The 61,837-nt window shown below is 47.2% G+C and overlaps 4 protein-coding genes across 9 annotated transcripts; 2 read left to right on the forward strand and 2 right to left on the reverse strand.

Annotated features, from left to right (window-relative positions):
• The first annotated feature begins 4,610 nt into the window (after nucleotides 1–4,610).
• Nucleotides 4,611–10,317, forward strand: PARP16 (poly(ADP-ribose) polymerase family member 16). The gene is made up of 6 exons (XM_032994192.2): nucleotides 4,611–4,924; nucleotides 5,622–5,759; nucleotides 6,559–6,765; nucleotides 7,912–8,083; nucleotides 8,854–8,995; nucleotides 9,615–10,317. Exons 1-6 carry the CDS (start codon nucleotides 4,739–4,741, stop codon nucleotides 9,757–9,759), a joined length of 990 nt encoding a protein of 329 aa, XP_032850083.2. The 5' UTR covers nucleotides 4,611–4,738; the 3' UTR covers nucleotides 9,760–10,317.
• A 1,104-nt stretch (nucleotides 10,318–11,421) lies between these two features.
• LOC104358074 (gonadotropin-releasing hormone II receptor) lies at nucleotides 11,422–28,995 on the reverse strand. Of its 4 annotated transcripts, none has more exons than XM_032994355.2 (5): nucleotides 28,547–28,995; nucleotides 19,462–19,572; nucleotides 17,692–18,201; nucleotides 16,955–17,156; nucleotides 11,422–16,687 (listed from the first exon to the last, which is right to left on the reverse strand). In XM_032994355.2, exons 3-5 carry the CDS (start codon nucleotides 18,196–18,198, stop codon nucleotides 16,278–16,280), a joined length of 1,119 nt encoding a protein of 372 aa, XP_032850246.1. In that variant the 5' UTR covers nucleotides 18,199–18,201; nucleotides 19,462–19,572; nucleotides 28,547–28,995; the 3' UTR covers nucleotides 11,422–16,277. The 4 variants fall into 4 exon arrangements, with proteins under 4 accessions (XP_032850246.1, XP_032850244.1, XP_032850243.1 ...); XM_032994353.2 differs by lacking the exon at nucleotides 28,547–28,995 and adding an exon at nucleotides 22,753–22,974 and having other exon boundaries at nucleotides 17,692–18,198; XM_032994352.2 differs by lacking the exon at nucleotides 28,547–28,995 and adding an exon at nucleotides 22,753–22,974.
• A 362-nt stretch (nucleotides 28,996–29,357) lies between these two features.
• Nucleotides 29,358–41,694, forward strand: LOC104358075 (cartilage intermediate layer protein). 3 transcript variants are annotated; one of them, XM_032994348.2, is made up of 9 exons: nucleotides 29,359–29,865; nucleotides 31,567–31,693; nucleotides 32,888–32,971; nucleotides 33,951–34,004; nucleotides 35,446–35,631; nucleotides 36,805–37,119; nucleotides 37,228–37,336; nucleotides 37,803–37,960; nucleotides 38,600–41,694. In XM_032994348.2, exons 2-9 carry the CDS (start codon nucleotides 31,633–31,635, stop codon nucleotides 40,939–40,941), a joined length of 3,309 nt encoding a protein of 1,102 aa, XP_032850239.2. In that variant the 5' UTR covers nucleotides 29,359–29,865; nucleotides 31,567–31,632; the 3' UTR covers nucleotides 40,942–41,694. The 3 variants fall into 3 exon arrangements, with proteins under 3 accessions (XP_032850240.2, XP_032850239.2, XP_032850241.2); XM_032994349.2 differs by lacking the exon at nucleotides 33,951–34,004 and having other exon boundaries at nucleotides 29,358–29,865; XM_032994350.2 differs by lacking the exons at nucleotides 33,951–34,004; nucleotides 35,446–35,631.
• Nucleotides 41,695–45,986: 4,292 nt separating this feature from the next.
• MTFMT (mitochondrial methionyl-tRNA formyltransferase) lies at nucleotides 45,987–53,600 on the reverse strand. The gene is made up of 10 exons (XM_042804328.1): nucleotides 53,471–53,600; nucleotides 52,882–53,094; nucleotides 52,338–52,460; nucleotides 51,431–51,533; nucleotides 50,779–50,854; nucleotides 50,134–50,225; nucleotides 49,467–49,548; nucleotides 48,759–48,841; nucleotides 48,216–48,443; nucleotides 45,987–46,223 (listed from the first exon to the last, which is right to left on the reverse strand). The coding sequence occupies exons 1-9, from the start codon at nucleotides 53,590–53,592 to the stop codon at nucleotides 48,246–48,248; spliced, it is 1,092 nt and encodes a 363-aa protein (XP_042660262.1). The 5' UTR covers nucleotides 53,593–53,600; the 3' UTR covers nucleotides 45,987–46,223; nucleotides 48,216–48,245.
• Between the last annotated feature and the right edge of the window lie 8,237 nt (nucleotides 53,601–61,837).

Raw genomic sequence — 61,837 nt, forward strand, 5'->3', positions numbered from 1 at the left:
CTCCCCAGGCTAGCTGGGACACTTGTGCCTATTTTGCTGCAACATTTCATGAATTATCTGGTATTTGGGAAGCTCCTAAATCCATGTAACTCACACATAGCAATTAAATCTGGTCCTGTTTTTAGATTAGAACTACAATAATTGAGAGCTGAGCACATTTTGTTTTGATTTTCTTATGACTATATGAATTCACTCAGACAAGTAACAGAGAAATATGATTCATCACATTCATATGACTATTTCCAAAACAGTTCTTACTTTTATCTGAGCAATTGGAAAAATGTTAAAGGCAAGACTATTTTACCCAGCTGACTTAAGAAGGTTGCTTTATTCCACATTTCTGTTTTCAATAAATATCTCAGGACAAAAACATCCCCTGCAGCATATATACGCAAAGCACAAAAAGGCGTTAAATCCTAAGGGGGGGTGGGGGGAAGAGATAAATAGTTTACTTCTATTATCTTTACCATATGTTCTATTCCAACTGGATACACATAAACAGCATGTAATCTTCAAGCTCAGCTTTAGACTCTTTGAAGTGACCTGACCATACTACTGATTTATTTCAAACTAACCTTTCTCTTTGAACCCTAGGTCAAGGTTAATTCTATAATAAAACATACCTTATACAGCTGGCTTTTCCAGTGGTGTTAGCAAGTAACGAACTCCTCAGTCATAAGCATTTGTTTCACTGAGTGTAGTATTGTATTTCTATTTTCCCTTCCCTGTATTAATTTCCTTCACAGACCCTAGTTAAGAGGAAAAAAATCTCTTTTCCGGTCCATGAGATCAATTTTAAATACACTGGAATTAAATGAAGACATTTAAGCCACATTTCTTTGCTGAAATGCATCCACCAACAACAGAAACTATTTTTATTACACTCTATGTTAAATAATCAGATCTTCAATTTCATAAGAAGCCGTACAGCTACGTTATTCAAACTCCTTCATTGGCAATATGACCCTTCCAGACCCTTTTGCAAAACCATCTTTGCACTGAATCATAGCAAACCACCAAGGATAGCTTTTCTATCTAGAAAAATAAAATTGGAAAAGGGAAATACATTTGAAGGGCACTTATCAGACAAAAAAAAAAAAAAAAAAAAAAAAAAAAAAGAGAGCTCCTTGCAAGTGCCCCCAGCCAGTCTTGCCTGCCTGCACGTATTGAAGGGTAGAAGCACTCCAAGCAGGGGTGGAAAAGTGCACGAGCCACCTTGGCGGTGTGGGATGCAGTCCTTAGGAGATGCTGAGGTGCGTGCTGTATTGTTCAAAGGCTGCTCATTGGGTTGTTTTTAAGAGGACTGGAAAGATGCTTTTGAATCTCAGCCTCCAGCCCACAGCACAAACTCGCAGCACTTAATTAAAAAGCAGCAACGCGCAAGCTACACCAGCAGCTGTTCTGCATTTATTCTGACTCCAAAGCCCTGCCAACGCGGTGCGGCTTAATGCTGTCGGGAGAGGGATGAGATGAGATGTGATGAGATGTTCTGGGTCTGGGACTTCCACAAGGCCCAGGCTTGAAGGCCATATCTACTGTAGCTAACCCCAGAGGGGGAGTTCTGCTTCCCCTCCAAACAAATGATAACTTTATCCTGGCTTGTCCTCATGCATTTTGCAGGCCCATCTACAGAGGCGTGAGGTTCAGTATCACCAGCGCACAAAGGTGCATCTCCCTTAACACTCGCAGCAAAAACTTTCAGTACTTCATCTCTGGCTTAGAAGCCGCTTTGTAAAACAGGGGTTTAGTCCAGTGTTAGATGAGTTTGACCAGACAGCACTCCTCAGTCAACACTGATACAGCAAACTTGTTATCTCATCAATATCTGTCATTGCCTAACGCAGCTGAGCTCGCTGTAATGAGAGAACCATCCATTTGAAATCCCAAAGGTAGGCATCAGTTTTGGATCAATGCTCTCAGAATCTCCATTAACTATTATGATGCCAGTGATGTTTTAAATCTACTTTGGGTTAATTTCTTCATGCCAGGGCAAGTCAACAAAAGGCCTTCACTTCTCTGAGAGACTCTTATAGTAACAGAGTGGTGGCATGGTGAGCTCAGCATCTCCAAAACTGACACGATGCCAAAGAAACCCTTTTCCCTCCAGCTCTCCCATCCCTTTTCACCACACCACCCTTCTCTTCTAGATTCTCCTCAGGGACGACTGCCTGTCCCCACTCCTTAATGGCAAGCCAGGACGCCCCGCTCTGCCCTCAAATCACAGTCCCAGGCATGCTGCAAGATAAAAGCTACAGCATGCTGCCTGCCACATAAAAGTCCTCAACAGAGACCAACACACCTTTTGCTATCTGTCTGCCCATCCCAGGGATATCAACAGCAGCACTACTCTACCACAGCAATATTTTAAATGAGGGCATTGGAATTACACCAATTCAAGAGCTCAAAACAGCAACATAAAATTCCACCCAAATGCGCTGAGATATCTCTACCATCTTCCAATGTTGTTCTTTAACAGGCACCAAAAATTATTACATCTAATGATTTATTAGTGAATGAAATCAGCCAATTAGACAGCCAACGACTGATTTTCAAAGGGATTGCACAGAACAATTTAATATAATGCAAGGTAATAAACATGTCCCGAGCTGAATCACTGAATGATGTCGCCAACAGCCTGTCAGAGATATCAGATATTTACAGCAGAATAAGGCACCACATCAGATAAAGTAAAATACATCCTCTCAATGATATAGAAATATGGAAAGGAATCTCTCTGGCTGCATTTCATGTCTGGGTAATTTACATAACTCCTGAGAAAAAGCTTTGTGTGGTGCTAGACCCCTTCTTAAAAGTCACCCACCCATGCTGCTGGAGTGCAGGAGACCCTCTGGACCAAGCACAGTGTGACGGCTACCCGGTCTAAGAAAGCCCACAACACAAAACACAGTGGGGAATTAGAAATGTGCTGGTTGTGACATTCAGACAAACTGCTACCGGTTTGAGAAGTTTCACAAAGAGCAGACATAATCTAGATTTCAAGGTTTCATTCAAAACCTACACATTAATGACCCATTACCAATATGTGAAGAAGGACAAAATAGCATGGTCCTCACAGGCTGGATAATGTTTTAAAAATAAAAACATGTATAGATATCTAGTACATTGGTAACCTAAACCAAAGGCACCATTAAAATCATTTCATCTACATGTTGCCATTAAATATGTCAGACCTAAGCAAGTATTTGTGCTGTCCTAGAATTGATGGCCTCATATTGCAGGCTTGTTCATGCGTCTGTTCTTGAAAGATGCATTTTTGATAAAAGGGTAAAAAGCAAGTAAACAAACCTACAACTCAATATGATTTATGTATGTCATTGTGAAATAATTTTCAGTTTAATCTAACTGTGCACAGTCTACGATCTATCTGGTTCTATCCCGAATTACAAAACCTCCTCATACTCCCAAGCCGTTCAAGTGGGTAAGAATATGAACTCAGCACTTGGGAATGAAGTTCACATTTTGTTTGCTTCGATACCAGTTTGCCCTCGGACAGTATTTAATACAGCTGGTGTTCCTGTTTGCTATGAGCAAGGCTGTAAATTGCAGCTCCAGCAATCTCTGGAGATCCAGTTGTGAATTGAGAGCCCAGTAATAGGTATCCAGAAATTACCTCAACATTTTTCCGAGCATCTGCCAATAGTCTACATGTGCAGTGCCTGTACCAGTTACTCCAGGGGTATGTGCAATATCCCTCCTGAATGAAGAAATCAATAAAAGTGTTAGAAGACATCTAATATGGCTATACCAAAATTGGTCAAAGAAACTTGCACTCACGAGACCAACAGTTTGGGTTAAGGATATCTCTGCCCTACCAACGGTGACTTCTAATAGATCTTGGAACTGGAGAGATGCTTCAGAGCACTAACACTGTGCCAGTATTTCAGAGAAGACTGAACCTCAATCTCAAGCAATGTAGTGGATGCAACCTGGTGAAACCACTCGTTCAATTAAAAAGTAAATTCCTCTCCCTTAACTCTGCAATGCCAGACTCAAACAAACCCGGATTAATTTTTCAAGGCTGTGAGCTTGGATGATAAAGGGAGCTGTTAAGTTGTAACAGCATCTACATGCTTCTGACTTACTATCACATAAGCCTGTTAAAATTAGACCCACATAAAACCAAATTTTACACAAAAACGGATGACCGTTCCAGCAAATCAGTGTTGCCGTTTCGCATGAACGCAGTGCCCATGCTGGGAGTTTGCATCTGCTGTGCCCCAGCAGCCAAGAACAAGGGCCTGGGACCCCCTTGGATGCTGTACAGGGAAGGGGGCACAAACCATCTGACAAGGCCACGGTGCAACTCACATCCCTGCCAGCCTCCCCCTGTACTCCCCTCCCGGCCTCTAGCTGAGGGGAAGGTGCCATTCCCCCCAGTCCCGCCACCCTCTCCCGGCCTCTACCTGAGGGGAAGGCGCCATTTCCACACACCCACCCCGCTCCCGTACCCTCTCCGGGTGTTCACCCGAGGGGAAGGCGCCATTTCCCCGGGCCTCCCTTCTCCCCCGGCCCCGAGGCAGGGGCACAGCCGCGGCCCCAGCGGCCCGGCCGTGCGGGGCAGGCGAACGGCGGAGCGGGGCGGGCGCCCGGCGGCGGGGCGGAGCGGCGGGGGCCAGGCCGCGGTCCCGGCGGCGAAGCGGAAGAACGGGGCGAAGCCGGGGACCGGGAAGCTCTCGCCTTCTGCGAGCGGCCGCCGCTCGGCAGCTCCCCGCCGGGCATGCCAGCGCCCGGCCCCGGCGAGGCGGCCTCCCGCGTCAGGGAGGCGGCGGGGAGGGACCCGCTGGCCGCCGACCTGCGCTGCAGCCTCTTCGCCGCCGCGCTGCAGAGCTACAAGCGCGACTCGGCGCTGAGGCCCTTCCCGGGCCGCTACGCCGGCGGCGACACCAAGGACTTCGAGGGGCTGGTGAGTGCCGTTGGCCCCGGCCCCGGGGTGCCTATCCGAGCCGGGAGCGCGTTGTTCTACCTCGGGAGCGAGAAAACAGCCCAGTGAAAGGGCTCGATGGACGGGGAAGCCCCGGCCGGGCGCGCCTGGGCAGTTGCGGGGGAGAAGGAGGCGAGGTTGCCCTCGGAGGTGAGGGCAGCGGCGCCGCAGGGTCACCAGTAAAGCAGAATGAATTGTTTATCCGGTCAAGGAATCCAGGTTTTAAAGTGCATTTGGGATTCTGACCAACAAACCCAGGCATGGAAACTTCCACATCCAGTGTTGGGATGTGACGTGTGAGTAGAGCTTGCCCCTACGTGAAATTCGAATTAATTTTGAGGGGGTTTGTATTTCACATGGCCTGAACACCCCCAGCTGTGCCTATCCCACTGCAGATACTGCACTGTGACAGCTTGTTTTTCTTTCAGGAGTTTGATTGATTATTCATATATGTACCTTACAGATATTGTTGGTAAATACAAATATTGTATAACTTCTTTAGTATTTGCTTTTAGTGACAAACTTACCCACAAACTGGATACAAATGTTTATATATCAGAAGAAAAACTGGTCTTTAGTTTACAACCTATTAGGGTGAAATATTGTTTTGTTTTCACTAGAGGTCTCTGTTTAATCATAATGAAAAGAAGGAGCTTATACTAAATGCCTGTCTTGTTAGCTTGCAGATACCAATGCTCTACCAAGCCTGAAAGAACTTCTGGAGTCTGTTCCAAACACAGAGAAAAGGACCTGGGATTTGTTTAGTTGGATTTTCTCATCTAAGGTCTTCATGATACAAAGTACTAAGAAACAGGAGGTGAATTTTGAGTTCTGAAAGTCTTGAGTAGAATTTGGTTTTTAAGGCAAACTTGCATTTCAGAGAATATTTCCTCCTGCCAGAAGTTAGTTGGGTATTACGAGAGCTTGACAGTTCAACCTGCATGCATTTTTTTCTGTATATAGAGAGGGTTGGTTGTTCTGTTTATTACATAAAATTTTCAGGAACACTGCTTGGAAGAAAGAGTTATCACTGTCAGTAGTCGATGATAGGCAATGATTGTGGTTGGTTACTCCCATTAACGTAGCACGTACCACCTGTGTGTTCTAGACCAAGATAGTCCAATGCAGGTGTCATGGAGCTAGATCCTGCTTCTCACTGAGAAAGACAGCTTTCTACTTCTGCCTACTGCTCCCAAAATGGAAAGGTTGAGAGCCACGGAGGTACTTCTGTGATGGGGATCAAAATAGTTGTAGAGATTAGTAGCAAGATGAAAACTACTTTTTTTTTTTTTCACTTTTTTTCCTCTTCCAAGATCACCTGATGAATATATCGTATTAGTAGACAAAGTAGAATTGTGATATTTTCCTTATATCACCAGTTAATTCAGGGGGTTTTTTCTGGAAAGAAGAATTGGAATTTAGCTTCCATAGCAAGAAACTGTCAGAATATTTACTGTCCGCTTACTCCTACTGAATTGTGACGGTTTTAAATTCTGACACAGAAAGCATAATCAGGATACATAAAGCAGTATGAAAGACCACGGGACAGTAAGCAAAATTTCCAGTGAGTAATCTAACCCCATAAACCAACACTTATATTCCTTCCTGTTTTTAAGTACGAGAAGATCCAGGAACTCACAGGGATGTCTGGGGCTGCGGTTCCTGCTCCGGACTACCTCTTTGAGATCGTTTATTGTGATCAAATGAACACCAAGTTCACCGAGACCAAGGGAGAGCGGAACCTCATCTACGCTTTCCATGGGAGCCGCCTCGAGAACTTCCATTCCATACTGCACAACGGCCTGCACTGCCATTTGAACAGGGTGAGGCTCCTGGTACTGGCACCATCTTCTGTTGATCACTTGCAGCTAGTGACACTTTTTAAAAATAGGCCCAAATTCCTGTAGGGATATGAAATGTGCTGATGATCTTACGATGCTGTTTTTCACTTCTGTGTAGGCCTTTGTGGATGGTTGTGTTGGATTTTCTAGTGCAGCCTGAGGGTAAAAACTGAAAGTGGCACAACCCCCTTTTCTCCAGTGTGATGAATTACAGCTATATTTTGCTTCTTTGTGCGGAAGTGTAATGCCTCTGCAAATACTGGCCTGTCTGACAGCCTGCAGCTGAAAATTGCCTGTGCACAGAGGACGAGGATAGTGACCCAGGCCTCGTAGAGATTCTCTCTTTCTGCCTGGCCTCCAGTTTAGATCAAAAAAGTTTTAGGTTCTACTTGCAAATGAAGCCTTCTTTAAATGGCCTGGTTAAGGGAGACATCTTATAGGATTTACATCTCTTCCAATTTCAGCAGAAAGGCAGTTGGGCCTCCTGGCTTTTTGTGTCATCTGTAAAGCAGCTTTGACACAGTAACTGCTTAACCTTCCAGTCAACCTGGGCTATGTTTTTACCCCAGGTTCTTTATGAACAATGGCTTATCAGGTACAGTGGACTTAATGGATTGATAATGTTAGCTACTGTGGCAAATCCTCTGATTCAAAGTTACTAGAACAGTTCTATTTTAAAGGAATTCACAATTGAAAACTATTTCCCTTTTTCCTAGTAAAGCATAGATTTGAATGCAAGTAAAGCCTTGCCTTGTTTGCAGTGGTTGGATTATTTGAATGATGGCAGTCTCAATAAATCAGTGAAATGCCTCCAACAGCAGTGCAGTCATGTTGATATAAAATACTTAAGCTGGCAAACTAAATCCAAGTCCGGGAAAGCATGAATCTGTCCACACCAAGGGCTGTGCCAAGCAGCTAATTTGAGGGATGGGAGAGGGCAGCTGCCCCACCCCGAGGAAGTTGTGCCAGGACAAAAATACTGCATGGACCAGACCCAACACGGGTCAGAAAAAACTTTTCTTAATTTACCTTCAGAAACAGAACTGCCAGTCTGAAAGTACATAACACTTGTCTATTGTTTACAGTTTGCACTATGGGATTTTAGGATATATTTCTGCTTCATTTCAGACGTCTTTGTTTGGTGAAGGTACCTATCTTACCAGTGACCTGAGCCTGGCTCTCCTTTATAGCCCTCATGGTCTTGGTTGGCAGCGAAGTGCGTTGGGCTCTGTCCTTAGCTGTGTAGCTGTTTGCGAGATCATTGACCACCCAGATGTAAAGTGCCAGGTGAAGAAGAAAGGTGAGTCTATTGCAATGACAACTACACATAGTTCATCTCTTACGTAGCACTGCTCGTATTTCAGCTTTGTGCACACATGCTATCGTTTAAGCAGGTGTGTGAAGTGTGAATACCCTTCAGCAGAAACTGGCTGCAGACTCCTTTTCCGATTGACCCCTCAACAAATGCACAACAGCCTCGTTATCTTCTCTTACATAAGCTTCTCTTACAATAGTATATTTAAGGGGTAGAAAATATTTTGCTGACATCATTTGTTTTTCCTAGTTTCAATAGTATGATAAAATCACGTAACGCCTGATCGTTTCACCTGCAGTGGTGGAACAGAAGCATCACAGATGTATCAATAATAAGCTTTATTAGATGGCTAGGAAGCCTCTGCTGAGATTGTCCTTCTTTGACTGCTTCCTGCTTGCAGGGCTCACTCAATCCTTCAGTGTTGTTTTTCTTTCCCTATTAATATTAGCAGCTCCTCAAGCACTGTGTGGGAGACCCACCTCCTTATCACCCCGGTCTGGGCCATAATGCCATCCATACCAAGGATGACTAGGAGTGGTATAGCCTCAAGCAAACTTTTCAGTCTATTCTTGGATGCTAAGGGATTCAGGGGAATACCAACACTAAGTCTTTTGTTATCTTATTCCCACTCTGGTGGCAGGGGGTATGTGTGTGAGGGGGTGTTGGTTGTTTGCTTTTTTACAGTTACTTGAAGTTGTGCATATTTTTTTGCTTTTTGTTCCCCCAAAGACCTCTTATTTTCTCTTCACATTCAGATTCAGAAGAAATAGATAGAAAAAGAGCAAGAGTGAAAAACAGTGAAGGGGGTGATGTACCACAGAAATACTTCGTTGTCACAAACAATCAACTTTTACGAGTTAAATACTTGCTAGTATATTCACAGAAACAGCATAGGAGGTAAGAGTTCAGCTATCTAGTGATGAGCATGCTGTAACAGACAGATACACACATCTCATTTTTTGAAAAACAACAGAAAACAAGCAAGAAAGATACGCTGCACTGCCAGAATTTGTTTTTATCCCGATTCCTGCGGAAATAAGGCTTACACCATCGTGTTGCCTCTGTCTCCCTCTTTGACACTGCCAGGCTCAGCTAAATTTGCTTTTTCACTAGCCCTGTAAGCAGGTAGTATCTTTGAGAGCTCAGATAATCTGTTTGTGGCAGAAAACAAAAAGTGAAACTGCGATGGGTGCAGCGCTTAAAACTAGGGCAGTTTTAACTCTGCCTTCATCTGTCCTAAGTGGCAGCATTCACCCAGCTGATCAGCATGTGTGTACAGGGCAGTCAGTTACAGCTCCAACCCAAACAGAAAAGTGTGAACACAGCGATTAAGGATGGGATTGTGCACAGAGATTTAGGGAAAAGAGATGGGGAATCAGGCTTTGTTCGTTACAGGGATCGTGGAACAACTTTCTGCTTTTATTGCATTAGCTTAATCATTTAACAAAACCTAAGATACTCTTTGCCAAGGTGTTCATTCACCTCTGATGGAACTCGTGCACTTTTCCCTTTTCAGGACTTCTAGTCAGTCTTCCTGGTTCTACACCCACCGTTTTGCTGTCATGATGATGCTGTACCTACTGCTGCTAATAGTGATAGGGGCCAGCAGCTCTCCAACCTTCGTCTACTACTGGCACAGAATGTTTGACTCGGAGAGATGATTGCCCAAGATGATAAACTGTTATTTTCACCATGTGCCTTAATAATAGCCAATCTGAAATGCACTGCATCTGTTCCAGACCTCTGGAAATAAAGGTGCCTGGAGCTTTCCAGTTCTGTCACCAATATATTATCCTCATGACATCTTTCCATTTATTCTTATTTCTGTGTTCCTGTGATTCATGAGGATGCCCAGTACAGCTGAAAAGGATCACAGTGGTGCAGCTTAGCATGAACCAATTGTTAAGGGTCCATTGGAAAAAGTTATTTAAAATTAATGAAAACTAAAGCATGGAAACACTCAGGTGTAACTATTTTCTGTTAAACTGAGGTATGTTCGCACAAGTTGGAAAGGAGGATTTTTCTGTATGTCAGGAAAAGCAACCTGTAGGAAGTTGTATCTGTTTTCAGAAACTGAATTTAGTGATATTCAGCATGTATGAAATCAGATGGGATCACTTTTAAAACTGACTTTGGTTTTGGCCAGGAATTTTTATATTTGAGCATAATGATTGTAAGAAAACAACAAGAAATAAAACAACAAAATGGAAGAAGTTAAATGGTTTCTAGTATGTTTTTTTTCCCCCCTGTAAAACATCTGGAAGATTTGAGCTCTCAGCCATGATCTGTCTCGTCCTTGGTTACTGTGCGGATCAGACAAACTCAGGCCCTTCAGCATCGATACTAAATAAAGATTATTCCTATCAAACTGCCTTTTCTGCACCAAGAAGAGGGAGGGTGAAGTGTTCCACTTATGCTGTCATCTGACAGGCTTTTGGGGGTTGCCTGGGTTTTGGGATCTGGTTCACCATTTTTGCCTGTATTGAGTTGCTTTCAGCCTCCCTTTACAAACAAACGGACGAGCTAGCAGTAACGTGCCAGCTATTTCCTGAAACACTTGTAAGAAATGGAGTAAAATGGCAGCAGAACTAGTAGGATTGTATTTTATGTCTGTGAACATTTTTGGTACAGTTAACTTCATGTAGACTTCACTTAAGCCTCCCCATGACAACTCATGCACTGTACTGTGTGTAAGATAGACTGACCACGCTGAATTCTCACAAAGAGGTTCAGCTTTCTCTGGTCAGAATTACAGCAGTTAGGCTGTTTGCAAAGTGCTTTGGCTTAATGCTGGTGTGTGAAACCTCAGTATCTCTCAGATTCATCTTTTCTAATCTTGAAGAAGGGCATTTTGGGGGTTTGGAAACACACAGAGAGGTATGCACAAGTTAGTCTTGCAACATAAACAGGGCAACGCTCTCCCCCTCCTGTCCAAGTCCTTTGCGTTTGCTGTTGTTCCAAAGCAACCTCTAATTACCTGTCCCCTGATTAGTGACTAGACAGGGATAAACCTGATAAAGAACCTAGGGATTCTAGGCAAAGGAAAGCTAGATATGTGCCACAGTTAAGGCTCACAGCTTTTAGTAGTAGACTTGATAAATGCAGATTTTCATTGCACAGTGAACCCTAACCACAAAAAAAAAAAATCTCATCACATATTTCCAGCAAATGAGTGTATGATTACTACCTTACTCATTAAATATTTCAAAGAAAATCTCTTCTTTCTCTGATGTTCTGGTACCTAATTGCCAGAAATAATGACCTGGTAATCAGGTTTTCTAACTCAAGGCTGAGAACAAGTTCATTTACAGCAACCCCTCTTCTTGGTGGATGGAGCTACAAGCATTTATTCCAGTTAATTTTGCTGCCAGAACAAATTTATTTATTCACCATACAGCTTGCAAAACAAGAACATTATAGTCCAATTCTCCATTGCCTTTTACAGTCCGTTAATAATGCTCACTGTTAAAGCACATTGCGTTGCCTCAGCGCAAGAAATGTATGTGCTAATTATAGCGTTGATTTGCAATTAAAATACACATAAACTAACAATTTACTGTACAGCGCATTCAACTACTAAAATGTAGTTTACTCCTCGATATTCCAATGCAGGAACTTGGGGGTTTGAGACATGCATAGGAATAGTTGCCCATTTTTGGTCCACCTCAGCACGCTGTATATAATGTTGGGCCATATATATGTCAGTTTAGGGTAGGCAACGTGCCAGCCGGAAAACCTAGAGGTATTTGATGCTATCTGAAGGGTATTGCATTGTTAAAAGGCTTGTACATCTGCAAACGACACATCTTTTGGAGCAGATGGGCTATCGGGGGCCCTTTGGAGCAGGGGGTTGGGCAGCAGTTGCGGGCTGGCTGGCTGCACCGCTGGGAAAGGCACGAACCTGGGCGCCCGCAAGTTGGATGAAAGAAACAGATGGGGAAGAACACAGCAGGGCTTTGAGGCTCTGTTCTTAGGGTTTCTTTGCATAGGAAGGTTTCTGAAGAGTAAGCAAAAGGAATGAATGCATAGTGGCTGTTCGGCACTATCTCCTGATGTCTGTCTGGGCTTTTATTTGGCTTTAAGCCGTTCAGCTGAGCTCTCTTCCCAAGCGTGGGGCAATAGCACCCGTGTAGGGTGCTAGTTCCCAAGCTGATCTGCTGCACCAGCTGCTCCAGGTTATATCCCCAGAGAGAAAAGGATTGCAAGGGCTCTCACGGCAGACGCGTGCAGCCCAGCACTGCAATTAAACCAGCAGGTATCAAAGGAAAAAAAGCAGCTTTTTCTGCTTTGAACCATTTGAATGGACCCAGAAGAAAGAGGAGGCTGCAGGTAGGGGATGGGTCCTGTCTTGAGTGCCCCTCAGAGGGCTTGTAGTCCCATCCCTCAGACTCCCAGACCTGCAGGGATGCTGGGCACAGCCTCCTTGGTGCTTCAGCTCCACATCTGTGAGGCAGGGTAACGCTGCCCTCAAAAGCAATGGGAAAATAAATTTAAGGTGCTCAGATTCTACCTTAGCAGGCCAGCAAAATACTTAATATCCTACTCCCATGCTTGTTTTCTGTGCTCCCTGCTGATTTCAGCATGTGTTTCCCAACGTGGCAAGATGCAGTCAGCTGAATTAATAAGAGCATTGTGCTGAGTAACTAACAATATTATGAATTAACCCAAGGTTCGCATTAACCTCTTAAGCCACTTGCGTGGCTCTTTGAACATGCACAGTACTATAAAAATGCTAATAGGGAATGAATCAGAATTTCCTCCCAAACAAAGGACCGCTGTGTCGGAAGAAGGCAGCCCAGGGTGAGGTCGAGGAGTTGTAAAATATAAAGCTACCTGTGCTTATTAATATGTTTGTTACATTACAGTGGTGAATATTAAGGAACTGTTAGCAAGTCAGACAAATCTGATCCTGCTGTGACTGCAAGGAGAAGTGTGGCAGCTGGTGTTTCTTGGAGGGAACAGGCAGATTTTGGGGAAGTGGGAGAATTTTCCTTCTATAAAGGGGAAATAGACAATAAATAAGTATTTTTATGTAGATAAATATAAATGGAGAGATCTCGGGAGCCAGCTGAGGAAGAAGGTAGGTGCTGCTGAAGTCGAGGGGCTTGAGACAATGTGAGGAGAGATGGAACCACCGCAGAAAGCAAGACCACCCCTGGGGCTGGGAGGAGCGAGGCTCCAGGTTTCGTGCTCCTGATGAGTGACGCAAAAATCTTTTGCTCTCCAGAGTGGGAAGGGCTTTAAGAAACGCAGAATCAGAAACGATGGGACATTCAAACCAGGCCTGGGCTTCAGTCCACCTCTGGCAGGACCCAGACCTGGGTCGATCCCCGGGGAGGTGCTGCCTGCCTGCTCGCTCCCCCTTCCTGCATATGTCGGGCACACGGCTTGGCAGCACGCTCTTCTAGTGACATTTTCCTTCTATTATGAAAGCTGTCACTTTGGGCACCCTGCCCACACGCCAGGCTTCCCAAAATGTCAGCCTGGAGCACCAACAACAGAAGGGAAGGTATCAGGAGGAGGGCAGAAGGAGCAGCGCTGGAGTGCCTGCAAGCATCCCGAAGGATGCGCCATGCTTCCCCCAAGGACCAAGGTACATATCCTTGCCAAGATCATGATTTTCCTACTCTTCACCTAAAGCCAAACCTGCTTCTACCCCCTCACCATACCCATGGGGTGTACAAGTGGTGGGTCCCCCCCCTAGGGAAAAAAGTGCTTCTTGCTCCTCAAAGAAGGTCTCCAAGCTCTCCTGCTGCTGTGCAAGAGGGGACAAGTGGCCTTAAGTGTGTCAGCAATGCTGGACCTGTTCTCTCCCACTCAGCAGAAAACAGATGAAGAATGTTATCAGGAGATTAAAAACACTTTCCTGCTTATTTGAGGCTTGCCAGAAAACCAACACACTTTCAAAGTCTGCCTCCCATTAGTGATCATCAGTAATACAAACAGAGAGACCAAATGAGTGTCTGATGAATAAATTAGCTTCCCCTACTGCAAGTCATTCCCATCACCTTACAAGAAACACTTTTTTGCACCAGTCAAGCTGAGCCAGCCTGGCAGCAGTAAGTCCTGCTCCTGTTAGCGTTGCCTAATTAACCTTGAGCAGAACGAGCCCAGGAAAGCCAAACAGCGATTATGCATCTCATTGGAGTTTGGATGCTTCCTAAAGGATTCACACTAATTCCCACCAGTCAGTCTGGGCTCCTGCAGCTTTAATTGATTTTTTTTTTTTTTTTCTCCTTGAGCAGCATGTTTAGCATAAATTACAGTTAGCATGGGGAAAGGCAAGGGCTTGACACCCATCCACAGCTCAACATCACCCTGAGCACTATGGCTTCCTGTATCCTCACTGCTCAGCCTCAGCCAACCTGCAAACACCACCCACCTCTCCAATTTTAATAATTTGCTAGCTGGGGCACTGGGAGACCAGTACAGATCCTTTCTGACCGATGAGGATCCATCTCCTCTTGGAGACAGAGTCAAGAAAACCCCCTTGATACCCAAAGCAGATTTGCTTTCTTGGGGAGACATCTCCCAGCTTCCTTACACATACAACCACAGCAAGTCCAGAGTTGGTTTTAACACAAAACAAAACTCTTTCGTCATGATAAAGTCCAGATGCTCATTCAAAACCGCAGTCACCACAGAAATGCCCAGGGAACTGCCTCCTGCCAAATCCAGAGCTCCTGAGCTGCCCAAAGATTTCACAAAAACAACAAAAGAGCCCCTCCACCTGGATCAAAACTAAATTCTCTTCAAAGGCAAAAAATACATTTAATATTATGATTAATAACAATCAGCAGAGAAAGAACAAAGAAATAACCCACTATTTCTAATTGCACAGAAAGGAACAACACAATTGAATAAACCCATCTCTTCAACCCACACCTAGGGAAGAGGCCTCCACCTTCATAAGCAACTTCTAGCACATTGGTAAAAAGCAAAAAAAAAAATCCATTTTACTCACCACAACTCAGACAATCCTTCCAACAGCCTCCCTTGCCCTCATGGTGCAGTCAAAGACCATCAGCACCCACCTGTTATCAATGGATGTTGATGGGCCCCTTCATCCACAGGTGCTTCCCATCACTTTCCTCGTTGGGACACCCTGGACATCACCTGTGGGGTGGCTGCACCCACCCTGCTCAGGGCAGAGATGAGCTGCAGGTGTTGGGTCAAGCCATCAAGGTAAAGACAATGTATATAAATGAGAGGGGAAAACAGAGAAGAAAATGGGGGGTTTTCTCCCTTCAGTCTGTGCTAGCTGCTGGGGACAGCCCAGTATGTGGTCTGAGACCTACCAGCTCTTGCCCTGGAGAGTTTATGTCACCAAATACTCTCTCTCCTGGTCAACTATGTGTCCCAGAGAGCTGCTATGTAAGGATGTGTTCCTACCACCCCCTGCATGCCAGAACAAGGCAGCAGGGACTGGTTTCTGTTCTGGCTGTGGCCAAAAGGGGAGAAGAAACCTCACTCCATCCTACTGTAACTCTTCATATACCTCTTGCCCAAGCCCTTCCATCCTCACAGCACCTTCTCCCTCCCCACCATGGAGGTAGCCCAGGGGGACTAATGCCCCTGCATTAGTCACTCCCCAAAGATTTACATCTTTCCTAGGGCTTCACACATGGCCATGGGAGAACCAAGTGGCCTCTGAGCCAGGAGAACCAAAATTTCTAGAGGGCCTTTCCTACAGTGAGTGGATAAAACAGAGTAAAAGCCTGTGGTTGCACCCTGACAGCCTCTCAGGGTGACACCACATAGCGCTGTGCATCTGTGCAGCTCTGCACTTTGGTGTAGGTGCAAAGGGCACTTACAGATTGGCCACCCTGGGAGATGTGGCCCTGGGCCATGGAGGAGCTACTGTATCTCCTCCCAGGGACTGATGCTGGAAGCGTGGAAGATGCTTGAGGCCAGAATCAGGGCTAGAGTGTGTGTAGGGTACAAAAAGTATGGTTTTCTAGTTGTCCCAGGGCTGCCAGTATATAGAAGAATGACCATAAATACACCTAAATGTTTTTCACCCTGAGTACAGGCAGAGCACACATTTCCAGTTGCTGGCTAGATGCCTTCACCCACCAAAGTTGGGTAGCAAACCTCCTTATGACAGTCTCCAGAATGATCCTATGGCACAAAGCAGCCCCCAAAGCTGTGCTTCCCACCTCCTTGTGGGTATGTCTCTTCAGCAGACCGTGTTGACAGTTGTCCCATTGGAGCCCCCTGATGCCACTCCACCATCTACAACACCATCCTTGACAGTCTTCTCTGAAACTGAGACAGGTTTGTGTCTCTCATGCCTGGTAATGGCTGTTTCAATGCCCCTGAGACACAACTGCACGTCCTCCCGAAAGGAGGGGGTGTACAGGCCATAAATGACAGGGTCGGTGCAGGTGTGCAGCAAGCCAAAGAGAAAGAAGCTGTGGTTGACATACTCTGGCATCTTCTGGATCATGGCTGGCTGGAACCAGTACCACAAGCCCAGGAGGTAGTAAGGGGTCCAGCAGATGATGAAGGTGGCAACAATCACTATTGTCATCTTGAGAGTCTTCATGCGTGCCTTGGAGATGTGGTCATTTTGATTTCTTATCAAACCTGCCAGGAAGAGTCAAAAGGATAGCAGGAGATGGGAGAAAACCAGAACACAACCATCTATGACTCTGCATCTGCCAGGGAAGGGAGACCACCTCGTGGTCTGGTCCATGGCCCACAGGAAGCAGAAGACAGCAAGGTTGGGGGGGAGGGTCAAGAACTGTTGGATTACTCTTCAAAGGGTGTTGGCAGAGATCCAGCAACGCTCCAGGCTGGAGCAAGGTCAATCCTAGAGTCATGGTGGACACTAAAGGGCTGGGACTTGCTTACCTTTGTTGATCTTCAGTTGCTTACTGATCTCCCAGATGATCCGGACGTAGCAAACAATCATGACGCTCAGCGGGGTGATGTAGAGGGTGCTGAAGGTGAACATGTTGTAGACGGTTTCCTCCCAGTGCGCTCGGAAGCTCCCGTGAGTAACACACTGGGTGAAGTTCCCTCCTGGGACCGTGCGCAGGTGGAAGAGGAAAAGCTGAAATGGAGAACCAGATAATAACTCAAGGGCACCACATCTTGCAGATGCTTCTGGCACGGGGAGCACCTCCCTGCTGCTGCTGGACTGGGAGAGGGTCTCTGGGCATCTAACTCATGGCACTGGCCAGGATGGATGGGATCTGATGGCTGTGAAATCCCAGGCCATACCGTATGTTATTTTGGTCAGGAACGGCTCGGGTTTGTCTTGGTCTGACCCAAGATGTTTTGCAGTGGTGCAGCGATGCGTTTTTAGGAGAAGGTAACCATGTGAATGAGGAATAAAAGATAGTGGACATTTTTTTTTTCCCAGCCCATAGCATAACACCCTGATGATGTTGCAACGAATGGGTGCTATAAGGAAGGTGCTCAGCACCCAACACAGCAACCACACTGCTTTGCTCAGCAAAGCCAAGCCAGTGGTGGTGGAGCCCATGGATTGGGATGGACTTTTGAGGGTTGTGGGCATGGAGAAGCCCTTCTCCAAAACCACCCCCAGGCTAGTCAAACCCCACGGGGAGGGCAGCGAGCCCTACCTGGGGCGAAGCCAGGAGCAGGCTGCCAGCCCAGGCAGCACGGAGCAGCAGCCCGTTGCGGCGGCGAGCGCGGGAGAAGGGATGGAGGACAGCTGCGTGCCGGTCCAGGCTGATGACCACCAGCACCAGGGCAGCCGCGTACATGGCGAAGAGCTTGAGGAAGTTGAGGAGCTTGCAGGAGAGGTCCCCGCCGTACCACTGCACCGTCACGTTCCACGCCGCGTCCAGGGGCATCACCGCCACCGTCACCAGAAGGTCAGCCAGCGCCAGGCTGAGGATCAGCGGCCGCACGTGGGATTTCCTCCTCTTCCTCAGCAGGCTGCCGAGCACTGCCGCATTGCTGCCCGCCGCCAGCAAGAAGAAGATGGCCGTGATGATCACGCGGACCCTCGCCGCTTGCGTGAACCGGGGCTCGACCCAGGGCTCAGGGCAGCCCGGGGCTGAGACGTTGCCGTCCCCCTCCGTGGCGGGGTGACGGAGAGATGCGGGGAGCTGCTCGTCACTCATCTCCTGCCGAAACGCAAGCGGCAAAGTGAACCCCCTCTTAGGGACTGTGTCATGTGCTGCAGCTTCAGTATGAGAAGAAACGGGGAGATGGTGGGATCTGCACTGGAAGCTCCAGCAGCAACCTGCTGGCCCCGGCTTGTCCCTGCCTGTCCCTCCGTGTTGCCCATTTTGCCAAGCTGCCGCATCTCCTGGTCGCAGTGACACTGCCCAGCTGCCCTCCTCGGCTAACCCCTGGCGTAGCTATAGTGATTGCTCACACAGACGTATATTTTTAGCTCTTTGCAAGACGGTTGAGCAGCTGGGAAGCAGAAGCGGTGGCCAGGACGAGCTGCTGCCGACCAGTGCCCAGCCAGGAATGGGTCGAACTGGAGCTGGTTGAGCCTGTGCTGGGGTGGCTGTGCTCAGTTCAAGGACTTGTCCTTCCAAAGGGGCTTTATGAGCAGGTCTCAGCATTTTAGAAACCCCACAGCACTTTCTGTTAGTGTGTTAAATCTTAATGGCCCACTTCCATCTCCAGCACTGGATCCGGGGCCATGGGTGGCAGCACCTGAGGGTGGTCAGGAGGAGAGAAGGGGGATCCCACGCCGTCCAGGGACTGACAACGGCTCTCGGGAGAGGATCACAGTGGCATTTAGGAGCCTGGACCTTCCCAGAACCCTGGCAGCACCACCCTCAACACCTCTGTCCCTTTGCATTTGGAAGGCAAAGCAGGAAGAGGAGGTGAAGGTAGAAACACACCCACACCAGGGGTGGCTCGAGGGTGATGAGCAGCATGGGGGTCCCCATGGCTTGATTTAATTACCCTTTTTACCTGAGCACAACCAGCTTTGGGACAACTTATATTTCAAAGGCAAATACTTCCAACTCTTGGGGACATGAGCTGTTAACAGTCCCAGCTGCAGGTAGGGTATGTCCCTTACCTTTTCAAGTACCTTCTGGTTTGCTGATACCAAATAAAAGCATTCCCCACCTTTGCACAAATAATACAAGCAGCAGAGATCAAATCCATCTCCCCAGCTCTGCGGGATGGAGATGCTGACACCTTGCAGCAAGCTGCCCTCCTCCAGCCCCACCACCCGCACCCCGAGCCCCTGAGAGCGAGCCCCCTTGATGCCTTCACCCCTCTCCCTCCCCAAACACCAACCCAACAAGCGAGCAGCGAAAAGGAAAAGCAGCTAAAAAGTACTGAGTTGCTTGCTGGCTGTCTGGAAGAAACAAGGGAAAACCCATGTCCAGGTCTGGATTTGTCCCAGGGTAACGTACCTGGCATACGCACGCCCTGACGCTGAGAAGATGCTCCTTGTCTTCCCCCACGGGTCTCCCGCTGCTGCGGTGCCGAGTCAGGATGCTCCAGCCCGTCTTTGCATCACATCCCTGCAACAAAACCCTCAAAGCAGCAAAATTTCCCCTTGCTGGCAGCCGAGCCGGGAGCTATGCTGTTTTTAGCCCAGGCGTATGCAGGCATCTGGAGACGGCAACGCTGATGCAAACATCCCCTGCACTGGCAAAGCAGGAGCAGGGCGCACAGAGGTGGGCACCCACGGGCAGCCCGGCACAGGCAGCTGCTGCGGTGTTTCACCCCCAGGCAAGGGCTGGCAGCCCTGTCCCTGCGGGCTTAATGAACTGCCCGATTTCAGGCTTAATGAGCAGGCAGCAGGGATGATGACAAAGCTGCCATATTGCAAGAAATGGCCAAAATTCAAGATGTTGTGGCCAAATGTGGCCCCATCAGGGATAAGTGCCAACACACCCTGCATTGGATTTCTATAAATACAGAAAAATGAGTTAATTATCCTTGGAGTTAGTGATGAACATCCCGTTGCTCAGACAACCAGGAGACTCGCAGCACACACAGACACACACCCCCCCACAGCGATGCTCCTGGACCACACAGGTCCATGGGAGCATCATGGATAAACACAGGTACATGCCTGGACTGTAAATGTTGTAAAGAGGAATACTTGGGTCATTTTGTCATTTTAATGAGTAGGCTTTTTTTTTTTTTCCGCACTCTATCAAGTTCCCACCTTGTTCTTTTTGTATTTCTTTCAGTGTAACACAGTGAGAGCTCAATGTGTGGTGTGAAACCCTGAGAGGGACAAAGAGCTCACAAGAGCTTAAAAAATACGATGTGCAAGGCAGGGAGGGAAACTGAGGATGCCCTGCTCCTCTGGCCAGCAAAAGAGCTGTGGGGATGACTGAGGGTCATCCCCAAGCCCCGCTGGGGCCGGCGCTGGCAGGCATCCTCCCAGGGACATTGTAGGGACTTTAATTACATGCAAACAGACCTTCACATTTCCTGGCCTATTAAATTAAGGAGTACACGGTGTACAGGACTGCAGCTGAGCCGGTCCCAGGCTGGCAGCAGCAGCTCTGCATTGTTTCCCTGGGAGGGTGAAGTTCACTTTCTGGGATAGGAGGGTTTCTGTCGTTAAACCTATCCCACTTATTTTGGGGACGAAATGCCCTACTTCCAAGAGGGGATTGCACTGTCTTCGAGGCTGCTCTGCTTGCAGAACTGTTCCTGGGCACAGCAAAAAAAGAGGATTTTTTCCTCTTTGTGCATTTAAGAGCCGAACTGTGTGGCAGAGAAGTCAGATCCTGAGGCTCAAGAGATGCTGTAGCCACTGGACCACATCAGCCCTTGAGGCATCAGAGTCCCCTAAACCTTCCATTACACCTATTTCACCGCTGAAAGGGACCAGGCTGGAAACTCTGTGCAGAGCCACAAAGGGCAATTTATGCATTTGAAGTGCTTTACATCCACGGGGAAAGAGAAAAGCAGACGTACCCCTGGCACTGCCAGCCCTCCACCCAAAATGTGGTCTCACAAGCTGAGAGCCAAGGGACATTGTCCTGCCAAGACCCAGTTTCAAAGCCACCTAATAGCTGGCATCAGCGACATCCCTCTGAGGGGGCTACCAGCCACCCCAGTCCTGCCAGAGCCTGGCTGAAACCCCGAAGCCACCGCGGGCAGAACAGGAGGGCAGGCACCCAGCAAGCACCAGCCACCCTGCCACGCTGGAGGGGACCGTCCCCATCACCTCCTTACCTGGCCAGAGCATCACCCACTGGCACCACGGCAATGAGCCTGGTCCCTGGGGGGGGGGGGGGAAAAGCACATAAACCGTAAAGAAAAGGGGTGGAAGCCCATTTGTTACAGCAGCTGCCTCCTTCTTATGGTTAAAGCTGAGATTAATTTGGCCCCACATGCTCATCCTTATTTTTCCTTTCATTTAGCTCTTTGCACCTGCACTGAAAGCAATTAAATAGCAAGTCAGGAATGTATTCCCTGTTTGTCCTCCTTCCCGGCTGGCTGCCTTTTTGTCTAGAAATGTCCTCTCCATCCCCGACTGTATGATGCAAGAGAGGGACAGGATTTTTCTTGGGAACTGTAAGCCTCACTCATGCCACAACAAAGCCTTTGGTCCCTGTTCAGAGAGGAATTTTTTAGCATGCCATCACAGAGAAATGTCCTGGGCATGCATTAGCAATAAGTCTTCTTTAAGGGTGGGGTCCCTTATTAACATGACTATTTTTCTCCAGCGTTTGCACAGTAACCCCCTTGTGTTTTGTCTTTTTTTTTTTGCTCATCTCCTGAAAGGTCAGCTTGGATGTTGTCTGCTCAGCAGCCTTCAGTTGAATCTCTGAACACTGGTTTAACGATCAGAGGTTTTTGGTCCCCAGGATTAGGAAACAGTGCTGGCAGGCAGGGCTTCTTTCCATACACCCCAGCTCGGCTCTTTCCGAAATCCCCTCCTTTTGGGATGCTGTCCCAGTACATCCATGGAGCTGCAACCCAGCACTGGGTCATGGGGATTCAGAGCATCTCCAGCCATCACCAAATTTTCTTCCCAAATCCATATGAATCATCCTAGAATGCTGGAGAAAACAGAAATCAGAAAGCCACAACAGGTAGCATAGCCCCAGTGGCAATTTTTGCATGAGCAGACCTTAAACAAAAATGCAAGTGCTGTGTTTTTCCATTGGACATCCCATATAAATTGGGATCTCATGCAGGGAAAGAAGCATGGGATATAATTTCCATTAGTCTAGTGCAAATGTGGGGTGGGGAACCTGCTGCCGTTTATCCTACTAAATCACCACTGGGGTCTTGGCTTCACAAAAGAGAGAAAAACTTGTCTTTTTACCTCTGAGAGAAACTCTTGCTGGTGGGCGTTATGGGGCTGTAATAATTGCTCTTTATTGAGCAGAGCCATCCTACGCATCACCCATCACCTTCACCCTCACCCCCAGCACCCTCACCCCAGGCAGGTGCTTCTGCCAGGCTGACTGTCCAAAAATTCCCCTTTGCTCAGAAAAACCTCATGATTTCAGAGTTTTTAATGCTGATTTTTTTTTTTTTTCCCCCTCCAATTCTTATTCTTCTCCTCCAAACCTCGAATTGTCTCAGGAGCAGCTTGTCCAAGGAAATTTTTGTCTCATACTGGACTCGAAACAGAAAGTCTAGTCAGGGACATCTGACATGCAGTGTTTTTGTGAGTAAATACCAGCATCCATGAAGTCATTTCCCGGGGTTAGAAATGAGCTCACCTCTGGAACAGCTTCTCTTCTTACCCAAAGTTCATAAGTCAAGTGGTTGTGAAGCTCCCAGTTTTCATCCTTATTAAAAAACAGCATCAGAGCTGCGTACAGCACGGTCCTGCCTCCAGCTGTATGCTACAGATTGGTCTGTAGCGAGGCATCACCCTAAATTCCCTGAAAACTTTGCAGCAAGAGGCAGAGGACCAAAGCTCACCAGTCACCCTGGATAAACCAGCATCTCATTCTGCCTGCTCACCCAGCCCTGACTGCTCTGCCGAGTCTGCCAAGAAGGACAATAATTGCTGTCCCTCACTGGGATAATCTGGGTCATCCTGTCCCCTTCCTAAAAGTCCTTCTTTAAAGCAGAGGGAGGGATGTCTCCTGCCCACTATGCTCAATATCTTGGTAAGCTGTGGCTTTGGATTTTTTCTTGGTGAAATAACATGCTGTTTCTAATTCAGTTTTGTATATCGGAGCCTCACAGAAGACCTCACTGGTAAAAGCCCTTCTCCAGGGGGTATCATGTCATCAGACAGCGGTGCTGAGAGAAACACGCTCTTGATCCTCAAACCTGCTGAAGTTCCCATCTTTTAATACCCTGGCTGGTGCTCCTGGTGTTGCTGAGCCCGTCACATCACACTGGACATCCAAGTCACAGGCGCAGCCAGGATGGTGTAAAGGACAAGAACCCCACTGGCAGGGGAGCCCAGATGTCCAGAGAATCATTCCCAAAGGTTCCCCAAATTTACATCTTCCCACACAGAGCAGCAGCTCTCAGGGTCTTTCTTCCATCTTTCACCAGAACATCTCAAGCAGAGGAAAATCCCCCCTTCCCCACCTCTAAACTAGACAAGAGAGAATAGTTAATTTATCACCCTAGACCAAACCTTGAGGTCAAGCTCCAGAAAACATGGTGGGCTCTGGTGCTGAGCCCCATCTGCTCACTGCCAAGAGATAAAACCTGGATGCGTGTGTGCACCTACCCACGGCTCATCTTTCCCACAGCAGCTTCGCTTCCTTGCCCAGGCTAAGAACCCCATCCAGGGGGATTTATTAGGGAAGTCTCACCCAGCACCTGATCCTGTGACGCTCCTGTCCCCAGTAAACCAGGAAAATCGTCCATGGGGTTGGTGAAGGGGCTGTGGGTCCCCTTCAGATCCAGCACACACCAACCCGGCCAGGGCTTTCGCTGCCCTAACTGGGTATTTTTCTTGAGCTGGAAGAAATTATGAAATCCCAATGTTTTCATTGTGACTAACTCATGGAAGTGAACAATTTTGCCCTTTTTTTTGGATGGGTTTTACTTGCTCTCCTTGTCTTTGCCTTTCGTGCCCTCTTTTATCCTCTGCTGTTTTTTAACTTGGACCTGCACATCACATTGCTTCAAACATCAAACACCTTCCTCTCTCCATGCTCCCAGCTTGGATTGTGTGTCCCAAAGCCATATTTCAGCACTCCCTTTGGGTGCTCCTTCCCAAACATGGGCCAGATGCACGCCTCTGTTTTGCTGCAGTAGAGGTGAGATGTGAGGAGAGCTGAAAGACCCACAGGACCCTCAGCAGCATTACCTGGGGCTTGCAGGAGCAAGAAGTAGGGAAAACCTCCCTCAGCACCTTTTTCCCCTCACGCCTCATATTTCCAAGCAGTTTTCAAGGCTTAAGAACACCCTTGGGTGAGCTTTATGCAAGGACATGACTGCTTTTAGGAAAGGATCAGTGTCTCGCTGGGGAGAGATGCCATTAATGCTGAATTAAATGAGCTGTAGGAATATATTTTCTGCTCCCACACTTTGTTTTCACCCTCCTGCAAGAAACCTGCTCCGAGCCAAGCCCTGGCACTGTGGGACCCCACTGTCCCTAGGGATGAGCACTGGTGCTGGCATCTCCCCCCAGGCTGGATTTGGCCTCCCGGCGAGGCGTTTCTGGGAGGCAGCGCTCGATCCAATGGTGGGAGCGTTGTGCTAATTTCTCTCGGGAAGGGTTTATCTCCTGTGCTGCCTTCCCAACCTGCTCCCAGCAGTTTTCCTCTCAGCTGGACCAAGCTGCTCACACCGGGTGGCTGCCAGCCCTCCCCTTCGGCAGCGCTTGGCCCCCACCAAAAATCTCTGCCCACGCTGCCGGAAAACCTACAATTATCCTCTGGTGAAAGCTGATACGGCCACAACCACCCCAGGGGGAATCCCGGCAGCGATGGAATTAGCTCGGCAGAGCCTGGTTTTTCCAAGCATGCCCTCGGCACGATGCATGAGGTCGTGAGATGTTTTACAGCTCCGGTCACCCCCACAACCACAGGCGCTCCGGGAAGGGGAGGTGTTTCCATGTCCTCTTTTGCCAGCGCGGATGCTGGTAAATTCTTTACGAGCTGAAACTCGGGGGCAGATTGGCCCAAATTACCCCGGCCCAGGCTCAGCTCCACCTGGCTCAGTGCAATAATTCAACCAAAATAAATTCACACACGGTTCAACAAGGAGTCCCCACCACCTGCCTGTTTCCATCCTTTGCACATTTTCTGTCCATCCCAAGTAGATGCTCATCTGCACACTAAAAAGCAGCTTTTAGCCTGATGCTCTGCTTTCACTGCCATCACCATTGCCTCTGGTCTGGCTTTCACAGCCTACACCTCTCCCATGTGCTGCTGGTGTGATCCCTGCAGAGCAGGAGGGGCACAAACCATGTTGTTCTGGAAGACTCAAGACCTCCCCTGCATGCTCACGGGTCATGCAAGATTTTGCTGGTTTTTAGGAAAAACTGACTAGTGCTTTGCTGGTGTAAATCAGTTGCAAACCTGCCCACCTTGGCCTAGTTTATAGCAAGAAAGTCAAGGAGTAAAAGGCACAGATGAGATCAGGGGCTGCCATGCCATGGGTGGGAGGCTGCCCTCCCCACCAGCATGGGTGCATGGCCTGGAGTGAATCTGAGCCCAAAGCTAATGCCTGTAAATAAGAGCAATAAATTAAGGATTTCTTCAGGAGCATTTAATTGTCCAGAGCAGCATGTGCTCTGACACAGGATGGTCTTTGTCCACCAAACCCTGTGCAGAGCTAAAGCAAACAGGCAGCAGGCTGTGGGTTGGAGCTCTGCTCCTGCTCTTCCTCCGGGGTTTAAATGTCCCCATTGAGGCGCTGCCCTGGCTCAGACCTGGCCACCTTCCCATCGTGCCCGTTCGCATCCTGTGATTGCGTTTCTGTCACCGATTTGACGTTGTGCAATAACTCAGGCCCTGCTGCTAGCCTGCAACTGCTGGCAGGATGCTCCCAGCAAATATCGGTGTCGTACCGGCGTGTGGCACCGTGATGCTGCCCTGTGAGTGTCCCCGAGGGGTTAATGCTCCAGGTGTGGCATGGGGAGCTGGCTGGGATGTGCATTACTCGTGGAGGGCTTGAAAATAAAGGCCTACTCCATCTTGTAGAGTTTCTAAACAAGCCGGAATACTTATCTTAATTTCCCCAGCTCAGCAATGTAATTAAAAAGGGATTCACTATTGCGACACTTCTGGCACTCATAGTATCTCCTGTCTCTGCTCTTCCAAGCTATGATGGGGAAGGAGAGACAGCAGGGATGGACACAGTGTCCAGGAGGGAAACCCTGGCGGGACCCTTCAGCAGCCTGGGATGTCCTGGTGACCAGCAAACCCCTCTCCAGGTGATGTGGGTCTGGACACAGGGTTGTATCCGTGCAGCAGGGATGCAGGTACTGGTCCCTGGGCACTCAGGTAACAGCCATGCCCTGCAAAAGCACTAGGAAAAGCCCTTTCCTTGACAGATGTGACCACAGAGCAGGGGACACCCCTGGTTTTACATGTCGGGGGGGTCAGTCACGTTGTGCTGGTGCCAGCAGACATTTGAGGGCTCACCCTGTGGCTGACCCCACCAGCAGCGCAGCCACAGCCACTTGCTCCCTGCAGCTCCTGGCTCTTTCACCACTACAGAAAAAGCCTTCCCAACCTCCAGAGCCAAAATCAGTCTCTTCCTGGCTCCTGGCTTTCATGTCGTTCCCCCTCTGAGGCACTTTTTGCATCTGTTTCATAAATGATGTACATGGAGCTGAGCACTGCTCAGCCGCAGTGGAAGCTTTAGCTCCTAAGTAAATCCTGCCAGGGGGGAAAGGTCTGCTCGCTCCTTTTCTCCCAGCCACAGCCTGTAAATCCTCATCCACACAATAAAAACAAAGTCCAGTAGTTCATTTTTTGGGCTCTTTTCCAAAACTTTTAGGCAGCTGGAGTGTGATTTTGTGCTGATGAAGCGGTGGAGAAGGGCTTAAGTGAAACAATATTGTGGTGGCTGCGAGGTTTGCTGGTGGTTCAGAGCTCAGAGTGAACCCCGGGGACCCACCACATCTCCAAGTTCTCCTACAAACCATGGAAATCGCCAGTCCAGCTCCTGGGATAGCAAAACAGGATTTAAAAAACAACATTAGCCACCCCTGGAGCATGGCTGGAGAAGTGCTGGGAGCCAAGTGCTTAGTGAAATCCCAGCTCTCAGCTCTCCTTCCTAAACCACGCAAACTTCCCCAAAGTGTTTGGTATGGAACAAAGTCATCAATCAGTTATTTTAACTCTCATCTCTGTAAACAGGAGCGAGCCCAGAAGCATGCAGCAGGGGAAAATAACCGTCATCTCCCTTTGGTGGAGCAAAGAGGGTGCGGGGAGGGAGGACGGAGGCAGCTGGCAGCGAGCTGAGCACGGCCTCGGCCCCAAAGGGCATTTCATGGACCCCACAGGGTATTTCATGGAGCCCACAGAGCATTTCACAGACCCCACAGCCTGTAAATCCTACGTGCAGCTCTGAGAGCAGCCCCATTGTCCCTGCCACCCTCCTGGCACAGTGCAGTCGGGTTTTGGTAACGGTCACTCTGCCAGTGTGGTATCAGAAGGGGTGGGAGACACAAATAGCTGGGATGAGCATCACTAGCCTGTTTTCCTCTGGATTTATTAGAGGGACACAGGAAGAGCAATGGAGACAACCACGAAGGGGTATGGAGAGGCAGGTGTCGTTGCACCATCAGTTATCACAGTCCTCTTACACTGCTCCATCCTTGGCACTGAGAGGGAGGAAGCATGAAGCAAGGAAGCATTCACATAAATACATTATGGCTTTGTAACTACACATTGGTGATGGAATCGTGGAAAAATCCCATGAGAGCCAGACAGGGCCCCTGGAGTTAATCCAGGAGGGGAATGTATTTGTGGGGCTGCAGCTCTGCTGCACCGATGCTTTGGTTGGGAAACATCAGCCTTGGACAGCTGAACCCACGACCAGAATGATAAGAGCAGTTTGGTGTGGGCTACACCCTTCCCTGTCAGCCACGGGTGCTACAACCCTGCAGAGTGGCCACCCTGGGCACAGTGCAGCACCCCTCTTGCCCCCTCCACCCCACGGGTTGGGACATTGTCCACCTTGGGTGGATGGAAAGCAGCTGAGCATCTCCTGGAGCCGCAGTGCAGCCACTGGTGCTCAGCGCTGGAAATATCTGAGGCTCTGCTTGTGCTGCTCCATCCAGCTTCAGCCACATGCCCGAGCTGCGGCGAGGGATGGCCAAGCCAAGAGAGATTGCGCAACCAGACGTTTCTAGAGGCTTAGGTTTTTGCATGAACTCACATGTCCCAAACCTGCTCCTGAAACCGCGCACGTGTTTCCTGAGCTTGTCTTGCAGGAGCCATGCTGGAGACGAGACACCCGTGCTAAGGAGGCTCCAAAATCACATGCAGAAATACGTGCAGCTGTGCTGGGCTAGAGCTATCACCTGGTTTCCATAACATTAAGAATAATATTTTTTTCCTTTTGCAGAATAGCACGTTTCCTTACCTCGCAGTGCGGCCCATGGAAATCGATGTCAGCGTGTGCCAAGCAGCCAGCAGGACCGGAGCTGCCTGCCCAGGCATCGGTGCTGTGCTGGGGATGGGCCGGCTGTGGCAGGAGGTATGTGCTGTTCCGGGGAAGATGAAATCCTTTCTCTCAGCCTCGGCACCTTTCCCACATCTTGTCCTCATCACAGCAGGGAAATGCAGCTGAGCTCTGTGTTTATCTCTCAGATCCAGGGCCTCCGGCTCATTGGACGCTCTTTGCCCACCAGATAAACATTCTGCCATTTTTTGGCACATCTCAGGTGTTTTTTCCTTTTCTCTTGTAAACATAAAAAGGAGCGGGTGCAGGCCACCACCAATTATTTTTTATGTGACATCTTGATCTATGTTCCTCTTGCGCCGCTCCCTCTGGCAGCGTGGCCAGCAAGGGTTACTAAGAGGCAGCCCAGGACATCGCTGGCACATCCCGCACGCTGCCGGCTGCCCCGACACCCATCCCCAAGCCTTTGGGGATGGCTCCCACCGTGTAAGGACCTGGGAGGGTTGAAGCCAGCCTGGGGCAGGCAGGGAGATCTCATTAGGGGTCATCACTAGATCCCCCCATGGCTCAAGCGAGACGCAGTCACGTTTATTTGCAAGGATGATCCCGCCTCTGCAGCTCTGTGCTACTCCGGGTGTCCAAACCAGTCTGGCTTCATCCCACATCCTCACAGTATCCTCATTTGACCCCTGCCAGAGCCAACGCTGGCGTAGAGGCGAGTGGGCAGTGTGGGGGATGGCACCCAGCTGAGCTCTGCCCCACTCCTGCCAAGCGTGGGAACCCCACGGGCGACGCTGGGTGGGCAGCGGGCACCGCATTTGTCCCCGATCGGGCAAGAGCCAAAAAAGCAAGCCTGAAATTCATTGCGCTGCGTGACTGTACGCTGTACCTCCATCTTCAACGCCCAGCAGCATCTATTTTGGATCTGAACCCAAGGTGAACCACGAGCAGTGATGGTGCTGTGCTGGGACGCGGTGCCCACACCGGGACGTGGCACCCACACTGTGCCCTGCCCTGCTGCCAGCAGCACCCTGCCATGTCGTGGCATTGCCGCCAGCCTCCACGGCTGCTGTTTCGCTGAGGGTTTGTGTTTACCATCACCTTGCTAAGGGATTATTCAGCCTGCGGTTGCCTCGCTCGTCCGATCTGTTTTTGCTCGCGGCCGGTGGCTCGCTGCCATCCCCTAAGCTACACGCCGGGCTATATAAGCGACCTCGCTGCCTCGGCTGCGGGGAGGCTCGTGCGCAGCCCGGATCGGCGGTGGTGCCGGGGAGGTTTCGGTAAGCTGCAACTCTCTCTCTCTTCTTCCCGAGCGGCTGCAAATCCCTTTAACCCACAGCTGACAAGCCCCCGCTTTGCCCCTGGACCACAGCTCGGCTAGCGGCTCTGTGGCAAGAGGACTAGACTCTCCTTAATTGGGGTTTTTATGGTTTTTGTAGGTAAGAGAAAGAAAGAAAAAAAAAAAAAATCAAACAAACAACCCTGCTAAGTTTTTCCCCTTTGTCGCAGCTAGCGGTTATATAATTTTCCTGTGTTATTAAGGCAGCATAATTAAGAACAGCTGTGATTAAGGGCGAGGTGGAAATTAATTGATGAGCAGATGAAGGCGCAGAGGCTGCAGGCTGGAGAACATCGGTGGGGACGCGGTTTTGTGTCCCACTTCTTGGCTCCTAGTCCCAGCTAATGGGTTTGGGGCAGGGTTATGGGGACAGGAGTGTTTTGCTCACACGGGGCTGTTCGATCTCCCGCGGCTCCGTCCCACGCCAGCTCCCCCAGCCCCCTGCCAGAGGGGATGCGGGTGATGCCAAACCCTCCCTGCCGCCAGGACCTGGCTGCTTGATCCCCCTTTTTCCCAGTATCGCGTGTCCTGGGGACAGAGGGACATATCCCGTCCCAAACCCAGCACCGAACAAGTCGCAGCCAGCTCCCAAATAGCCACTGAGTGGGAAAAAGGCTTTAAGCCTGGATTAATTTTTCCTGGTTATTGTCTGGCTGAGAGTTCATGACCCCCCCTGTAAGCCCACAAAACACCGCTCATGTGTTGCTTGTTATTTTTGCTTGACTGGGATTTGCTGAGCCGTAATCAAAGTATTTCCTAGTCCCACATGTGCTGGTCTCAGAGGGGATGGTTAATACCGCTTACAAGTAACAGGGTGTTCTCGCTGCCAGCTGCTTTTTATGAGCCTCATTTTGGGGGTAAACTGAGGCACTGAAAGGCTGAGGCAACATTTTCCCCCCCAAGTTCATTAATTTGGGGTGCATAAAATAAAGCACCTGCAATTCCAGCTGGTGTCACTTGGGATAACACCAGCTCCATGGGTACCTTCAGAAATTAAATACCCAAAGTGTTTGATGCTGCAAGGCTAAGGGACTTGCTTAAAACAAAATTTGGAATTGCCGAGCTGGGGAAGAGCAACACAAAGGCTCAGTCCTTCATCTCTGCATCCAGAAAAAGGAAAATATTTGGCTTCTTGCTCACATTTGCAGCAAAGTCTTGGCTTGTGCACAGGGTTTTCTGCTTTCCGAGGCTCTCTGGAGCCCTCCCCACGATCCTGTGATGTACTGGGGTAAGATGTTGTCACACTAAGCCCAGTTTGCAGGCAGAGGGATGGAGGCAGGCAGATGTCCCTGCTCGTGTGAGGGGCAGAGAGGGGTGCTGGAGCCCTGTGGGCTGTAAGAGCATCTCTGCAGAAGTTTAAGCTATTAAAAAGCGCTTTAAGGTGATGTTACAAAGCAGCACTCTGCAGAATAGATTTGGGCTCAAATGTGACTGTGAGAAGCAGAGAGGATACAAACACAGATGTGGAGCCCCTGTTCCTCCCCCCTTGGGGTGTAAGTGGAGAGCTGCTGGGGGTTGGTGTGGGGGCAGGGTGTTATAAACAGCCCCACGGTGTGTTTTGGACTGGTTCAGCCTGGGAGAAGCTCTCTGAAAGCAGTAGGACCCTGGATGAGCCTCAACATAGCCGGGCTTGTCTCTGCAGGTCTGGGGAAGGTGTGGGACGGCTGCGGATACTCCAAGAAGCCCCTAGTCACCTCTGGAGACAACAATGGTCACCGTGAAAGGATGGATCCTCCTCTTCCTCCTCCTGGGAGCCACATCCATTTTAGGTGAAGGTTAAATGTTTCTATTCCCATCACCGTGCTGTCCCCTGCCCTCGGGCACGCCAACATGAAGGCACGTGTACCGGTGGCTGCTGAGCCAGCAGACGTGGGCCCGACAGCGATGCCGGGCACTGTTCAGGGTCGGTGTGGCATTCGCCTGGCCAAACAACTTCCAGGGTAGGGCTGGTGCCCATCCAGCCCCCTGACCATGGGCAAAGCCTGCCTGCAAGTCAGCCAGCCTCTGGGATGAGCCCCCCTGGCACCCCAGCTCCTGTCCTGGTTCCCCTCTGCTCCGACCAGACCCACCCTGGCTGGTGCCTTATCCATCGCCCGAGCACAAAACCACCCCAGCCTCCAAGCTAAGCCCTCGGGAAGCAGCGACGTGGCTCTTCTCCAGGAGAAGATGCTCTGGAGCAGCAGGATCTGTCCGCTGCTGGCTCAAGGCAGGTGGCGCATACCAAAGCGCTGAGCAATAAGCAACCTGCCCCTCTGCTCTGTTGGGTCTTGCAGAGCAAACCTGTTTGCAGGCTCTTTGGATTTGTTTTCTGAGGCTATAGAGGAATGTTACCCTGAAGTGCTCTGGCCAGATGCCCAGGGACAAGAACAAGGAGGGTCACCTCGTCTCTGAGGAGGTGCCCAGGAGCCCTGCTGAGCTCCCAAGAGCTGGGCACAGGCAAGAGCCCAGTGTTGGGCAGATTCGGGCTTAGCATCCCAGTTTAAATGGGACTGGTCCCAGCAAGCAGCCCAGGAACCAGACATGACCACCCGCTTCCTTTGGGCACACAGGCAACCAGCAAGTGCAGAAACCAGTCCGTGTCCCACAGCAACAACCAACCTCATCCACCTCAGGTTCGTTTCCACCAGCACAGGGAGAGGCAGGGTATATTTTATATCTCCAGCTATAAAAAGATTATTTGATCTGAGCTGCTCCAACTCAGAAAACACAACATTTTTTTCTTGGATGCTAAGAGAAACGGTAAATTTTTATCGTACCTGAGCCACAGTGATGCTGTGGAGTGCCTCTGTCATGCCCTTCACTTGGCATCTCCTGCACAGCATCCCCCAGGAGCTCTAACTGGTGGCTCAAACCAGCCACCACCCAACAGTAAATCTGAAAAACTAAGCCTAAGGATACCCAATTCCTTGAATCTAGTTAATTTATTATTAATCTAATTTCTTCTCTAATTTATTGACCCTTAGGTCAAAGGCTTCTGAAACCAGGCCTCAGCAGGATCCAGATAGGACAGAAAACCTTCAGCCCACTGGTAATGCTCAGCTTAGAGAGTAAGTTATTTCTCAGCTCGGACAGATTTCCCTCGCCGGGACAAGGGGTGTTTACACGTGTATTATTTTTTTTCAGCCTTAATTTACAACCGAACAATATTATTTGAGTAGATGACGATATTTAGGCAATGGAATAAATGTTAATCATCCGTGACATCCTGTAGGGTTTTGGCTATCACTGGCACACGTTGTTGGCTCCTCTCCTGGAAAAGTGAAGGTCAAGTGTGTGACCACGGCCCCGACTCCTATGGGAGGCACGCACGGGCTGGGAGGGCTAGGAGAGCCCAGGGATGGGCAAGCACATGTTCTGACCTGCCTTTCCCCGGTTTGTGACACCATTGCTTTAGAATTAAAGCCCGTGGAGCATTAATTACCTGAAAAACCCCCTCTGATCATTAATCCCCAGGAGATACCCTGACCCCTCAAGCTTTACTGCCCAAGGCTCGGGATTGAAATTCCAGCAGGCACTGAAAGGGCTGGACATGCTGATGCTGTAGCGGAGGGATTAAGGGACTTTCCCAGCCTCCCGTCCCGCTCCCAGCAGCTCTCCCAGCCACTGGGGACAATCAAAGCACCGAAAACCTGGACACTCAGAGAGAGGTCCCCTCTACCTGCAAAGAGGGATTTTTAGGAAAACGACCAGGAAAATTGCTTTCCCCTCAAAGTGGATGGTGCAAGGCAATGATGTTGAGGCTGGGGTTCTCAGAGCAGAGACCCCTGCTTCTCTAGGGAGAAGTAAAGCAAAAATCTTGATTTTTTTTTTTTCTTTTTTTTTTACCGGCACAATTGGAAATTAAAACATCTGCCCTTGGCAGTAGTGAGCTGTAAATTCAGTTTTCGCTTCCAGGAGAGGGTGTTACAAGACCTGGTCGGGTTGAGCAGCCGGGCTCGGTGCAGCTGGGCTGGCGGGAGGGACTGGTGCTTGGCCAGGGAGAAGGCAAACCCTGCCCAAAACACCCCACGCGTCCTCTGCCCGCAGGTACGAGGAGCAGCTCTCGCAGGGGAGACCCAACCTTCACCTACGCCAGACGCAGTACGTTCCTGCCAGCCGGTACCGCGGGGTAGCCCCGTCCCTCCCCATATCCCTGCCAGCCCTCGAGCCCTTCTGCTTCTCCCCCATCCTCCACTTTCTGCTTTTTCTGCTGTCGAGGTGCTACCTAGAGACATATAATGCTGTTTTTCTCCACAGGACTTCCCCACCTCCTTTTTACTGTCACCAGCCCTGCAGATTAAAGCAGCTGATCCCAAACAAGTTTAGGATTTTACTGAGACCCCACTTTAACCCTCTGCATATTAAATTTTTGCTTGGGGAGAGTACAGACAGGCATTTATTTGTGTGCTGCCTAGGCAGGGACCACATCCCCAAGCCCACCCCCTCCTGCATCCCCCAAATTGCTAAATCAGGTCTATGGATGCACCACTCGGGATGCTGAACTGGAGATGCTGAAGTGCCAACAGATTAAAAGCTCGCCTGTCTAAGCCAAGCTCTCACTCCAAGCCAGACATGATGCTCCCGTGGCTGCTGTCATTTAAATGGTCTTTTCAAGCCACCTGCTTCTGTAAGCCAGGGGTTCATTTTCAGCCACCCCTATTGAACAGCCCAGCTGTGTGCCTGTCTGCCTTTCTAGGAAATAACCCAACCTGGTTTATTACAAATCGGGTGGAAGGGTAGGTGTGGGAGATGGCATGGCACACGCCTCCAAGAAACCTTATTTTTAGAAACTTCAGTCATAAGTGCATCCTCATAAACATTATTAGAACATTGTCATTTTAAAATAAATCCAAACCACAGACTTGGAGTGGATTTCATCCACTCAAAGCAGCTTAAATTAATACCATCTAGTAGCCCGGTTAACGAAATTCTTTTCAAAACCTAACCGCATATTAAACCCTCAATAAACCCTCTGTGTTTTACAAATCAGCTGGCCCCTAACATGCTCAGCCTGCTCAGTAGCATCTTAGGCTTCTGCTTTGCACACAGTAAAACTGGTGCTCGCAATAGGGGACACATTCCCCCTATAGAGAACATATGTTGAAGTATGGTTAAAGACATTCAACATGATCATACCAACAACTTTACTCTTTGTTTTTTGTTTTTATTTGACCAGATTTGAAACGCAGGCAAGCGTTGCCCCTCAGTCAGCGTTTAAATGACAATGTGTGTTTGATTTCCTCTCAGCCAAAGTTATTCAACACTAAGCATGAGCTGTGTGCACTTTGCTCCCCTTGAGTTTATCTTAATCATCCTGAATTTGGTAGCCTGCGGGGAATTAAGTCAAAAGCCTTCAGATGCCTTCTCCTGCTTTATTTACCAGCTCCCTGAGCATGCTTTGAGTTTGTTTAATCCATGTGGTGCGTAATACCCAAATGTGTACTCTGAGCTATATAGAAGCTGATAAGAGAACAACTGCCTGTTTTTTGGCAGCTGTACGTGTAACGTGCATCTCAGTAACTCGCCACTGATGTTATTCAAGGTCCACTGGTGCAAGATTCAAAAAGGTTTTTGTCTCCATGGTCGAAATGGAGCGAGTGCTCAGCAAAGTGTGGCCAAACCGGTGTGCAGAAGCGTACCAGATCCTGCCTAGCTGAGCGCCTCGGGGGCGTGCACTGTAATGAAGCAACTGAGGAAGGGCGGCTCTGCATTGGACATGTTTGCTCAGGTGCTCCTATAAACCTCACTTACGGGCAGGGTTTGATGTCCTGACCTCACCACTGTGTAGACGTTGTACTCCCTCCGCTGTTGTTTTACCATCTTCCTCCCTTGCCAGAATTTTGTGACGCCAGTGCCTTCCCGAGCAGGGCTGGTGAATACTAAGGGAGCAGAGCATGGGGTGTTTCTAGACAAATAGCAAGATAAGGGGGGGGGGGGGGGGGGGGGGGGGGGAATCCAGATATGAGGAATCATCAGGGATCCATAAATACCCTGGGGATATAGAAAAAAATAATCCCATTAATCTTGTTATAACAGCAGCTTTCAAGGTGAAGTCAGTGACTGCAGGCAGCTGCCTCCATGCAATCTCCAGGAAGAAGAGTTGGGAATATCGAATTGCCACAGCCCCTGCTGAAGGGGCTTGTAATTAATGTCATTATTCTTATAATTCCCTCTTAAACAAATAATCCTGAAAATAGTCCATATTTTCTCCAGGAAAGTTGTTTCAGGTTTTCCCTGATTTCTTCCATTTATTCAGGTATAAAAAAAAAAAATTATCAGGTAGCTGCTGTACAAGGATGCTCTGCGATTGTAAAAGGAATGACCTGAGCCCTTGGTTAGGAAGAGACACATTATTATTTAGGATTAATTGCTATAGGTAATGAAAATGTTTCAGAATCAATGTTTGTGAGGCCATTCATTAAACCCATCAGGTAATGCTTATTTGGCAATTAACCTATGTCCTGCCCTAGCCAGGATACCACTGAATAAGGGGAGACAGATTTTAAGATAGACCAAAGTCACAACTTTTAGGCATAAGTTTGTAACAGAAACCTACAAAATTTAAGGCATTTGGATTTGTAATTTTGCCAGGGTTGAGCTCACATGCTGATCTGGATTCAAATTTCCCCGAAATTCAGCCCTTTGGGGAAGGCAAATAACAGTTCCTAGCTGTAATTATATCCACGTGGCTGCTTTCTACTAATTGTCAGGTTCGAAATTACATCGTCACTGTGTTTCTAATGCACAGCTGTTGATAATCAGCAAAAATATGTTTTGGGCACAATTTATTCCTTATGAAGTATCTGCCTTATTGCATCTAAATTAAAAGCAGACACAAGACCGTGCCATGAGCGTTACGGGGACTCGGGGCTGCTTTCTGACTTGCCTGCCTCTCCTCCAGCCTGCAACATCACCTGCCCCATGGGTCGCGTTAACGCCGACTGCGACGCTTGCATGTGCCAGGACGCAACCCTGCACGGGAAGGTCTCTCTCGAGGATGGGTCGCCCGCTGCCGATGCCCGGGTCTACCTGCAAGCCAAGAAACTCAAGCTGTTGACAACGGCTGATAACAGAGGCATGTTTAGGATCCCGGGGGTTTGTCCCGATGGCAAAAACACCCTTAAAATAAAGAAAGCCAAGTATGCAACAGCGACTGTCACCGTGCCCAAGAGCAACAGAAGAAACCTGGCAATCCAAGTGCAGCTCCAACGATCAGGTAGCCCCAAAGAGAGAGGGAATGCAGGAGGCTTTACACAGTAATCAGAAATAAACCATGATTTTAAGAGGGGAAGAGTAACGAGATGGCCTTTTCCTCCTCCCACAGGCAAACCCTACATTTTAAGGAGCCCCGAGGACAAAGCCAGGAGAGTGGGACAGAGCGTGTCGCTCTGCTGCGATGCCCTTGGGAGGCCGGCCCCCGACCGCTACCTCTGGTAAGGAACTGGGATTTGATCGGACAGAAGTCTTACCTGCCCCACAGATTAAATTCTTATCTCCTTACCATCTCCATAAAGGTGTGGGGTTTAGCTATAAAACAGCTAACTACACCAAGAACTGATTGCTGGAAATTATGGTTTCCTCGAGATGTACAGAGCTGGCATTTCTCACAGGTGTAGTAATGTCATCTGCAGAGGGACTTACTGGGAAAAGATACAAATAGGAGTTTGAAAAACCTCGGCAGGCACAGCTGGCAGCTCTGCCTGCCTGGCAGCCACATCTCAGTGCTGCCAGGGGAAGGGGAATAGCTTTTAGGTGATGCCACCTAGCCAGACTACAAATGGGGAAACTGAGGCAAGAGGTCCGGCAAAATCCACATGGCAGGCTGCAGGATTAGGCCATTGCTCTGCTCCAGCCAGACAGTCAGCCTCTGTCCCTCAACTGCCTGCCTGTTCCTGGCAGGTACCACAATGGCTCACTGCTGGATCCCTCCTTATACAAATATAAAAACAACCTGATTCTGAAGAACCTGAAGAGAGACCAGTCTGGAGAGTATTTCTGCAAGGCCAGCAGCGCTGGGGGGTCAGCAAAGTCCCAATCTGCCAAGCTTGCAGTCATAGGTAAGAGAAAACGTGCATGATGCTCTCCAAGCAGCTGGGGAGGTGGTTGAATGCAGAAACCAGAAGTTGTGATACATGTGGGAGAGAAAGGTTGCAGGAAAAATATTTGAGGTTTATTTCATGCGTCTGTTAGCAGATAAGCTTGCACGAGCTGGTTATGAACCAGATGCTCTCTACAAACTGGAGCTCTGGATTGCAGGTGACCTGCCAAGCTCAATCTGCTGGTTTCAGCAGATTTCTCACTGTACTTGCTGCCTGACATGTGAATATTTCTGTTTGTTTAGGGTTTTTTTAAAATCTTGGGACACGTTTTAGTCTGTCCGTAGCCATAAAACAAAGCAGCTGCAGAACATCTAGCTGAGGGTGGGCTTGGATGGCAGCGGTGGGTAAGCAGGAGCTGGGATGCTCCTGCAAACAGCACTGCTCTTAATCAGATACCTAAAGTTAAAGCTGAGCACCTGCTTCACCAAAACGGATGCCAGATGAATTCAGCTAACCAAAATCCTGCAAAACATCTGTTTTATGGCTGCAAAAACCTTACTGTTATTGGAAGCAACGTTTAGCTCTGAGGGTTTCAGACCACATCGTGATGACTATACAATTATTTCATGCTGCTCATTAAGAAATCCTATTCAACAGGAAGACAAGAGGCAGCCTGCAACTCCCAACCCCAAAGCCACCTCATCCGACTTCCTCACGACTGCTTCCAAAAAGCAACAAACTCCTTCTACTACGACGTGGGCAAGTGCCCAGCAAAGACCTGTGCTGGGAAGCTGGATAAAGGACTCCGGTGTAAGGACAACATCGCCTACTGCTGCGGGGTGTCCAAGATGGAAACCAGAGACATCTCCTGCAACGGGTACACGCTCCCCACTAAAGTCGTTGTAGAATGTGGCTGCAAAAAATGCACCGAGACCAAAATAACGGTTCGAGGCAGAGCCACAGCAGCAGATAACGGTGAGCCACTGCGCTTTGGCCACATCTACATGGGGAACAAGAGAGTGAGTATGACTGGCTACAAGGGAACCTTCTCCATCCATGTCCCAGCAGACACGGAGAGACTGGTTCTAACTTTCGTTGATCGGCTGCAGAAGTTTGTGAACACAACGAAAGTTCTGCCCTTCAAGGAAAATGGAGGCGCTGTGTTTCACGAGATCAAGCTACTAAGAAAGAAAGCCCCCGTTACGCTGGAATCCACTGAAACCAACGTGATTTCTTTGGGCGAAATGGAAGAAGATGATCCAATTGCCGAATTAGAGATTCCACCCAATGCATTTTATAGGAAAAATGGAGAAGCCTACAGAGGCAAAGTGAAAGCCAGCGTGACATTTCTGGACCCAAGAAACATCTCAGCGGCCGCTGTGACACAAAGTGACCTGAACTTTGTAGATGAGGAAGGAGATGTATTTCCACTCCGCACATACGGCATGTTTTCTGTGGACTTCACTGACGAACAGGGCACCGAATCTCTTAATGCTGAAGAGGTGAAGGTTCATTTGGATGCTGCTCAGGTCAAGATGCCAGAGCACCTGCAAGAGATGAAACTTTGGTCCCTGAACCCAGAGACAGGATTATGGGAAGAAGAAGGGGACTTCAACCTTGAGAAAAGCAACCGGCGCAAAAGGGAAGAGAGAACGTTTTTGGTTGGGAACATGGAGATCAAAGAAAGGCGGCTTTTTAACCTGGACGTCCCAGAGAGCAGGCGGTGCTATGTCAAAGTCCGAGCTTACAGAAGCGAGAGATTTCTGCAAAGCGAGCAGATCCAAGGGGTTGTGATTTCTGTTATAAACATGGAGCCACAACCAGGGTTCTCATCCAACCCCAGAGCATGGGGCCGTTTTGACAGTGTGGTTACTGGTCCCAACGGTGCCTGCGTGCCCGCCTTCTGCGACGAGCAAAACCCCGAGGCCTACGCAGCTTATATCTTGGCGAGCATGGGGGGCGAAGAGCTCGAAGCTGTGCCCTCTGCTCCCAAACTCAACCCTAATGCTATTGGGGTCCCACAGCCGTATCTCAACAGGCTCAACTACAGGAGAACAGACCACGAGGACTCCAACACAAAGAAGACAGCATTCAGCATTAACGTGGCCAAGCCAAGCCCTAATTCCCCAGAAGACAACAACGGCCCTATTTATGCCTACGAAAACCTAAGAGAATGTGAGGAAGCTCCATACAACGCTGCTCACTTCAGGTTTTACAGGATAGAGGGAGACCAGTACGACTACAACACTGTTCCCTTCAGCGAAGATGACCTCATGAGCTGGACTGATGACTATTTGGCATGGTGGCCCAAGCCCATGGAATTTAGGGCCTGCTACATTAAAGTAAAGATAAACGGACCCCAAGAGGTGAACGTAAGGTCTCGTAACATGGGTGGGACGCACCCGCGTACCATTGGCAAGCTCTATGGCATCAGAGACGTCCGCAGCATTCGTGACTCCGAGCAGCCAAACGTGTCGGCAGCCTGCCTGGAGTTCAAGTGCAGCGGCATGCTCTTCGACCAAGACCGTGTGGACCGCACGCTTGTGAAAGTGGTCCCACAAGGCAGGTGCCGCCGAGAGAGCGTCAACAGCATGCTCCATGAGTACCTGGTGAACCACCTCCCCATGGCTACAAACAACGACTCCAGTGAGTACACAATGCTGGCTCCTCTTGACCCGCTGGGACACAACTACGGCATCTACACCGTCACTGACCAAGACCCGAGGATCGCCAAGGAAATTGCCCTGGGCAGGTGTTTCGACGGCACATCTGATGGTACCTCCAGAACCATGAAGAGCAACATCGGCGTTGGGTTGACTTTCACCTGCTCGGAGAGGAGCACAGCAGAGCAAAGCATCTTCCAGTCTCAGAGGACCTCGGGCCAGCAGTCCATACTGGCTCTGCCAGGGGAGAGGCCCACGTACCAAAGGCAGCCAGCAAGCCGCCAAAGCACCCAAGGCAGGATCCCAATGAGAGGTCAACGTTCTCCTACCTACTAGAGCTGTATAGGAGCCTCAGTAAAGTTGCTCACACTTGATTAAATACAATTTGAAAGTAACATCTACCTGCTAATAACCTAATTCAAAGCTGGTAGGTGTCATTATTTCTGAGACATAATGAAGGTGCACTTTTCTTTTTTTTTTTTTTTTTTTGCACCAGAAAGTAAAGACATAAGGCAAAACTTGGGGCACAGTAGCAGTAGTGAGTTTGTGTCTTGTTAAATGCATCCATAAAAATCTTCTTTCTGCCTGACATTAAAGAGCTTCACATGATAGCCTAAAGGGAAGTCTAAACACACGATTCAATTAAGTCACGTACATAAAACACTCTTCTGTTCTGCATCTGCAGACTTTGCCAGCCCAAGTACCTGTACAGTAGTTGGTAACATGAAAAGGAGTAAACTAATTTCCTCATACTGAATCCAACTGCAAGGTTTTGTACTTGAAATGTAAGTATTTTATTTATTTCTAGCTTGTTTTAGAATGACTGTATTCAAGCTAAACTACCGGCAGCTGCACTTCTAAGAACTCACATGCTCGATAGCACAGAGAAGCCATGTGGATTTGTAGGCTCCACACGGATAAAACTACAGTTTTCTCTTGCTTCTTGCATTATTTGACAAGAAAATCCATGCTCTTATGATAGGGTAGGTTAATAAAAAAATTAATTTTGTAACTTTGACAATGCTGTGTTGCTTTTGTGTTTGAAATGCCCAAGTAAATAAACCATGTGTAGAGCTGACCAAAGACTAACCTGCAAAATTTCACCTTTCTGTTCACAGACAGGTCGCAGCTTTATCAGTGTGAGACTGCTCCTGGGTACGTGTGAGGGGTTTGGCGGGTAGCTGATGCTCCCCCAGGTCCAAGGCTTGGCCACGGCGTGCTGCGGTCAGGGAATCTGTCCCCAGGTTGAGATGTGGAGAGCCAGCAGCAGAGCTGGAAGAAGTGGAGCAGCAGGTCTGGGCAAGGGATGAACTAAGGAGGCAACAGCAAGGCTCCCGGAGTGGGACTAGATGGGGAGAGAAGGAGACTGGGAACCTTTGCTTTAAGGATGGTAGGAAACCAAGCAGTGCAGAGCAGGGCTGGGAGGTGCAGAGACAGGGAGGAGGTAGGCTTTTCTCCACAGTCAGCAGCAGCAAGCACGTCGCTGCACAAGAAGCTGCTCTTAGCTGAAGGTACAGATGGCCACAGAAGGGGTCAGACTGATCCATCTCCATGTGAGCTATTAAATTGCCCTATTAAACCCCTCCTAGAGCAGAACTGAGGACCTCACCAGCACAGAAGACATCCTGTGTTTACACCCAAACACTGGCAATAAATTTTTGGGGTGCAGCCAAACTAGCAAGCCTCCAACACCAAAATTTCCACTGAGAGAGATCACAAAAAGTGGGAAGCGCTACTGGATAAACACTGGAATTAAAACACATGCTCAAGTGTGGATTGTCTTCTCCTATGGGTATGAAGCCAGTTCTAGGTCTATGCTGTCTTACCTACAGCCCATCAAGGGCACGGGGAATCTTTCAATAGCATTTAGCAAGCTTCAGAACAGGTTCTCAGGTCTGACATGAGGCATCCCAGGCATTAAACACAGACCTGTACAGGACCAAATACAGATGCAGCCTTAATTATGTTCAAAAAGGTTAAAAAAGCTCTTAATAATCCACGTTTTTCTGCAAATTGATGGTTATCAGAGAAGCAGAAAAGGAAGAGCTGTGGAATACTCTGGCACATCCTCTTCATACCAATGAATTTAGACTCTGTGTTTTCTTTTGTGTTTAGTCTGCTGCAAGGGCTTGGCGTGAGCTGGGGCCAAGGCAGCCAGTGGGGAGCATTAGCTCGGACCTTCCCACAGAGCTCTTGGCTTGCGCTGCAGACTCACAGAGAAATGTCTCTTCCCTCTGCTCCCCTCCTCCTCTGCAGCCAGCCAGCCAAAACCCAAACTTGGTTTCATCACTTCAAGGGTGAAGTAACACAAATGACTTCTACAGATCAACCCGGGAGATACATGGATGAAAGCAGGTTCGGGCTCTGGTCCCTGTCCTGCATGTGGGCTTGCAGAGCAAAACACAGCAGAGTACAGGGCTCTTCCTTTTGGGGAGAAATGTTTGTTTAACAGGAATGAAATGGTCACAGCCCTACAGCCTGAAATTCTGCCTATCTGTGAAACAGCGAGAAGCTCTCCAAGTTTTCCCAATCTGTCCCCCACTGCAACTTAACTCTGACTTGGAGGAACAAACTAGTCTCCACACTCACCAAGTCCCTGAGCTCCCGGAGGAGGCTGCTGGCAGAGTACATTGCAGACAGAGGTTTCAAACACAGATGCTTAAGCACTATCACCAGAAAACAACCTTGGCCCAACAACCACCACTCAGCGCCAACTTTTCATTACTGATGAGCCACCATACCAAATACATTAAGAAAGTCTGTCTAAGAGAAAAGCTACAGCAGGTTGGCACCCAGCCCTCACACAAGTTTTACGCTATAGTCCAATGTCAGTTCTGACTTCTCCAGCTCCCGAGCGCTTGTGTTCATGATCAGTGTACAGCAGTGTCCTCTCTGCAACCCAAAACCCAACCCACACTCCCACATATCAAAGCCGAGACCATCGACTGGAGGAATGCAGGAAGGCTGTGACTCAGCTCCTCCCCTGGCCTTAGCTTTTGGACCACCAGCCTTGAGAAACGGCGTGGAGCAGACCTGGCTCCTAAACATTAGCAGGTCCGAGGCTAACTACAAAGCATCTTTCATTAAGGTCACTTAGTTTCCAACACTCAGATAAATCTGGTAACCTATCCCTCCTCCTGTTTTTAAGAAAGGGAAAATGCTTCCCAGAAGCTATCAGGCCATCAGCAGTTAGGGTAAACAAAAGGAGAGATATTCTTGTCTAGTCTCAACCTTCAAATTATTCAATGATTTTGCAATCAACTTTTTAAAAAGACTCAAGTACTCCTGTGATTAGTCACTTACACTTTTTGTTTATTTGTAATTTATTCAGCAGAAAACAGGAATAAAGATGTTTCCTAGGAAGCAGGGGGAGTAATAAGGTTTCAGATCACGAAACAGATGCATCTAACTGCGAGTCACTAGCATCCTAGGAAATATCACTCCCTCTAACATTTACTTAAAATCCAAGATGAAATCATCCCTACCCAACACCAGCGCCCTTCTGGTGCCCAAACATTTTGCAGTTCTACCAGTAATTTGGCTTCAGTGATCTTAAACTGAGCCATAGCGAATGCTGGGTCTATGAATACCTCTGCTACTTTCCCTCTCTCGTCCGAGAGGAGGACAGCTGTTTTATTTTGCCAGTATCACTTTCCGATTCCTAGGGTGGCTGTGCTTGACCTCAGCAGTGGTACTGGGGATTAAATCACCATGTCTGTGTTCCAGAGTCAACCCTGACATGCTATTCCACACCTCATCAGTGAATGCCCCATTTTTGTTTTGTCTGTTCTGCAAAAATAATCAGATTTTCATTACCTACCGAGTTAAATCCCTACAGATCTAGGTGAAAGCAAAGTTTCCAAAGAGACATTTTGGCTAACAGCTGTCTGGGGAACACCAATTCCCTTTAAAGCTTCTCTACTATGCCAAAAATAGCATGCCAAAGTTTTCCTCCATAAAAAAATGAATTAATCTTACCCTTTTTTCCTCCATAAAACAACTGGCTGAAGTTGAGCGTATTCAGAGCTAGGATATTAACTGTTAAGGAACAAAGAACTGTCTAATCTTAGATAACCTCTTGCATAGAAAGCAATTCTGAGAAGACTTAACTCTGCACAGATCTGCAAAGAGCAAACTCTGCACAGATCAAAAGATTAAGTTACAAGTATAGGCATCCTGGCTACAATATGGTTTAGACATTATTTAGTATTAAACAACTAACTGAAGACATTCTGTACCAGATTTTCACAATCTTCTGTCCAGCTGAACTTGGTTTTCCCCTGAAAGAGGTGCAGCGAGCACCATCTGCAGGGTTTCTTAGCACATGCCACCTCAAACTCCCCCGAGGATGCAGGGAAACTCTTTGCTGTTGCTTTGTTCTTTAGTTGGAACTGAAATTAGCGCCTGCCAGCAATGACTAACAGCAATAGATCTCACATGAGGCGCAATCTAAAACCGTCAGTGAGAGATGTACAAATTGCCCCACATGTTCTCTCCGATGCTAACATCTAACACAGACACAGCTGGCTGGAAGTTGATAGTCCAACCAGCAGCATTAATGCCACCCAGCAATCACATTGCTTTGCTCCGTGTCACTCTGGAGATGCAAAGGATAGAAACAAAAAGCAAAGGAGTTAAAGAACTTTGAAGGAATTTTCCTCAGAAGTTATTCCTAGAACAAAGCAGTTGATTTAAATTTGGTCATCTAAAAACTTTTGAGCTTAAATTGCCTGAACTTTTGATACAGTTCTTTCTGTGGGAGTCACATCTCACTGTTCATTTTGGTCAGATCATAATGAACAATCTTCCAGTGCCTGAGGACTCAGTACACCAGAAAAGTTGGGTCCACCCATGCTAACAAATAACTCAAATACTTCAGTTCTCAGAAGTCCAAAATGCTTTATCATTTGTGCTTATCTATAAATTGTGGTGGCGGGTGGATTTGGTTTTTTTTTTTGTATACTAATTTCTCTGCTAATTCAACTTCTGATACAATCAATGTCTGAGGCCAGACCCCTACCAGGCAGCTGATTAGTGTCAAAAATGTCACCGTCTATGGGGAAGGGGCTTTAGAGAAAATGTTATTATTCTCAGCAAACATTGAATATTTGGATTCTAAGGATGCCTATGAATGTTTTTTAAAAATAACTGATAAAAAAATTCCCCAGAAGCTCCAGCAGAGAAAACATAAGGCAAGCAGCTATACAGCTGAGACCAGTGATATAAAAAAAAAAAAAAACAAAACAAAACAAAAAACCCCAAACCCACCCACCATCCCCACAAACACAGAAGAACCCCACTCACCCACCCACCATCCCTTCTATGGGCATAAGGTGATAACTAACCTGTCATAGACTGATCTGAGCAGAGTAAAAGCAAAATGATTTCACAACCTTTACTTGCGAGTAGTAGGTGGGAGCAAAATACAAAAATACATTTGCCTGGGAACAAATTTGCTGGTTTTGTAACTTCTGCTGCACAAATTTCACCCTTGAGTCTGCAGTCAGAGACAAAAAGAATTCTCCACAGGAGCCTGACTTCGACCTTGCTGTTGTCTCCAGTTTTTTACTCTGATTCATAGGCTTGGATTTCTTGAGGGATCATATGTTCTGGAAAACCTGTCAGAGGCAGATTAATTGTTGGATCAACGTCAATTAAAGAAAAATACCACAGCATCTGCTTTAACAGATGCTTCTTCAGAAACATTTTAATCCATGTGATATGACACATTTTTCTGTATTTTCTTTTTGCTTTCTTTCACTCAGCGAGTCACACTCGAGCACATCAAGTTCCTGTCACCTTGATGCAAGTCCCATGAATTCAACACCTGACTTGAACTTTAAGTTCCAGACTTAATTGCTTGAAAAGACATGAATGTGTTGAAAAGTCTGAAGAACCAAAAGGATGTGTGGAAGAGGATGTGCTGGCATTTATCGATGAGCATGAGGAAAACAGAACCATTGTAACACCAAGTCTACAGAACCCCTGAAATTTCTTCTTTTGAGGCTTACAAAATTTCAGTGATAATGCGGTAAATATGAAGCTAACAGAACAGTGCCTCCTCGAGTCCGAATAGCACCAGTGGCTCTGCTTTTACTTCAGTATTATTCAGAAAAAGCAGGAATAAATCGAGCAAATAACACTAGATGAGGTCCTAAGATACAGCCAGTCTTTGTTTTGCTGTTATCCTCAGAGTGCTACATTACTGCTAAGACAAGAAAGTAAGAGAGTCACCAGTTTTGGGGTTCTTCACATGAAACGCTCCTTCTTATACATGCCATTAACAAAGACAGCCTGAGGAAATGCTTGGATTAGATTAACAACTCATCAAGTAAAAACCTCTCTCAAAAAGAAAGTATGACAGTAGAAGATAAATCTTCTGGATGGATGGCACACAAATATTAAGTGGGATACATTCTAGGATATGAAAACGAAATGGAGAAGGAAGAAATAGCAATCAATATGATTAAATAGGAAAGCTAAGAAATTGATCTGAAAAGCTAAACAAAAGTATCTAATGAACAAGGTGAATGACATTTATAGATTAGAAATCGTTTATAGACTAGAAACAGAATCAATGAGATTAAAACAAATCACTTGAAAAGCAAATATACACAGTAAATTTTTCTTTTATGGATTTAAAAGGAAACAAAATGATGTGCCTGCATCACATGCAGGTGACTAAAACCAATTGGCTAGCATTCATGGATGATGTTAAACAGTACCTACTACTACAGCATTTTCAGCCAACAGGCCCAAATAACCATGACAGTCCTAAGAGAACTGGATCTCAGATTAGAATGGATTAGGAATATTCCATTTATCCCCTTTCTAAATCGAAGATTTATTGAAACTGAATTCCAGCACACTGGAAGTAGACACCTGTAGACTGAAACTACATAAAGAGAATAAACAGGAAGACACAGGTAGTCACACAGTTGGCAATGACTGCGCAGGTTAATTAGATGGAACATCAGAATGCCCAGAAAACCCCACCCAGCAAACAACTCTGACAAAAGCATATGACCAGCTCCACTCAGCTCCAGGTATGGTATTATATAAAGACGTGGCATCAAATTCCAGTGAGAAATAAGGGATGTGCTGTGTTAAGTGTAGTTGACTCTAAGAAAACTATTATGAACAGGAAAAGATTCTCTGGATGTTCCCAGCTAATGCTTAAGTTAGTCATCTCAATGTGGGGATACAAAGGTAGTTTAAGAGTCCGCAAGAAACTAACTAGACAATCTAAGGGTCTCAGTAAACACTAATCTCTGAACTACAGAGAAGCATGGAATTTTAATATTTCCAGATTAAAGTAACTATGCACAATTTATAATTGAAGAAAAGTATTCCAAAAGTCCTCCAAAAAAATTGAAAACAATGTATAAAAATAAATTTATTACTCAACAGCAGAAACAGGGATTTATCACTATCTTCAGCATCCACACAGATTCTCTTCCTTGATGGGGGAAAAAGAAGTGAGTATCATCAGGAACCCATGATGAAAACACACAGATGACAGTAAGATCAAACACTCTGGGAGGAAGTCCCTTAACTAAATTGAGTGTTACAGGTGAGCACTGAAATATTTTATATTACTATTAACTTACAGACATCTTCTTCTGCATTTTAAAATACACCTATTTTCTATCCTGTGACAATATTTCCCTCTCTTTCAGAGTCTTTTTTGCCGTGCTAAGTTTGAGTGTTTGAAATCTACATTCCTGATGAACTGTCCTTGAGTTCTGCTGAAACCAAGAGTGCATATATCCGTTGTAGAAGTCAACTGCTGTAAGCTTCTTCTTTAATATGACTGTTTTGATTCCAACCCAGCCTTCCTAAAAATAAAAATAAATTGGCAATAAGATTCTTCATGTTTCAATATTATCTTTAGCTCTCACAAGGCTCGCTTACAGAATACATTTTATTTAATGTCATCATGCTTACACTACAATTCAAATTCTTGCCTACTAGTGAAAAGCCTGTTAGTGGAAATTGAAAGTTCTTCAAGGTATCATATAAAAAAAGACTGATGCCTATCTATACTAGTTCAGTGAATAAAGAGGGCCAATTAAGACAAAGTTACATAACACACAAATACTAAAAACCTCATCTTTGGGGCAGTGACTATAAAACAAATGGGAAAAGCCTACCTTGCAACAAGCCATCAGCGTTTGGGACGCTTTATGGTATAGTAGTGAACCAGGAACAGCTCCACAGCCATTTAATATTTGATCTAAAAGCACAGAAAGATTGTCTTGCATTTTTATGTCAACAAGTATAAAAAAGTTTGAAACACTTATATCTCTCTGAAGCATGATAATCATCTTCAGTCACTATTTTGCTCAAAAATATTTGATTGTGTTCTGTGTTTTGTTACACCCAAATGAGCAGGGTAGAATCAGAACTTTCTGGCTCTGCTCCCTATCTGATCCACAAAGCCATCAAGCCCAGTATGCTCTGGCACAGCACTCAGCCCATGAGACTCACAGGCTACTACAGAAAACAGCTTAGGGAATAGTCCCCAGGAACAGCTCTCCTCACGAGAGACCCCCAGACAATGGTATTAGAAGAGGATCTCCTAACTAACTGGAGGATTAAAATCCACCAATCTCAGGATTCACAGAACTACACCTGCTGCTTGCTCAACATCATTACAAGGCAGGAATGTCCTTAAAATCCATTTTATGCTCATCTCTGGGCACAGAAGCACTCTAAGCATGTATGACACTGACAGTTCTACTGGAATTTCAGAAAGCAGTACTTAAAGCTGTTGGTTAGTACAATTGTGTACGATCTCCAAGTCCATGTTTGAAAAGAAAGGAAAACTTAATGTAACACATTAATTTAAAAGTAAATACCAGCAAAACCAGGTATATTATCCACTTCCACAAAATCCAGAAGTTTAGCAGTAGTACCCTTCCAGATTGTCCGCAAAGGAAACTGGAAACAGAAGCAGATGACACATTGAGAATATTTTCACCATTTCCAGGCAACTGTACAGTTGTTTTGTTTTTTTTTTTTTCTCATGCAAGATACCTGTGATAATAACATTAAAGAAAAACTTTAGGTATATGACCAGATAAGAGATTTTCCTTACTACATCTAGTTTTCCTTTCCTTTCTTCATCTCATTGACGAGCAAACCATTAGCATGTGCAATAATGAGTTAAACAACCAGCTACAGTAGCCGTTTCCTGTAGCAGTTTACACTGTCTGCTGTCATGCAAGGATGTCACTACAGCGTTCTGAAACCCTCTCAAATGCACCAGTGGAAATTTCAGAACTAAGGAAACAATACAAAACTATTGAGCTGATTTCACACTTAGGATCAAGCTCATGAAAATTCTCCTCCACACTAATTCCAACTCTAATGCTAAACTATTGTGGGATTTTAAAACCCATGCTAGGTTTTGGAGACTACAATAACTAAACTTGAGTTTTAGTCATTAGTAAAATATCTACACCAAACTCAAAACATGCTAGAGGACAGAAAAGGGTCAAAAAAAAAAAAAAAATCCAGTCTTACCATACTTCCAATTGCACGATGCAGCTGTATTATTTGTGCAGCCGTTTGCTCTTCCCAGTTTATACAACTCTTAGCTATGGATATTTTAGGAGCTAGGAGGAAAAAATAAATTAGAAGACTTCATATTTTGTTTTGCATCTTTCTGCAAACAAATAGCTGTATTATTTTATCCTATTTTAAACCTGGTTTTATCCTGACCAAGGTAGGTTTACCATCTAGCCACAGGTACCTTCGACAACAACTGGAGAAAAGATTTTGTAAAAACCTCAATTTAGATTATTTACACCTTATTCTCCGTTGTCCTCTTATTTACCCACTGCACTGCAAACTGGTAACATATATTTACTAGCACAGCTGTAACATTCTGTCTGTGTTACAACCATGAAGAATAACTCATTCAGATTTTGTGACATCACTAGTGATTTTGATACTGTGCAGGCAACTGGAAAAAAAGTTAATGTAGTAAGTTTGAAGAATTCTGAAGCATTTTTCCCTCTGTATGACTTTACACCAGAGAAGACAGTGAGGAGATCATGTTGAGAAAATATTTTAAAAACTACAACGCAGCACAGTAGGAAGAAATTTATTTTTTAATTTTATCAGTTGGAAAACTATTAAGTTGCATTAAGTATGATGTGTACCTACCAAATGTTACTCCTTCTTTTGGCTGCTCTTTTTTATTTTTTAAACTTTCAGGCAAGTTTTTCAAAACTGATATCAGCTGAAAATTAAATTTTGTATAGAGTATTAGCAAAGCTAAGTAGAGTACATTTATTAACAGTAAATCCAAGACATACAAATACAGTACTTAATTTTTCATCAGTGAAACTTTCTTGTGAGCTTTTAGAAAATCAGGTCACTATATTCAGAAGACTTGTATCATACACACAAACACGCTAAAGGCATCCTTCCCACTGAACCATAATTAAAAAACCAAGTATTCTTTTATGGATGATCTCCTCTCTGATACTAATCCTAGAACAGGACAAAAGTTGATTATCAAGACGAAAAAGTAGATATTCATTCAACGAAAGCAGAATCTGCACTGCCTCCATACAAAGCACTCGAGTTCTTCACTGAACAGAAAGAGAACAGCAACGCAAAGGACCAACACTGACAGCTTATCACATACCACTCAGCTTTCCTCTCAGCAAGGCAAAGTGCTCACCAACACTGTTTCAGATCACTCTCCTCTTAACAGTTGCAGTCAACTCAGAACAAGATTAAAAAGAATTCTGTTTACACATGTTAAAAGCAAGGAACTCATCAGAATTGACACTAGCTTGCATGACTTTACCATGTTCGCACCCATCTTTGATAACATCACTTCCAGCTCCGTTGCAGTGCAGTGGGGGGGAACAGCAAACTCTTCTTGCTTAATAATTGGGCCTACATCAAACCTGTAAGGCAGAAAATATACAGGCTATGACTCAATTAGCAGCTCGAAAGTCTACATTCAACATATTAACTCAGTTACTAATTACCCTTTTTTTCCTCTAAAACTTTATTTTTCACACATTATCAAATAATGTTTGGTTCACAAAACACAGGGAAAAGAATATCAGACAAATCTTGGCAAGCAAGATTCACCTCAGCAAGCTGAGATTGGTATGAATGCACAATTTACAGTTCAGAAGCATGAGATCTCAGAAGAAACATTCAAGAGAAATCTGGTTTGCATTTTCCTAAGATCTATTACCAGACAAGCATCTAAGAAAGCAAAGATAACTATGATAATGTGTTTTCACGAGCCTTTTAAGCCAGAGTTTGTGCTGAAACTAAAACATAATCTCTCTCCCATCCCTAGACAGGCAATTGCTTGGCCTCTCTTTCATTTACAGAAGGTTAAAAATGACTCTCAAGTCTGAAAACCAAATCCCTTGTTACATCATACCAAGCCTATTCACCTAGCTGTACGACTGTTCTCTGTCTGCTCCCTGTAATAATGCCAAGAATTAGAGAACAGGACTGGAGTCTAGAGTGCAAATATGCACTCACTAAAATACTGTATTATTGGCAAGTCTCATATGGTTAGATGAAAGCTTCTAAGTGTTTAAAATTTTAATATTAAACATACAGGTGCATTAAAAAAAAAAAAAAGCAATCACATAAAATGATTTAAATGATAACTTAAGTGGTGATGGTTTAAAGTCCTGAGAGGCAACAGAAACAGTAAGTTTTTCTGGGAAGTAAACCGAACTTACCTTTTTGGTCTTATTTCCATAATTGTCACCCCAGTCACTTTATCACCATGAAGCACTGTGTGGATTATTGGTGCAGGACCACGCCATCGCGGGAGACAGCTGGGATGGACATTCAGCACACCGCTGAAGTGAAATATTTCAGAGTTAGAATAGGAACAGTACCTGAAGCTGAGTCCATATGTAAATGGGCATGCAATATTTATTACACTGAAACTACTTTAAGAATTAACAACTCAAACCTTCTAAAGTGTTACTGGTTTAAATATGCATTTAAGGGAAAATTCACACTATATAACCTTCAGTTTCTCAGTGAACACAGAAAGGGAGATGAGAGGAATAAAGGTAAACATGTTACGCTGAACATTTGCATGGGTCTACATCAACATGTTAAAGAATGACAGTGAACCTCACAACGACAGAAGTCGGGCTAAGGCTAGGCAGATGAATCCAGGAAAGAAGCTGACCTCACCTGCCACAAGTCTCAAGTGTTGACTCAAAAACTTTGCTAACGAAGCAGCGACAGATGCCCTGTCAAGTCACTTACTATGGGAACTGCAGAATAACGTCCTCACTTAGGAGACGTCCAAACGATGCCACCACACCCACGTCAAACTGCCCTGCAGGTCCCGTGTGTGGCCACTCGTGAAGAGGCAGCTGGAGCTCCAGGGCACATCTCCTCACAGGCAGGTCGCCAGATGGGCAGGAGGGCAGCGTCACCACCTCCAGCCTGGACACCAGCGAGTCCCCGCTGGGCTCCCTGGCGTGGGCGAGGATGGAAGGGCTCACGCAGGCGAAGGCCGGGTCGCCTCAGCGCCCTTCCACAGCGCGTCCAGCCCCGACCCCCTCCGCGGGACAGACACCCAGACACACGCCACGCAGGCACCCCCCCCAGACACATGCCACGCAGAGACACTCCCACTCGCAGGCACACGCCACACGCAGCCACCTGCAGACACGAGACACCTGCAGCCCCCTGTGACACACAAGAGACACGCAGACACCTGAGACACACGCAGAGACACGGAGTGACACGACTCTCGCACGAAGTGACACCCCCCCCACGGTCCCTCCCCCCCGGTTCCCCTCCATCGACCGCCTCGCGACCCACGCTCCCCGCCCCCCCCCCGCCGTACCTGGCCGCCCCCAGAGCCCTCAGCGCGGTGACGGCGAAGCGGTCGGTGCCGAAAAACAACACCCGCCATGGCGGCGCCACCCTCACCCCCGCCAGCCAGGCGCGCGCCAGCCGGCCCGGCATCGCCGCGCTTCCGGCGCCGGGCGATGACGCGCAGAGGAGGCGGGCGGGGAGGAGGAAGTGTGGGGGGGAGACGCCCCTCAGGGCTGCAGCGGCGCCGCCGCCATTTTGGTGTGGGGCGGGCGCTGGAGCTGCGCTCCCTCAAGGGCTGAGCTACGCCTCAGGGCAGCGCTTCCCGAGCGCTTCACCGCGCCAAGGGAAAGGCGAGCGGGCTCGGGGAGCGGAGCCCGAGCCCTGGCTTCCGTCCACCGTGGCGATGGACGCGTAACCCTGGCCCTCATGACCGTAAATTGGCCGTTTTGCCTCAGTGCGAAGATAACGCAGAAAAATGCCGGGGGCAGAATGGACTGTTGACACTGCAGCCACTGATTTTCTGCTGGCTCCAGTGTAGCGTTTGATAAGCTAATTTCTGTGTCTACTCTATGGACAGCTTTGTTTTAACAGTGATTATAATTTAAAGAATGTTTTCTTGTAAACCATGGGGTCAGAATAACCACTTAAAGAACTATCTTCTCCCATAACATAAGAATTCAAATATTTTATCTTTCTACTAAGAACATCCTTTTTCCCAACACAAAGATGGTTTATTTGTGCAGTTTCTCATTTAATGTAAATTATATACACAAGTTCCCTATGCATCTAAGTCACAGAATATCCTACAGTCTTTGATACTAGGAATTTTTAAAACATGGATTGTGAGAATTTGGAAACGTTTCCTATATGCCAGTGAAAGCATGTAAGTTACTTGGAAACGGGATGACAGAATTTATGTCAGATGGGTAGATGAGGGAAGGATCGGTAAGGAAAGTGAAATTTTGTGCTGCGGTAAGTGCTGTGCATATTCATTCCCATTTTCATGTCAGTTTTACTCATCATTAGGGCTTTCTTCTCTCAGACATGGAAGATGCCTCCATCTCCAGCAGTAGAAACACAGGAAAATTAATGAGAAAGTGCTGTTACAGGTAAAAGAAATGAGTCAGGCCATCCTAACTGAGGTGCTTACATTCCTGCACCTTGAGAAAATACTACTAAATACCAAGGTCATTTCCTAGCTGAGAATCAGTACATAAAAATCAATTGCTCCAGAAAACAATATTGCTTGGGGAGCCCAGTGAAAATCCTCAGTTTCGTAGCATCTAGGACACACTGCAATTCCAGCCACCTCATCTCAGGGTGCATTGTTGAAATGGTATAGTAAAAAAATAAAAATATAAACGAGGGTAGCAAGGATGGAGTGGCTTCTGCTTGAGAAGAGATTAAAGCAACCAGCATAGTTTGTCTTGGAAAGCAGATGGGGGAAGAAGGGCAGGCGAGCAGTCTGTCTTATCATAAATAGTATGGAGCTAGTAAACGGGGAACAATTAGTCATTGCACAATAACTAAGCAATGATAAACTGCGTTATCAGGCACTTACGGGTATCAGGCCCCCAAAGAGAGGAAGCGGCATTCCACACACTGTGTAATTTGACCACTTATCTCAGATGCTGGAAAAATTTGACCACATAATATCTCAGATGCTGGAAAAATTTGACCACATAATATCTCAGATGCTGAAGAACGCTCATGGTTTCCAGAAGCAGACAGTGCAGTTGCTGGAAGGCAGGCTGGAAGGAGACATCCTGTGTCGTGCCAGCGAATCCAAGCTCTCTGAGGTCTTGGGTGAAACGCTGGATTTATCACCAGCACTTCAGAAATGCTGAGGAAGTACTGTGCCGGTCTGGACAGCCCAAACGCCGCCCGAAAGCTGGGAATTCAAACCTGGCTTCCATCTGCTGCTTGGTGTTAATTTCCAGGTACCTGATCTTGGCACAGGAGGCACTGAAGGTGTCAGCGGCACATCGGTGCTGTGTGTGGAGCTTCACCTGCTGCTCCTCGGGGGAGTTAAACCGTGGAGATGGGTTCTCGGTTCTGGCAGTAGTTAAAGCTCCTGGAAATGCTGAGACTCCAGGCTGAGCTTTTGCCAGACTTACACATAAAGTAATTAATGTTTCATTTGCAGTGGGTTTATGAAGTGGATTTAAATTCACTCCAGTATACTTGCTCCTAAGTAATTAATCTTCAGCTCTGATACAACTGTACAGTTTAAACATATTATAGCTATTAGTTAGTATTATGCCTTGGACACAGTGTGCATGAATTTTAACTGAAGATTTATTTCACTGTAAATTTTTCCAGCAGAATGAAAGAAATTATTTGATTGTTTCACACACACACACAAAAAAGCTCACAAATCTTACTTTCCTTCTGCATTTGAACTCTGCTTTTGTACATGAAAAAAAAAAAAAAAAACAAACCAAAAACCAACCCTGAATGTTTAGTTATTCTGTAACCAGTCATTTCGGGTCAAAGACACAGAAGGGATCAAAAAAGATAAGGAAAATTAAAACACCAAGGTCAGACAAGTTCTTCCTAAGAGTAGTGAAGACAAATCTGAGGAGGAAGCAGAACACAAATCAGTGTCCTAATCTCCACTTTGCTTCCTAGCCAAAGACACTCAACGTGCCTCCAAGAAGTGAAAAGATATCTCCCGTTAAAGAGTGCCAGTGTTGTCAAGGGAAAAACGAAATAAAACACTCACAGCCGTTGCTGAAGAGATCGCTCCTGAGCGTGTTCGCAGTCGTCTTGAGAAGGAGAGGATTGCTGGGTGCAAGGGCCAGCTCTAACCAGTGGGAAACTGTTGGGTTTTTTTTTTATATATATATCACACTGAGTCCTAAAGGCATCTTGGCCACCTGCCTGCGTCCTGACACTGTTTTTTTTGAGGGCATGGGGGGTGGAATAGGAACTGCTGTGCTGGTGCACTGAGGATTGTCCCTGCCCTGTGCAGGCGGGTGTTGGTAGCCCATCGCTTCACGGCTGGCTGTGGGACATGGGGCTGGCAGGGGGGGCAGTGGGGATTTGGGGGCTGCCTGTGCGAGAGGAGCTGTCAGACGCCTCTTCTGCAAACAGCCCAAAGGCGGGACAGGACCCAAACGGCCACGGCACTGCTGCCCGTCACTTCCCGGCAGCTGCAGGCGCTCTGTCTCCTCTGCTCAGATTTCTCCACCTGCTCTCAGAGGCTTTGGTTGAGGGAAATGTGGGTTATACCATCACACTCATCTTCCACACAGCAGTTGGGGAATTTTATTTTTTTTTTAAATTAAAATATAGATACATAAATCGAGCCATGTAGGAAATTGGGATGAAGAGGGACCTTCTGGGGCTTTGCAGTCACCCTCCACCAGTTACAGTCACCTCTTCACCATGACTAGCATCTCCATCCCTCTACTCAGAGATTGCACTACAGGAGCCAGACATTTTCTTTGTGCCCTTCTCAAAGGCAGTAAAACACAGGATTTGGTTGTGTAGCTTGTGAGATGCTGTCCTGTCACTGTACCCCGTCCCTGGAAGTGGAAAGGTCACAAGGACGCTGTAAAAAAGTGTCCCCTAGTGTGGTGGCACTTTTTAAATGATCCAGCTTGACACGAGGAGGAAAGATGCCACGATTTACAGTGTGATGTGATGTTCCAGCTTGACCTGCCTCCCCCAGCAGAGAGGAGCTCTCATTTCCTGGAGGATGCGTTTCTGAGTGCAGCTCCCACCCGATCGCTGCCAGGCTGACTCTGAACAGTAAAACTTTGCTGTTTGGGGAGTATGCGTGTCTGCTGGGTGAAATTTTCCAGGGGCTGCCAGAAGAATCTCTGAATTGGATGGGAGGTGGGATTCAAAGGATTAATCATGCTGGAACATGGATTCAATGCCAAAGACACTTTATTTCAATCTGGAAAACACCGAGAACAGGACAAACTGTGCCCAGCTCCCATTAAGCTTAAGCTAACCAGTGCTAGCTGTGTGCTCCGAGCCCATCACAGAGAGTTATCTTGCTTGCTCTACGGTATGCAGCTCCATCCATGGATCAGGTAGTTCAGGGAGGAGGAATTCTTTCCAAATGTGGCTGGCACAAACAGACAGCACATCAGCCTTGTGACACTGAAAAGCCTCTTAGCAGACCTAGGCGACTGTTGCCTGTACATGTGAAAGAGGGACAGCAGAAGCTCTGGCGGGTGCTTTGCCTGCAAAGTCAGTCAGTCACTCTTACAAGATGCTCTGAGAGCCTTAGAATGACTGGTCTGTAAAAAAAAAAAAAAAAAAACGGCTAATCTGCTTTATCAGGACATGCTTCCTTTATCCAGTGAGGACCGAGCCACGCAGAGTGAACATTATCATTTATTTTAACCCCAGGGTAACTTATTACTGAGTGTCATTCTACTTAGCATGCTCTTTTAATACTGGTTATGCCAATAGCTTGAGCAAATAAGCTGGAGGTTCCTGCGGTTCATTCTTTGGGAAAAGGTCATTCACCTCATGCTGTAAATGGACCCACTAAAGAGGTGTGTTTTTTGCAGGGGCTGGAGTGAGCCTCACCTGTTGGACTGGCCTTCACACATGACTCAGGAGCAGAATGAATCACAGCTCATAGCGTACCGAGAGCAGGAGGAAAGGCAACCTTGTCACCGTAGTAAGGCTCTGACGGGTGCTCGGGGGAGACATCTTCAGACAGCAGGGCTTAAAGAAGAAATGTAGCTTCCTCTCTGCTGGGAACTGCATGTTTCTGGTGAGTTAACAGAGATTAACGGACATTCCTGCTGCACTAGCTGGTGGGTTAATTTATAGCTAGCTGTAAAGAACGGCTTATTTATTTATTTCAGTTAGAAAGCTCAGATTCTTGGAAATTTTAGGCAACGGCTGCGTAACTTTTTTAAGGAGAGACTGAATGGCAAGCAAGAAGCAGGCTGGGATAACTCCTGCATATAAACAGCCTGGAAAGCAGTCAAAGGAAAATATTTAATATAACTCATATTTGCTCTTTAACTTTTGACTTTACAAAGGTTAAAAAATAGTACAGACTGCCTTCTTGCTTTAGTATTTTAAATATTAAACATTTTCCTGGATTCTTTAATTGAACTCAGTCCTTAACATGCCTTTATAAACCAACTCATCCATTTGTGTGCCACTGTCTATCCTCTGTGAATCCAAAAGATGGGGCGTCCCACTTTTGTAATGTACTTGGAATAACAGATGCATTTTAACACAATCAGTTAAGATAAGATAACCACCAGAGAGAGCACTTAGATGACAAGAGGAGGCTTTTTTACGAAGACTGGGATGTTTTAAGTTCATTGTCCCATATTGTGTAGTGAGTAGAGTGTCCAGAAGGACATTATCATCTTAACAGGAGCTGTACTTGAGGGTCTTTCCAGAACATGTTTTTCCACCCTGATCTTTACTTATATCAATATAGTAAGTATCTCAAGACTTCTCATTTGCAGAGTGAGGGCAACAGCTGGCCTGGTAAGCAACCATGAGTATCAGACTTGATAAAAACCAACATACAAAGCACACGGTGGTTTCACAGCACCGCGTGCTGTGCCCTGGCTGGAGATCCCACGTGCAGCTGGGGACGTGCATGTTCCCACGGGCGACAGGCCCCTCGCTGGGTTGTGCCAACTTTTAGAGCAGCGATCTCTCAGCTCTGCCTTGTGCATGTGATGGGTCTCAGATCTCCAAGGGCTTCCATCATGAGGAAGGATTTTACCATTTAAGTGCTGGGATCAATATGTAGAGCAAAAAGCAATCACTTGCCATTTTTCTGTATTTTCTTGAGATTTCATTGGATGCCACCAAAGTCCACAGATCCTGGTTTTGAACACGAGTATCTGGGGTAGCATTGGCAAGTGACTCTCTGTTCCTGAAGTATGCACAGCATACAAATTTTGCAGCTTTTGATGTGAAAATCCCATTTGCAAAAGGAAAGAAATTACAGAATTGTTCAGGTGTAAATATAAACTAAAAATAACACAGGTAAAATGTTGCCTTGAGAGGTGTTGGCCTCTTTGTTCTTTCTACCTCCTTCCATACAAATATAAAATGCATGAATATTCTTTCATTTGAGCTTCCTGTGTTGTACCCAAGCTGGGAAGTAACCTCAGAAGGGTCTAGGGAGTCTTCAGAGGGCTAGGAGACCAAAGTCCACAGCTTAGAGTTGTCTGAGTCCCAGAACTAAGGGCTTATCCCCATCCAACGGCAGCCAGTGACTGCTGAGGTGTGCGGGCAGGGGAACAACAGAGAAAACATCACCCACGTTCTCTCAGCTTGGTTGGTGGAGCAGTGCTCACCCACACTGGGATGTGGGCAGTGGGGCAGAGCAGCCATGCTGGAGGAGATGACTTTAAAAATCTCTCTTTCATGCTGGAAGATCCAAACTCTCAAGAGCATGTCCAGCACAATTGTGAGACTCACTGTTTCCTTACTGGGGAAACTGGTGATGCAGGCAGTGTTCTGGATCCTGCTCAGGCTCTCTGCTGGGGTAGATACACTGGCCTGAGAACACTTTGTTTTGTAGCTTTGATGAATTAAATTTCCAAACTAGTTTGCTCAGTTTGATGTAGATGCAAAAGGTATTTAAAATAACAATCTAAAGAAAGACTAAAGTTTAAATATTTCACCTAAATTTCCTGGTAATGCACGATAAATATCCGTTCTGCTACTGTATTGTACCTGAGACGTTCTGGCCTCCTATATCTGGGGGAGATTTGGTGATGTTGAGGACTTTATGAAGTAGTGAAGTACTTCCAGAAACTTTCTCGGCACCCCTGCTGTGCATGGCAGCTTTAGTGTGGACGTCGGGTGGTGGCTTGCAAGTTATGAAACACCTTAGGAGAAAATCAGCAACATGCAAGTCAAATATTCCTAGTTGAGCAAAGGATTAGACAGAAGCCTTGCACAGCAAGATTTAACACATTCAAGTGGCATTTCTTAGTAGGGTGTAACAGACTTGTAACTTGATTTCATTGACACCAAGGCTTTATTTCTTCCTTTCTGAGAAGTGATCCATATGAATAAGCTAAAGGTTACCTGGATGGTAAGATAATTGGCATACCTAACTACAGGGAGCAGCTTTATCCATATTTTCTGAAATACAGAGTCAAAATGAACCACGTGTTTGAGAGTCCCGTCCTCAGAGAATTGCTAACAAGTGGTTTTCTGGCAGCCCAGAGCAAGCCTGCATGCCTGGTTGGCCATAAAATGTGAACTTTGAATTGTGAAGACATTGAGAAGCAGGGAGAAATAGTAACAATCATTAGGTCTATAACCGATAGGACAAATGCTTCCCCGAGGAGTCAGCAGCAGCGTTGTTGACACGCCTGGCACGGTGGAACATGCTCGCGGGCAATTTCCAGGGAACAGTTTCAGACAGTGCCAGGCCACGCTACGAAGGTGGGTAAAAGTTGAGAGTATCAGACAGTCGTAAAGGTCTTGAGTCTTCACATAATAATTAATGGCCTGTGGGATGCATGTGTGTTGTGGTGTCATTCACCTGCGGGTGGGTGTCAGTTCAGAGGAGGCCAGTGAGCAGCGGCCGAGCAGCGGGCTGGGGAGAGCCAACCTAACCAACCCAAAGTAACTCGCTGTGGGCACGCAGGAAAACCCTCTGCTCTGGTCAGGTCCCTCCAAAGGAGGCTGAAAAACTGAGGTGGACAAGCAGCTGTAAAAGCTGGATTGATGCCACTGACAAATGAGGGACTAAAGGTCAGGAGCTTTCTGCTTCCCTGAGGGATGGGAGATACCTTTGCCTCAATGGCAAACCGGCTTTTCCTCCTCTTGGAGCTGAGCCCTCCACTTCCTCATCTCCACAGCCTTATTCGGCCATCCACGGGTTGGCAGCAGGTGGTCACTGTCCACAAAGTGTGTCTTCCCTGAGGATCGTGGCAGGGGAGCAAGGCAGCGAGGTTAGCTGAGGAAGGGCTGGCTCTCAGCAGCCGCGCTCGCATCCTCACGGGGTCACCAAGGCAAGGAGTCCAACCCCAGGCAGCAGCCCCTCTGCCAGGCCCACACTGCTGTCACCTCAGCGGCTCCCAGAATCGCCGCCTGGCTGCACCCCATCCTGGCAGCTCAGACTCACGACCGCAGAAGAAAACAGTGCCCCAGCTGCAGGGGTGCACCAGATCCCCCCGCTGAACACAGAGCTGGGGCAGGGAGAGGGATCGCCATGAGCACAGAGCAATCTGAAGGATCATCACTGTGCTTTTGTCTCCTTTCCTCTACTGTAGACACCAGAACAGAAACATTCTGGCCTGCTGTCCCTCTGAGTAATAACTGGTGTAACTTTCAGGTCTCCCACCGATAGAACCAGTGGCACTGCCCAGTGGGAGCTCGCGGAGGATGCTGCGAGGTTATCCCTCACCTCTTGTCTCTCCCTCTTGCAGGC

Source organism: Tyto alba, unplaced genomic scaffold (assembly GCF_018691265.1).
Source record: "Tyto alba isolate M040663 unplaced genomic scaffold, T.alba_DEE_v4.0 Super-Scaffold_41, whole genome shotgun sequence".
Classification (NCBI taxonomy): domain Eukaryota; kingdom Metazoa; phylum Chordata; class Aves; order Strigiformes; family Tytonidae; genus Tyto; species Tyto alba.

What these genes read in the sequence shown, in the direction of transcription:
- LOC104358075 (XM_032994348.2), top strand. Translation starts at nt 31,633, where the DNA reads ATGGTCACCGTGAAAGGATGGATCCTCCTCTTCCTCCTCCTGGGAGCC. An exon ending in GGTAATGCTCAGCTTAGAGA is followed by an intron (nt 32,972 to 33,950) that starts GTAAGTTATTTC and finishes CTCTGCCCGCAG; the next exon opens with GTACGAGGAGCAGCTCTCGC. An exon ending in AGTGCAGCTCCAACGATCAG is followed by an intron (nt 37,120 to 37,227) that starts GTAGCCCCAAAG and finishes CTCCTCCCACAG; the next exon opens with GCAAACCCTACATTTTAAGG.
- MTFMT (XM_042804328.1), bottom strand. Translation starts at nt 53,592, where the DNA reads ATGCCGGGCCGGCTGGCGCGCGCCTGGCTGGCGGGGGTGAGGGTGGCG. An exon ending in AGGGCTCTGGGGGCGGCCAG is followed by an intron (nt 53,095 to 53,470) that starts GTACGGCGGGGG and finishes CGCCCACGCCAG; the next exon opens with GGAGCCCAGCGGGGACTCGC. An exon ending in TAATATACCTGGTTTTGCTG is followed by an intron (nt 48,842 to 49,466) that starts GTATTTACTTTT and finishes CTGTGCTTTTAG; the next exon opens with ATCAAATATTAAATGGCTGT.
- LOC104358074 (XM_032994352.2), bottom strand. Translation starts at nt 22,839, where the DNA reads ATGCTGTTTTTTAATAAGGATGAAAACTGGGAGCTTCACAACCACTTG. An exon ending in GAAGAGAAGCTGTTCCAGAG is followed by an intron (nt 19,573 to 22,752) that starts GTGAGCTCATTT and finishes GTTTTGTTGCAG; the next exon opens with GGATGTGATGCAAAGACGGG. An exon ending in TCAGGGCGTGCGTATGCCAG is followed by an intron (nt 18,202 to 19,461) that starts GTACGTTACCCT and finishes GCGTTTCGGCAG; the next exon opens with GAGATGAGTGACGAGCAGCT.
- PARP16 (XM_032994192.2), top strand. Translation starts at nt 4,739, where the DNA reads ATGCCAGCGCCCGGCCCCGGCGAGGCGGCCTCCCGCGTCAGGGAGGCG. An exon ending in CCAAGGACTTCGAGGGGCTG is followed by an intron (nt 4,925 to 5,621) that starts GTGAGTGCCGTT and finishes CTGTCTTGTTAG; the next exon opens with CTTGCAGATACCAATGCTCT. An exon ending in TCACAGAAACAGCATAGGAG is followed by an intron (nt 8,996 to 9,614) that starts GTAAGAGTTCAG and finishes TTCCCTTTTCAG; the next exon opens with GACTTCTAGTCAGTCTTCCT.